This window comes from Musa acuminata, chromosome BXJ2-8 (assembly GCF_036884655.1).
Source record: "Musa acuminata AAA Group cultivar baxijiao chromosome BXJ2-8, Cavendish_Baxijiao_AAA, whole genome shotgun sequence".
NCBI classification, from domain to species: Eukaryota; Viridiplantae; Streptophyta; class Magnoliopsida; order Zingiberales; family Musaceae; genus Musa; species Musa acuminata.
In genome coordinates this window covers 28,530,429-28,602,517 of record NC_088345.1, presented here as the reverse complement: position 1 = coordinate 28,602,517, position 72,089 = coordinate 28,530,429, and positions in this window count along the sequence as shown.

Genomic DNA, 72,089 nt, shown 5'->3' with positions numbered 1-72,089 from the left:
TTACATTTATGCTTTGCTATTTACATTTATTGCAAACTGCCTTACTTGCTTAACTTACACATTACACTCTTCCATTCGCTTTCAAGTCAAACTCACTTTGTCGAAATCGGGTTTTATCCTAAGAAGATTTTTGAACCGACATGTTTTTTTCCGCTGCACTGATTCACTCCCCCGTCTTAGTGCCGACTCGTTCCTAACAATTGGTATCAGAGCCATGTTATTTCTCATTTGGTTTAACACTTAAGAGAAATGACTTTTTTCGGCTTTCAAGAGGGCATTTCTATCGTTCTTCCTCCTATGTTCAATGGGACGAACTACACATATTGAAAAACTTGGTTTTCAAATGTCTTCTCTTCTAGTGAACGATTGAAATGAGTTAGAGAAGAAGACTTTCTCTTTAAATGCCAAGGCTATGAATGGCTTATGTTACACTTTAAGCAAAAATGAGTTTAATCACGTTTCTACTTGCAAAACGATATTTGACATTTGACATACACTCAAAATCACTCACGAAGGCGTGAATAGAGTTAAAGAGTCTAAAGTCAATCTTTTGATACATGATTTCAAGTTGTTTCGTATGAAGCCAAGTGAAACTATTGGTTACATGTTAGGACTCTAGCTAAGAGAGTCCTAATTGAGAGGGACATTCATGTAAAACCTACCTAAGCCGACCCTTATTAAAGAGGTGAAGTGGCCGGCTAGGGTTAGGAGGTTATTTCTTACAGAAGTTGTAAAGGAATAGGAGTCTTGAGTAGGAGTCCTATTAAGAGTTGGTTAGAAGTAGGAGTCTTGAGTAGGAGTCCTATTAGGAGTTGGTTAGAAGTATGAGTCTTAAGTAAGAGTCCTATTAGGAGTTAGGGTTTAGAAGCCCTATAAATAGTCATGTATTCCACCTCTTTTCATAATCAATAGATGAATCTTTTCTGCAACCTTTGAGCAGCAACTAGGAGGGAGGAACCCCTATAAAGTTCCAAGGAGGCCGATCCTCTAAAGAGATCAACCCCAAGTTTAGAATCTGCAAGGGTTCTAACACCTGGTATCAGAGCAGCATTCTTGACATCTCGCTGCCCTTCCACTGCCATCCATCAGCCCTCTACAACTGCCCAAAGCAATTCCCACAATTGCTTAAAAGATCGTCGCCGAATTCCGCCATCATCTCCACCATCGTGGATCATCCTTTGATCTCCCCGTGAATTGCAACAGGTTCTGGTTTCCTACCTTACTGCTACTGCAATTAATTATCCTTATTCAAAAATCCAAAAATGAAAACTGTTCCTATATTGCTGCATTAACCTTCCGTCACAAAGTTTTTATCTCTACGACGAAAGATACATTGCAAAATTCCAACCGCATAGCACCATCTGTTTTTTATATCCAAATCTCTACAAAATTTTTATGACATCTTTGACATTTCCTAACAGCAGATTTCCTTTGGTTTGTCAAAAAATTTACAATATAAACCATTGATATTTTACGTCTAATCTGCTATACTTGAAAATCTGCACTGTAAAATTTCAGCTGCATAGCACTGTTTGTTTGATCTTGATACTACATTGTTTCTATCCAAATCTCTACGAAATTTTTATAAAAGCTTTGACACTTCCTAACAGTAGAATTCCCTTTGGTTTCATTAAAAAATTCTCAACATAAACCACTGATCTTTTATGTCCAATCTGCTATACTTAAAAATCTGTGCTGCAGAAAATTTCAGCCGCATATTATTGCCTTAACCCATCTATTTGCAATCTTTTTTGAATGAAATTTCTTATACACTTTATAGATCATCTTGGCTTCCATCTAAAATTGATCTATTAAGAAATTCATCTCTAAAAATGATTTTGTGTTGCTGTGAATTTTCGTCGTAACCCGCTAAAATTTCTCGACGAGAATTCTGCAATCGCAACTTGCACCAATTTCCTTGCTGTTATACTATCGAAATTTTCTTGATTAAATTAGATATCCTTGCTGTCATTTAAACTGTGATTTTGCTATCTATTCTCTCCTCAATTCTCTTAAGTTTTTGGTGGAAATTACGTCGAGAAACCGTTGTTTCTTCGATGACAATTCTACTCTTACAAGACAGCACCTACTTGCTGTAACTTCCACTTATTTCTATCAAACCTTTGCTGCCATCTACCATAGATCCAAAACTTTCATCCACTGCCCTAAAACTCTACTAAACCACACCCTCAAACTGCACCCAAAACTACTACAAAACAAGCCTAAATCGTAGCCTACATCCACCGATCCACCAACCCTTTCGACCATCACTTCTCTCAACCTATACATACCTTTAACCTAACAACAAAAGAGAGATCTTAACATCATAGATTTGGAGGCATATACTATGGTATCTAAGGAGGCAATCGATGCTAAATTCGAAGCCTTGGAGGCGCGAATGGAGGATAAGATTCAGACGCTCTTTACCGAACTCAGATTTGGCCGACCACTAAGCCCGAAAAAATCATATCAAGGAGAGAGCTTTGCCCAATCACACCAAGCCCGAAGAGATGAGTTCCAAGGGAGGGGAGGCTCTATGACTAACCCCAACTATCTATGCATGAGGGTAAATTTTCCTAGATGGGAAGAAGGAAACCCGATTGGTTGGATCTCGCGCGCGGAGCGATATTTTCGATACCACAAAACCGCGTACGCATCTATGGTGAAAATTATAGCTATACTTCTTGAAGGGGATGCCATACAGTGGTTTGACTAGTTTGAACACACTTATGGAGTTCTTTAATGGAGACAATTCAAAGAAGGACTGTTGATCCGCTTCAGACCAATGGATTACGAGAATATTGACGAACAACTAGCAAAGATCCGACAAACCTCCACCATTCAGGAGTACCAAACCAGGTTTGAAAGGTTATCTAATCAAACTCGTGATTGGTCTTAAAAACAGCTATTGAGGACCTTCATTGAGGGCTTGAAGCCGGAGATCCGAGGAGAAGTTAAAGCACGACAACCGTACACACTTATGGGAGCCATCTCATTCGCACGACATCAAGAGGAGCAACTGAACCATGAAGCTCGGAGGACTAGGGTCGCTCCTTAACTAGCAATATTGAAGCCCTCAACCCCCCTACTATTGACCAAGTTCCTACACCAAAGAGATTAACAAGAGAAGAGCTTCGGGAGCGATATACGAAGGGGTTATGTTGGCATTGTGACGAGCTGTGGAGCCGTGAGCATCGCTGTAGTAAAGGGAGACTTCTTATAATTGAACCAATAAAAGAAGAGATTATTGAATATCTAGAAGAGAGCCTTGAACATGAAGAAGAAGATGTAGAAAAAGAGCCACAACCGATCGAAGTTACGGTATATGCATTAGCCGGCTACTCAAACCCGCAAACGACGAAAGTTGGAGGCCTTCTCAAACAACAACCAATCACTATTCTCATCGACATGGGCAGTACTAATAACTTTCTAAACAGTATAGTTGCTATCTAGATGGCTTTATCTATCGAGAATTGCAGCAGGTTTGACGTTAAGGCCGCCGATGGTTGGATTTTGAAGTATGATCGTAGGCACCCGCAAGTGAAACTGTTGCTGATCATGAGGCCTCACCAAGAAATAATTACATATTTCTTCCTTGTCCCTCTTGATGATCATGAGGCCATGCTCAGAATTAAATGGTTGATGACATTAGGTAATATTTCTTGGAATTTTATGCAACTAATTATGAAATTTTACAGTAAGGAGAAACAAGTGAGACATAACGATTTGCACACAACAAATGGAGAAGGTTTTGCATAAAGCATGCAGCTACTTTTTAGTACAACTTGAGCAGTAAACTAAGGGAGAGCCAACAAAATTTGAAGATCCAAATCTACTTCCTTTGCTTGTTGAATTTTCAGATATATTTGACGAACCGCGCAACCTACCTCTTACCCGTCGGCATGATCATTGTATAACGATTCTTCCAAGCAAATCTCCAGCAATTGCTCAACCATATCAGTATCCACATCTCTAGAAGGATGAAATAGAAAGGATTGTTAAAGAGATGCTCAAAATAGGAGTTATTCGGCCATATTGTAGCCCCTACTCTTCACCGGTGCTCCTCATACGAAAGAAGGATGGAATATGGCGATTATGTGCTGATTATCGAGCTCTCAATGGCATAACCATCAAGGATAAATATCCTATTCCAGTAGTAGATGAGTTGCTAGATGAAAGGGAGCACAAATCTTCACAAAGCTGGACCTTCGATCCGGGTATCATCAAATACGAGTATGCGAAGAAGACATACCAAAAACCACCTTTTGAACACAAAACAACCACTATAAATTTTTGATTTCTTCAAAAGAAGGTGGGATATCTTGGGCATATCATATCAGAGGAAGGTGTGGCAGTAGACCTCTTCAAAATTGGAGCAATGCAAAATTGGCTGACCCCGAGGAACATAAAATTGCTATATGGCTTTCTGGGTTTAACAGGCTACTACTGCAAGTTCGTGAAAAACTATAGAGAGATCAGTGCACCACTTACTTCCTTACTGAAAAAAGATGTCTTCCAATGGTCAGACAGAGCCTACGCTGCCTTTGAGAAACTTAAGGCAACCATGACGACGACGCCGGTGCTAACACTATCAGATTTCAACCGACCCTTCATTATTGAGGCTGACGCATCTAGAGTCGGAATTGGAGTCATTCTGATGCAAGATGGTCAACCACTCACATACACTAGCAAGGCATTATCTCCCTCCCATCAAAATAAGTCAACATATGATAAGGAGATGCTCGCCATTGTGCACGCAGCAATGAGGTGGAGACCCTACTTGATTGGCCGATAATTTCAAATTAAAACCGACCATAAAAGCCTCAAGTACTTTTTGGAGAGAAATATATCATCCCCTGAGCAGCAAAAATGGGTAACAAAACTTCTTAGATTTGATTATGAAATAACTTACAAAAAGGGGAAAGAGAATGTTCATGTAGATGCGCTTTCACAGCTACCTGAGCAAGTTGAAGTTTCGGCCGTTTCACTTCTGACCAGCGACTTTCTTAAGGATATTAAGATGAAATGGCTGGAAGATTCAGAGACTAGTAAGATTATAAAAAAGTTGGAGGAAGCACCAAGCCCCATGACTCATTACAATTGGGACTCAAAAGAATTACACTATAAGGGTACTAAATTGAAAAGGAGTATGGCATATCACCCACAAACTGACGGCCAGACGGAAGTTGTAAATAGGTGCTTGGAGACAGCCCAAAGCCACCCACTAAATATAACTACCCAAAGAGAACTTCAGACTCAGCCAAGTGTCATTATTGATTGACAGATCGTGACTCGACGACGACGATCCACTACTGAATTACTAATACAGTGGGCAAACCTACTAACAGAAGATGCCACTTGGGAGAACTATGATGACTTGAAGATCAAATTCCCAAAATTCATTAATCGTCAGCCTCGAGGACAAGGCTGATTTGAAGAGGGCGGGTTTGTTAGGACTCTAGTTAGGAGAGTCCTAATTGAGAGGGACATTCATGTAAAACCTACCTAAGCCGACCCCTATTAAAGAGGTGAAGTGGCCGGCTAGGGTTAGGAGGTTATTTCTTAGAGAAGAATAAGGAGTTGTAAAGGAATAGGAGTTTTGAGTAGGAGTCATATTAAGAGTTGGTTAGAAGTAGGAGTCCTATTAGGAGTTGGTTAGAAGTAGGAGTCTTAAGTAAGAGTCCTATTAGGAGTTAGGGTTTAGAAGCCCTATAAATAGTCATGTATTCCACCTCTTTTCATAAGCATAAGATGAATCTTTTCGGCAGCCTTTGAGCAGCAACTTGAAGGGAGGAACCCCTATAGAGTTCTAAGGAGGCCGATCCCCTAAAGAGATCAACCCCAAGTTTAGAATCTGCAAGGGTTCTAACATTACATATACACCCATTTTATGGATGTCATCAATGTCTTAAAAACTCTTGGCAAATGTTTTTCAAATCTTGACTTATTAATAATGTTTTACGATCTCTTTCTAAAATTTAGAATCCTAAAGTAATGGTTCAAGAGGCCAAGGATTTGAATACTTTTCTGATTGAAGAACTTATTGGGTCTTTAATAACCTATGAAATGAGTTATATGACATAAAACAAATATGAGAACAAATTTCTAAAGAACAGAAAGGATTTGACACTTCGAACACTGAAATACTACTTGAGTGATAACTCAAGTGATGATGATGATGACCTTGAACTCCTCACAATAAAACTTAAAAAATTCTTAAAACAAGAATCAAAGAACAAAAATGAACCTAAAAAGAAGAAACTACAAAAGAAGAAGAAAATGCTCATGGTGGCTTGGGACGAATCAAGTTCATCTGAAGATGAAGAACAGACCAACAAAGGTGAGGTAACAAACTACGCCTTAACAACTTTCAATGATGAGATAACCAAAACCCCTTTGCTTTATTTCAAAATTACATAATGCATGTCATGAGTTATTTTTAAATTAGTTTAAAAAAATATATATATAAATTTTTTAAAAAAACTTGCATGATGTAATACAAAAAAAAAAAAATTGGGATCATACTAGTAATTTTGAAAATGATAATGACAATTGAATGTTTTATGAAAATATAACAAAATGTTAGATATAAATCTAATGCTTGTACGCCAAATAAGATTAATCTTATGAGTATTCTTAAGAAGTAATAATGTGTATTTTGATGATTTCCGTATAGATTTCCGACTTTGATTGAAAATGCTCAATGAAATCATGCTTGTTGTTTTAATGACATAATGATGTAAGATGTAATGAAAATATTAAAGTTTTGATACCATGGTTGATGATTTTATACTATGCATGAGATTTTGAAGTTATACATGATGATTTTTATGATTTATGGCTGATCGATCTTTGTTGTAATGAAAGTTGCTTTTTTGATTTTAAACAAGATGAATAGTTTTCATACGAAAAACATAAGCATATTTATATGAAATCAACCACATAAAATGAAACACATAAAATGGAAAATGTATTATCATTAGAATTAAAATGATAAATCAAATCTTTTGATTAAAGAAGCCGTATGTGTTATATTTTTTGTCATGTTGATGAAATTTATTTTTTGATCTTAAACGATGATGCATGCTTTGACTTGACATAAAAAACTTGGGCAAGCTTGTATGAAATAAATCAAATAAAAAAGGGGAAGGAAAACATTTTTCTTAAAGAATTTCTCAATCTCTATTTTATCGATTTTTCATAAAGGGATATCAATAAATATTTTTTTGTTATTTTATGAATCTCTTGAAAATAATTTTGATGATTTGAATTTAAATGAGTTTTATTCAAATCATGATCTTGATTTCTTGGAATTACTTGAGATTTTTTTAATCAAGATCTCTTCTTTGTATTCCTACAATTTTTTCTTGATATTTTATTTAAAGAGAAGATTTACTATATGAATCATGTCTTTTAGTATTCACATGATCTTATCTTTCATGATATGATTTTTATAATTCCTTATATTCATGAAATATATCTCATCACCATAATTTTCTTATTATCCTTTGTGTGATGATATGAAATTATGTATGATATTATGTTGATGAATGCAAATGAGAAGTTATGATCATGCATGGTACTATGTAATGTAATTTGACAAATTGATACCATCATGATATAAAATATTTATGATTTGGAATGATGCATGTAATACTTATGATGATGTACATGATGTATTGCATATAATGTGAATCATGATTAAAATTGGTTTGACTTGAATACATTTTGAATTCAAGATTTATCTCAATTATGGCATATTGCAATAAGAATGACATTTTATCTTTGTCATAGTTTAAAAATTGATATAAAGAGAAATGAATTACACCATTATTTTATTATTCCCCTCTTTTTGCCAATGACAAAGGGGGAGAATGAATTGCTAGTGTGCACATCTCAAAAGAGAAAGATTTGCTAGCTTGCACAATTCAAGAAGATACAAAGACATGCTAGCTTGCTCATCTCAAAAGAAAAACAAAGATTACTAACTTGCATAATTCAAGAAGTAAAAGTTGCTTTTTTGAACATCTCAAATATTGCTAGCTTATATTTTCTAAAATTATGTAAAAATTTGCTAGCTTACATGATGTAAAACTTGTTAGAACTTGCTATCTTGAACATCACAAAAAATTGCTAGCTTACCTATCTTGAGAAGCAAAAGTGCAAACTTGCAAAATTTACAATCTTACACATCTTTAAAATTAATGATGATTTGGTGATTAGGTATGTTGTAAAGTGATAAAAAATTTGTTAGCTTGTTTGTTACAAAACTTACATATCTCTAAAACTTGCTAGTTGCACTTCTCCTTTTTGTTGATGACAAAGGGGGAGAAGTTATGTTGATGATCATGCATGGAATGATGTATTGAAAATTTGATTATGTATGATTTTATGTTGCACATACTCATGATGAAATATTGTTTCAACTTGAATTCAAGGTTCTATCAATATGGCATATTGCTAGGGGGAGTTAAGGTTAACTCCATCATTAATTGGTTGTCATCATAAAAAAAGAGAAGATTGTTGAGTCTTAGATTTTGATGATAAAACTAATTGATAGTGGTTATGATTTGATCTGCATTTTAAGTAATGCAGGAAGCTTTGATCAAGGAGAGACAATTAAAGTAGGAAGAATCATGTTGGGCTAGAGTAGAACATGTTAGAAGATTGGATGTCGAGCCGGAGAATCGGTTGACGTATCGACAGAAGGCTTTGGGCCATAAGTTCGGGCATCGAGCCAAGAAGAGTAGAAATTATGCCAAGGATATCGGAGTTGCAGAGGTCAACTGGCCGATTGAGCAATAGGCTGAAAGAGAGAAGTATGTGTGTATCAGATTTAGACAAAGAGCCAATAAACCAATGACATACTGGACAACATTTGATTTGCTTTATAATAATTGTTTAGATCGAAATAGGTTTTAAGTGTGTAGGATTAACTATGATAGAGATCAAGGCATAAAGAAAAATGAAGTCTTGGAGTCAAGAATGAGATTTCGTTGGAGTTCGAGAGTTCATCGGAAGTCCGGACGTTCATCGAAAGTTCTATAAGAATTGACTGAGAAGTCCAGGAGCTTGCTAGAGAAGCTTGTTAGAACTTGCCAAGAAGATCGTCATGAAGTCTAGGAGCTTACCGGGAGTCCATTGGTATATTGTCAAAAGATCGTCGGAAGTTTGCCGGAAGATCACTAGAAGCTCACCAAAAAAAATCAAACATATTTAGCTTAATGTATGCTTTAAATTTTTTAGTTAGCAAGTAATTGGGTTGGAATTGGGCCAACTCAATTAGGGGCCAATTGGGCCCAAGGTTAGGTTGTGTTGGGCTAAGTGAAAGGCCTAAACAATTACCAAACAAGTGGAACCGTCATGGCATAATCTCCGAGACTATGTCAAGCGATGGTACCACCGGTCTGGGCAATGGTACCACTAGTCTGGGTGGTGGTATCACCCAGACATAGTCTCCCAAGTGATGGTACTATCAGACTGGGCGGTGGTACCGCATAGTGTTAGTGCTACAAGCAATGGTACTGCCCAACATAGGCGATGATACTACTAGGACCCGGGAAACCCAAGATGAGATCTTTTTAGGCTCCAAGTTTAAATCTACTTAAGGCCTATAAATACCCCTCTCATCCATAGTTAACTCACACAAGAATTCAGAGTGAAAAAGAAAGAAAATGCTGTTGTAATCCTATGTGAACTCCTCTCAAACTCTAAGTGTTAGAGAAGCTTCAGAGAGGAGGTTGTGGGGGTTGTAAAGTTTCTCTTCTGAACCTGTCAAAGGGGGAATCGAGTTGTAAGGGCAGTTGATCTTCGCCCATTGAAAGAAGATCATTAGTGGATGCCGGTGGCCTCGACGGAAGAGGAATCCACAGAGTGGATATAGGTCACGACGACCGAACCACTATAAAATCTAGTTTGCATTTATGCTTTACTATTTACATTTATTATAAATTGCCTAACTTGCTTAACTTACACATTACACTCTTCCGTTCGCTTTCAAGTCAAACTCACTTTGTTGAAATCGATTTTTATCCTATGAAGATTTTCGAACCGATGTGTTTTTATCCGCTACACTAATTCACCCCCCCCCCCCTCTTAGTGTCAATTCATTCCTAACAGCTTTCACACCACGTTTCTCTCATATTGGTTCAACTCTTCTTGCATTGCGATAACTCATGATTCATCTTTCAAGGCCTTGTCAATGCATTTAGGTTCAATTTGAGAAAGAAAAGTGGCGTTGGCACAAAAGTTTTTAAGAGAAGAACGAGTTTGAACCTTTTTGATGTGTCTCCTATGATTAGCTCCTTAGGATAAGCATCTACATACTTCTATTCCTTGGGTAAGGATGTTTCAGAAGAAGATGTATCCAAGTTGCTAGTTGGAAGAGATGGTTCATTTAAATTCAAAACATTAAAATTAAGATCATCATCAAACTCATTTATCTTAAATTCGGAAACTTCATTAAAGACAACATGAATAGACTCTTCTATAACAAAAATTCTTTTATTAAAGATATGAAAGACTTTAGAAATAGAAGAGTAACCAAGAAAAATCCCTTCATCGGATTTTGCATCAAACTTTCCTAAGGCATCTTTTTCATTCAAGATAAAACATTTACAACTGAAAACTTTAAAATGTGAAACGTTGAGTTTTTTATTATTCCATAATTCATTAGGAGTTTTGGAAAGTAATGGTCTTACTAGAACCCTATTTATGACATAGCATGTCGTATTAATAGCTTCGGCCCAAAAATATTTGGGTAGGCTATATTCATTCAACATGGTTCTTGCAATTTCTTATAAATATCTATTTTTTCTTTCTACTACTTCATTTTGTTGAGGATTTCTTCTAGTATAGAAATTATGGTTGTATCCATTAAATTCATAAAAAAATTTAAAATTATGGTTTTGAAATTCACCACCATGATCACTCTGAATTGATGAAATCATAAAGCCTTTTTCATTTTGAATAAATTTACAAAACTTAGAAAAATACCAAAAGCAATCACTTTTGTGTGCCAAGAAGTATGTCCAAGTGTATCTACCATAATCGTCCATAATTACAAAGGCATATGTGCTACCGCCTAAACTTGATATATCAATTGGTCCAAACAAATCTATATGGATCGGTTACAATGGTCTAGAGGTGCTTATTTGATTCTTTGGTTTGAAACTACCTTTTATTTATTTTTCTAATTGACATGTGTCACACACATTATCTTTAACAAACTTAATGTTAGGAATATCTCTTACAAGTTTTTTAGATGAGATTTGAGAGATTAGTTTCATGCTAGCATGACCTAATCTCCTATGCCAAAGTTAAGCATCGTCATTTAAAACTAAAAAATATATTACATTACAAAGATCATCAATGTCACTAGTGTATACATTATTTTGTTTTAGGGCAATCATAGATGTGTTTTTGTGTGGTTTTTCAATAATGCAACTTTTGGATTCAAATCTAATGACGTATCTTTTATCATATAATTGACTAATGCTAAAAAGATTATGCTTTAAGCTATCAACCAATAACCCATCTTCAATTAAAAAGTTAGATTTGTTACCTATGGTTCCTTTGCCAATGATTTTACCCTTGTTGTTGTCTTCGAAGGTGACATACCCTTCGTCTAGGCTAGTGAGCTTAGAGAATTAAGATGGATCTTTGATCATATGTCTTGAGCATCCACTATTAAGGTAACATCTCATGCTCATAGCTTGTGATGGTAAATATTTCTACAAAAAAAGTTAATTTTTAGGTACCCATTTGACCTTGGGTGCCTCAAAAATCGATCTACTCAACTTATCATTTTGTATAGAGCTTTTTATGATTCCTTTAGGAACCCAAATCAATTTGTGTGGACTACATCTCTTAATCAGACATTTATAAGCAACATGTCTAAGTTTACAACAAAAGTTACATTTGGTGCAAGGTGATACATGCAAGGTTGGGCCTTTAACAAAGGTGGTTGGATTTTGGTGAGAGCTACTCACAAATTCGATTTCGTTTCTTCTATGAATGTAACCCTTATTGGCATGGATCATGTTCAAGGACTTACTATGAACTTTAAAATTTTCTAAGGTTTCATGTAGTTGTAAATTTTTTTTTAAGCATTTCTAATTCATTACATTTTGTGTAAGGAGCTAAACTATCATCATGCTAAATTTTTAATCTATCCAAATCACTAACAAGAGAAGCATGTTCCTTTTTTAACAGTTTATACTTTTATTAACTAATTTACATTCATCAAATAAATCATGAAAAGCACTTAAAAGCTCATCGAAAGATAAATTTGCATTGTTTACATCATCTCCGATAGCCATCAGTGTATAGTGAGCAACTTGCTCTTTGTTGGTTGGCTTCTCTTCTTCGGATGCACTTGAGTTGTCCCAAGTTGCTTTAAGCACTTTCTTCTTCTTTGGTTGCTTCTTCTTTACTTGAGGACATTCGCTTTTGAAATGTCCCAACTTCTTGCATTCGTAGTATATAACTTGTTCTTTCTTGGGTTCAATTTTATTTTTTGTGTTATTTTTAAATTTATTCCCTTTTATGAATTTTTTGAACCTTCTTGTCAAGAGTGCCAAGTCATCATCATAGTCCTCATCACTTGAACTTTCTTTCAAGTGGTCTTTATGAGTTCTTAGTGCCATATCCTTCCTATTCTTTGGAAGGTTATTCTCAAGCTCTTCATGAGCGTTGCAAGTCATCCCATAGGTCATTAGTGACCCGATAAGTTCTTCGATAGGGAAGTTATTTAAATCCTTATCCTCTTGAATGACCGTTACTTTAGGGTCCCAACTCTTTGGAAGGGATCTCAAGATTTTATTAACAAGTTCAAAGTCCGAAAAATATTTGCCAAGAGCTTTTAAACTATTCACGACATCCGTAAAACGAATGTACATATCAATAATAGTTTTGCTTGGCTTTATCCGAAATAACTCATAAGTATGAACTAAAAGATTTATCTTCGACTCCTTTACTCTACTAGTGCATTCATCAGTGATTTCGAGTGTATACTAAATATAAAAAACCGTTTCACAACTAGACACTCGATTGAACTCGTTTTTATCTAAAGTGAAAATAAGACAATCATAGCCTTGGCATTTAAAGCAAAAGTCTTCTTCTCCAACTTATTCCAATCATTCATTGGAAGAAAAGACTTTTGAAAGTCATTTTTCACAATGTTCCATAACTCAAAATCCATAGAAATTATAAAAATCCTCATTCTAGTCTTCCAATATGTGTAATCTGTCCCATTGAATATGGGTGAATGTGTAATTGAATGACCCTTTTGGTTGCCAGCAAATGCCATCTCTCTTGGGTTTCAAACTAAACGAGAGTGAACTTGCTCTAATACCAACTGTTAGGATCAAAAGAGGCACTAGGGGGGGGTTGAATTAGTGCAACAAAAAAATCATCGATTTTATAAGATATTCGTTCGTTGAAAACCAATTTCAGAAAGTGCTTGACTTTAGAGTAAATGAACTAGTAGTTAACTTAAAAAGTAATAGTAGTAGTAAAAAGCAGAATGGAAATGAGCATAGGAGAATTTATAGTGGTTTGGTCGTTGTGACCTACATCCACTTCTGATTCCTTCTCCGTTGAGGTCACTTGCATCCACTAATTGTCTTCCTTTAATGGGTGAAGACCAACCACCCTCTTTACAATGCTTTCTCCTTTTTATGGGTTTTGGAGATAACTGTTATAAGGCTCACACCTCTCTTAAATGATCACAACATTAGAAAGGGAGGAGAATGACTTTTAGCACTTTTACAACACTTTTAACACCCCAAGACTTCAAGATATTTTTCATACTTTCGTGCCCTTTCATGCAGAAAAGGGTGGGGTGTTTATAGACCCCAATGGCTTTAAAATTATAGCAAAAAAAGTATCATATCCCCCGATTTCGAGGTACTGGCGGTACCACCGCCATTATTGGGCGGTACTATCGCTTGAAAATTTGACACTAGGTAGTACCACCACTTAGTCTGAGCGGTATGACAGCTTGACAGAGCTCAGAGACTAAGCTTTGGCGGTACCACCCGTGGCAGCATTAACTGTCGTGGTACCATCACCTAGTTTGGGCAGTACCACTTCCCATACCACTTGGGAGACTGAGTTACTAGGTGGTGCCACCACCGACTGTGACTTTATGTGCTGAATGAGTTGTTCAACTAGCCTAATTCAGCCCTGTTAAGGGCCCAGTTGGCCCCTAACTAAGTTAGTGGGATTACCTTCCAATCCTAACTCAACTTATAGTCTAACTATGATAATTCATGACATTAACTAAGCAATCTCTGTCTGGTATGTCAATTGTTCTCTAGGTGAACTTCTGACATATTTCTCTGTGAACTTCCGATGAACTTCTCGGCGAACATCCAGTGAACTTCCGGCGAACTTCCGACGAACACTCAATAAACTCCCGATGAACTCTCGACGAACTTTCAACAAACTCTCGGCGAGCTTCCGGTACATCGTCTGAATCTTCGGTGTATCGTCTGATCTTTGACTCCAGCCCAACACCTATTTGATGTTTTACTTCTACCGTAGTTAATCCTGCACACTTATCTCAACATTTAGATTAGATCAAACACTTTACCAATTGATTTCATCATCAAAATCCGAGATTCAACACTTGGTCCTTACACTTGAGACATTAAGGATGTCTTGTATGAGTACTCTATTTTTTGATACCTGACTTATAAGCTTGAAAGTTTCAGATCTAGCGCAACTGGTCATCGGGAGTGGTAGCCAACCTTATGAGGACTATTGAATATCGATAGAGGATCATCTACTTTCGGTGTCATGGGAGGAATATCTTATATGTTTTTGCTTAAAAAATCCCTAGCTAGGGTCATTCGGATTGAGAGAAAAAGAGTTCTTCAGGAGAATCTGATTAGAGCGAGACTCGAGTAGAAATTGTATGGGCTTGATAGTACCATGCCCGGTATGCTATCTTTAGGGTATTAGATGGATAAGGGACTATAGATACATAGTAATTGTGACAGATAGGTCCAATAAAGTGGATTCACCTATATCATCTTGGGACTGCGGCATAGAGGCCTTGTACGTCCGTAGTAAATAAGATGAGTGAATTATTATAGAGATAATAATTCACTTAGCTAGAAGAAATTATGACAGGTATAACTTATAGCTAGCTCAATATTAGGTCTAGAGGGTCACACACATATGGTAGATATTGTGACAAGTAGAGGTTCGGATATGAGATATCCGTTGGAGCCCTTATCTTATTAGATTTTCAATAAGCTCCTGAATTATTGGATCCTATGGATTAGATCCAATAAGAGCCAATAAGAGATTATTGGATAAAGATCTACTAATCTAAGAGACTTGGGTTATTGGATGGAGATCCAATACCCAATAGGATAGGATCCATCACGGTTAAATAGACCTCTGCCTCTATAAATAAGAGGGAACCAAAGGTTCATAGGTTAGAGCTTCTCTTAGTTGTCATCTCCTATTCTCCTCCTATTCTCCGCCTCAGATAGCAAGCCTAGAGATTTGAGGAGCATCGTCGTAGCCCTACTGTGTGGATCACCGCTAGAGAGGAGGACGCTTGACCTCTTTCATCTTCTTTTACAGATCTGTAGGGATTCAGGGATATACAATGTCCCAAGGTAAAACATAACCTTTCATATACATAGTTTTCGATTTTGTGGATTTTGCACACCAATTTTCGCATGATGATGAACATAATTTATAGAAAATTTACGGATTTTTATTTTCTATTCTTCCACTACGCATGTTATATCGCCCCTGGATTTCCCCATAGGCTACCGCTCTCATTGAACGGTTGTGTTTATCTAGAACTTCTAAGCTTATAAGTCCGATATAAAAAAGTGGAGTACTCATATAGGATATCCTTGGTGTCTCAAGTCAAAGGACTAGATACACCACTAGGACGATGGAATCACTATTTGACAATAAGGCATTCCGTGAGCGGATCAATTAGTGAAATCATTCTTTAATGAGCATATGCACTATATCTTTAGTATCCTTATATGAGTAGCTATGAGACCAGTCGCCTCGATCATATGAATGGGTATATAGTATGCCAGTCTATCCAGTTATCTCGATGTCCCTCTCAAGTAACCTTTGATCGTGATTATTTATGGTCTATGTTTAAAAGTAAATCGGTCTCATTATCGTGAACTTATCATGATTCGATTTCTATTGCACAGATGTAAATATGAGGATTATTTAATAATTATTTTATATTAAATAACATTATATTAGAAGAAGAAGAAGAAGAGGAAGATGAAGCTTTGCTTGAGGTTTTGCATCAACTCCCTACATTTGGGAATCAAACTCTTCTAAGGCAAGTGTTCTAACCCCATCCCATAATAATCCTAATCTTTGTTTTCATTTTAATTCTATATAATTCGAAAGATTTCAGCTTAGCACCAAACCTTTCTTTTGTTTTGATACAAAGTCATGAATCTATAATTTTTCGGTAATCTGACCTCTATACACTGTTTTGGACCTAACTTTTAGCACTAAACTCTGATTTAGGCAAAGTCTAATTTATTTGAAAGTAGACTTAAAGATCTTTATTTTGATACTGAGATTGAATGATTTAGAGTTTAAATGCCTATTCAGAGTTCTATTTCAATTAAACCTATAGATTCTATAAAATAGGGACTATAATTTCTGACCTCTTGTTATTTAATTGCTTATAACTTCTTGCTGCGAACTCAGATTCATGCAAAATATAATTTATTAAAAACTAGACTCAACCATATTTCTATGCTTATCTGATCTAAAATTTTTAGAATACAAATACAAACTGAAAACATATATTTTTGTCGACCCTATGGATTCAGTAAAACAGAGCTGATGTTTTTAGACCTTTCACTACGAATTATTTATAACTCCCTATTGTAAACTCCAATTCTAGAAAAACTTGATTTATTGGAAAATATATTAACACATCTTTAGAATGACATATATTTTATATAAATTGGAGCATAATTAGTTATCTAAATAATTTATAAAATCTACCTCTTAAATTCTGCCAGAATTAAGTTTTGATCAATTTTTCCTCCTCTTGTTTCTTCTTTTTGGAAACCGATTTCAACAAAAACCCTAACTTAAGTTGAGCTTTACATTATTGCCTTAAATTCCTATATACTTTTGTCCTTCAATTATTTGTATACCTGCATTTATTATGTAAAGTTCAAGTTTGTATCGCAATGTTTTGTATAGGCATATGCATTCCGTTGTTTCCGCATATGTTTCCGATATGTCCCAATTTTATTGTTCACTATCCTTTTGTATTCCGATGTTTGTGGGATAAATGTGAACCTTTACCAGAAATGGTAAAGGGAGTTATGCTTAGAGCTCGCGATGCTCTGCCGGCCCCCTATAACTTTACTTAGACGTGGGTGGATGAAGCTCCCAAACGTGAGATACTTATATTTGGTGGTCATTCAGAAATGGATGGACCATATTATGTTATGATCCCACTTCACCTTCTATATGTTTGACATGATATCTAAGGCTTTAGTTGTGTTTCTATGCATGCTTTGGATAAGAATGAAATAAATGCAACGTCATGTGACATTTGAGCTTCTATTCATGTTTTGTTATTTGATATGTTTCCAAAATGTTTATATATCTTTGTTATGCCTTCAAATATACCATATGCCATGGATATACTCCTTATGCCAATGATATACTCTGGTTACCTTTCCTCGATTATATGAACAAAACTTGCTTCAAACGAAACGACATCGTAATTCTACATTCAAACAAAACATGCCTCTGTTTTTATCTTCTATCTCTGCTTTGTATTTTTGATACCTTATTTGTTTAAAAACTGTTCTCTTTGCTACGGATATGTTAGTCACTTGCTGAGCTTTATATGCTCACTCCGTTGCTATATAAAATTTTCAGGATAGCTTATCGCTTGCTAAAATGTGTAAATTGGGTTGAGGTAGTGGAAAGCTAGAAGATTTTGGGGCAAACATTTCGTACTTGATATGTTAATGTTGTATATATTCCTTTTGTGTGTAATGAAATATCAATGACAAATCTAGCTCGATGTATCTTGTAAATATTTGTAAAGTAACTCTCATGTCAGAATTTTGGAAATGTTAAGTTTAAGCTATGTAATGATATAAACTTGTAGTATATGTTGGTTCTGTGATTATATAGATTGCCATGCTTATGGATTTATGATGTAGTTATGGTTTAGTTAAGTTGGCTTTGGATTTTGTGAATCATTAAGTGATATGATGGTATGATTATAAACTGCACAGGTTTTATGAAATGTTGATTATATAAGTGAATTTTGACTTGAGTGTTTTCTTAGTGGCCTCAAATGTGTGATTGGATCCTGGATTATTTGTTGACTTATAATATTATCAATTTTGAGTTAGGTTCACACCTCTTGAATGAGAATTAAATTTAGGGGGTGTGACAACAGATCCATAGACATCATAATATATTCATGCAATAAACAATATAAAGTGATAAAATACCAAATAATATAATAAGTAAAAAAGAGTGTGTGTCATGTCTTACGTGCCATCACTAACAAAATTAGCTTTTTAGGCACCTATGACTAGAAAGGTTAAATGATGAGATCACACACATATGGTAGGCGTTGGAGGAGTAGAGATTCGGATATGAGATATCCACTAGAGCCCCTATCTTATTGGATATCCAATAAGCCCATGAATTATTGAATCCTATGGATGAGATCCAATAAGTACCAATGAGAGATTATTGGATAGAGATTCATTAATCTAAGAGGCTTAGGTTGTTGGATGAAGATCCAATACATAATAAGGCAGGATCCAATAAGGTTAAGTTGATAGGGGGCCTTTATAAATAGGAGGGAACCAAGCACCCTAGGCTAGAGGTTTGGTTGCCACCTCCTATTCTCTTCTCCCCTTCTCCTCCTTAGATAGCAGGCTTAGAGATTTGAGGAGCATCATTGCAACCCTTGCTGAATCTCGGATTTTGATGATGAAACCAATTGATAAGTGTTTATGATTTGATTTGATTTGATTTGATTTTTCAGTGAAGCAGGATGCTTCGATTAGGGAGAGATAATTAAAGTAGGAAGAATCATGTTGGGCTGGAGAAAAACATGTCAGAAGATTAGACGTCAGGCCGGAAGATCGATCGACGTATCGACAAAAGGCTTCAGGCCAAGAAGATCGGATATTGCACTAAGGATATCGAAGTTGTAGAGGTTAACTAGCCAATTGGGCAATAAGCCACAAGAGAGGATGATGCGCCGAAGAATCAGACGAAGTATCGATGGATCAATGACATGCCAGACGACATGATTCATGCTTAGTAATGTTGAATCTCCGATTTTGATGATGAAACCAATTGATAAGTATATGATTTGATCTGTGTTTTGAGTGACATAGGATGCTTCGATCAGGGAGAGATTTTTAAAGCAGGAAGAATCATGTTGGGCCAAAGGAAAACATGTCAGAAGATTAGACGTTAGGCCGACGGAACGGTCGACGTATCGATAGAAGGCTTCGGGCTATGGATTTGGGCATCAGGCTAAGAAGAGTAGATATTACGCTAAGGATATCAGAGTTGCGGAGATCAACTGGCCGATTGGGAAATAGGCCGCAAGATCGGAGGAAGTGTCAATGGACCAATGACATGCCAGACAACATGATTCTTGCTCAGTAATAATTACATAGATCGAAGTGTATTTTTATGTATGTAAGATTAACTATGATAACAAGGCATAAAGCAAAATAAAGTCCCAAAGTCAAGAACGTAATTTCGTTGGGAGTTTGAGAGTTCGTTGGAAGTCTGGATGTTCATCGGAAGTTTTGCTGGAATCAACCGAGAAGTCCAGGAGCTTGCCGGGAGATCGCTAGAACATTACCGAGAGATCGTCAGAAGTTCGCTAGAAAATTACCGGAAGAAATTGGATTTATCTTGCTTAGATTATGTCTTAGGAATCATAGTTAGCACATAATTGGAGTTGGGATCGAGAGGTAATCCCATCAACTCTGTTAGGGTTCAATTGGGCCCAAAGTTGCACTGGTTTGGGCTGGATTCAAGGCCCAACCAGGGTACTAAAACCTTAGCCAGTGGTGGCACCGCCTGGGGAATAGCACCCCAGGAATTTTGGGCGATGGTACCACTGGTAGTAATGCTGCCAGTGGTGGTACCACCCTTGTTAGGTGATGGTACCGCCCAGTGGTAGAACCTATGGCGGTAGTATCGCCAAGAACGGTGATGGTACCGCCAGTACTCAAGAAACTTGGGATGAGACCTTTTTATGCTGCGAGTTTGAATCAACTTGAAGCTTATAAATATCCATCTTATCCTTGGTTAACACACACAAGCACATAGAGTTTAAAAGTGAGAAAACGCTATAGAAATCTCTTGAGAAATCACTTCCTTTGGCTTAAACTTAGAATTATATTTAGAGAGGAGTGTGTGCTTGTAAAGGTTGTCTCCTAAACTTGTGAAAAAGGAGAAGAGGGGTGTGAGAAAGAGGTTGATCTTCGCCTATTAAAGAAAGATCGATAGTGGATGTCAGTGGCCTCAACGGAAGAGGAATCGGTGGAGTGGATGTAGATCACGATGATCGAACCACTATAAAAATTTGGTTTGCTTTTCTTTTGTGCAACTTACCTTATTGCAAACCTCCTTACTTGCTTACTGCTTTCAACATGTTTACGAATACACTTTAAAATTAAGCAAGTTTCTGAAATCAGTTTTATCATATGAAACGAAAGAAATTTTCAGAACCGTGATTTTTACCGTTGCACTAATTCACCCCCCCCTCTTAGTGCCAACTTATTCGTAACAGTTGGTATCAAAGCCTCGTATTTCTCATTTGGTTTAACACCCAAGAGAAATGGCTCATTTCTACTTTCAAGAGGGTTACTCTCTCATTCGTCTTCCCTGTTTCAATGGGTTGGACTACACATATTGGAAAACTCGAATGAGAGTTTTCTTACTTTTTTTGGATTTGAACTTATGGAACATTGTTGAATATGGTTTTCGAAGGTCTTCTATTCCAATGAACAATTGTAATGATTTAGAGAAGAAGACATTTTCTTTAAATGCTAGAGCTATGAATGCTCTATTTTGTGCCTTAGATAAAAAGGAGTTTAATCAGGTTTCTACTTGTGAAACAGCTTTCGATATATGGCACTATTAGGACTCTAGCTAGGAGAGTCCTAATTGAGAGGGACATTCATTTAAAACCTACCTAAGCCGATCCCTATTAAAGAGGTGAAAAGGCTGGCTAGGGTTAGGAGGTTGTTTCTTAGAGAAGAATTAGGAGTTGTAAAGGAATAGGAGTCTTGAGTAGAAGTCCTATTAGGAGTTGGTTAGAACTAGGAGTCTTGAGTAGGAGTCCTTTTAGGAGTTAGGGTTTAGAAACCCTATAAATAGCCATGTATTCCTCTTCTTTTGATAAGCAATAGATGAATCTTTTCTACAGCCTTTGAGCAGCAACTTGGAGGGAGGAACCCCTATAGAGTTCCAAGGAGGCCGATCCCCTAAAGAGATCGACCCCAAGTTTAGAATCTGCAAGGGTTTTAACACCTAGTATCAGAGCAGCATTCTTGGCATCTTGCTGCCCTTCCACAGCCATCTATCAACCCTCCACAACCATCCAAAGCAATTCCCACAATTGCTTAAAAGATTGTCACCGAATTCCGCCATCATCTCCACCACCGCGGATCATCTTTTGATCTCCCCATGAATTGCAATAGATTCTGGTTTCCTACCTTACTGCTGCTGCAATTTAGTTATCCTTATTCAAAAATCCAAAAAAAAAAAAAATTGTTCCTATATTACTGCATAAACTTTTCGTCACAAAGTTTTCATCTCTATGACGAAAGATACATTGCAGAATTCTAGCCGCATAGCACCATCTGTTTGATCTTGCTACTATGCTTTTCCTATCCAAATTTCTACGAAATTTTTATGACACATTTGACACTTCCTAATAGTAGATTTCCCTTTAGTTTCATCGAAAAATTTTTAATATAAACTACTGATCTTTTATGTCCAATCTGCTACACTTGAAAATCTATGCTGCAGAAAATTTTAGCCGCATATTGTTGCCTTAATCCATCTATTTGCAATCTTTTTTGAATGAAATTTCTTATACACTTCATAGATCATCTTGGCTTCCATCTAAGATTGATCTATTGAGAAATTCATCTCTAAAAATGATTTTGTGTTGCTGCAAATTTTCGTCGTAAACCGCTGAAATTTTTCGATGAGAATTCTACAATCGCAAATTGCACTAATTTCCTTGCAGTTATACTGCCGAAATTTTCTTGATTAAATTAGACATCCTTGCTGTCATATAAACTGTAATTTTGCTATCAATTCTCTCCTCAATTCTCTCAAGTTTTTGGTGGAAATTACGTCGAGAAACCGTTGTTTCTTCGACGATAATTCTACTCTTACAAGACAACACATACTTGCTGCAACTTCCACTTATTTCTATCAAACCTTTGCTATCATCTACCATAGGTTCAAAACTTTCATCTACAGCCCTAAAGCTCCACCAAACCATACCCTTAAACTACATCCAAAATAGCCACAAAACAAGCCTAAATCGTAGCCTACATCCACCAATCCACCAACCCTTTTGACCATCACCTCTCTCAACCAATACATGCCTTTAACCCGACAACAAAAGAGAGATCATAACATCACAGATTTGGTGGCATATACTATGGCATCTTAGGAGGTAATCAATGCTAAATTCGAAGCCTTCAACGTGTGAATGGAGAATAGGATTCGGACGCTCTTTATCGAACTCAGATTGGGCCGACCACTAAGCCCGAAGAAATCACATCAAGGAGAGAGCTTTGCCCAATCACACCAAGCTTGAAGATATGACTTCCAAGAGAGGGGAAGCTCTATGACGAACCCCAACTATCCATGCATGAGAGTGGACTTCCCTAGATGGGAAGAAGGAGACCCGATTGATTGGATCTCGTGCGCGGAGCGATATTTTAGGTACCATAAAACCGTTGATGCATCTATGGTGAAAATTGCAGCTATATATCTTGAAGGGGATGCTATACAGTGGTTTGACTGGTTTGAACATACTTATGGAATCCTATCATGGTGACAATTCAAAGAAGGACTGCTGATCCGCTTCAGACCAACCGATTACGAGAATATTGATGGACAACGAGCAAAGATCCGACAAACTTCTACCATTCAGGAGTACCTGTTGGGAAATCATAGGGGGGGCGACATTATATGCGCAGCGGAAGAACAAGAAAACAAAAATCCCCAATTCCCAAAAAGATGTTCATCGTCGTGCGAAGATTGGTGCGCAAAATCCGCAAAAACACAAAACTGCGTATAGAGATTGTGTTACCTAGGGAGATCGTATATCCCTGTTTCCTTGCAGATCCTTAGGAGAGGGTGAAGGAGGTCAAGCGTCCTCCTCTCTAGCGGTGATCCACACAGCAGGGTTGCGACGACGCTCCTCAAAACTCCAGGCCTACTCTGAGGGGGAGAGGGAGAGGGAGAGGAGAATAGGAAGGGCAAGCAAAGACTCTAGCCTATGAGGCTGTGAATCCCTCCTATTTATAGAGATCCCGTGTCAAAACCCTAATGGGTCCTTTCCCTAGTGGGTATTGGATCTGCATCCAATAAGACAAGGGCTCCGTCGGATATCTCATATCCGAACCTCTACTCATCACAATGCCTACCATATGTGTGTGACCCTCTAGGCCCAATATCGAGCTGGCCGTGAGTCATACCTGTCAGAACTCCTTCTAACTCAGTGAATTATTATCTCTGTAATAATTCACTCGACTCATCGACTACGAAAGTACTAGGCCACTACGCCGTAGTCCCCAGACGATACAGGGGAATCCAATCCATTGGACCTGTCTGTCCTCAGTTACCATGTACCTATAGTCCCTCATCCATCTAATATCCCAGAGACCGTATATCGAGCATGGTGCTGTCAGACCCATACAGTTTCTACTCGAGTCTCGCTCTAATCGGATTCTCCCGGAGAACTCTTTCTCTCTCAACCCGAATGACCCTGGCCAGGGATTTGTCTGAGCAAGAACACATGGGATATTCATCTCATTATGCCGAGAGTGGATGATCCTCTATTGACACTCAATAGCCCTCGTAAGGTCGACTACCACTCCCAATGACCAGCTGTACTAGATCTGGGGACAGCCAAACCTATAAGTCTGGTATCAAAGAGTGGAGCACTCATACAGGACATCCTTGGTATCTCAAGTCTAAGGAGCAGATACACCACTAGGACTACGGAATCGCTGTCTGACAATAAGGCATCATCAACCATCCAGCATTCCGTAAGCGGATCAATTAGTGAACTCATTCTCCAATGAGCACCTGTACTGTATCCCTAGTGTCCCTACACGAGCAGCTATGAGACCAACTGCATCCATCATATGGACGGGTATACAGTACACCAGTCTATCCGGTTATCACGATGTCCCTCTCGAGTAACCTATGACCGGGATTATTTAGGATATGTGTTAAAGGTGAATCGATCTCATTATCGTGATCTCATCACGATCCGATTCCCATTGCACAAATCCAAGGACATCACAATATATGTATGCATTTATGCAATAGTTATAAAGTGATATACGCCAAAATATAATAAGCAAAAAGATTTTGTATCAAGTCACACGTGCCATCACTCACGTGATTGGCTTGCTGGGCACCTATGACTAGCAATCTCCCACTTGACCTAAAGCCAATCACCTATGTGTCTGATCCCCATCAGACTCCTGTGACACTCAAAGACAATCTGAGACAACGGCTTTGTCAATGGATCTACAATGTTATCTTCGGATGGAACTCTTTCCACTGCTACATCTCCTCGGGTTACGATCTCTCTAATAAGCTGGAACCTCCTCAGAACACTTCTGATGAGACCCGGGTTCCCTTATTTGAGTAATCGCCCCATAGTTGTCGCAATATAAGGAAGTCGACTTCTCGCTATTCGGAACGACTCCCAAATCTGTGATTAACATCTTCACCCAGACTCCCTCCTTTGCTGCATCTGATGCAGCAATGTACTTCGCCTCTATGGTCGAGTCAGCAGTGGTATCTTGCTTGGAACTCTTCTAGCACACTACTCCACCATTCAAGGTGTACACATACCCTGAATTCGACTTGCTATCATCGACATCAGACTGAAAACTTGAGTCAGTGTAGCCGTCAACCTTAAGGCTATTACCTCCATATACTAGTAAAAGATCCTTAGTCCTTCTCAAGTACTTAAGGATACACTTTACTGCTTTCCAGTGCTCCAAGCCTGGATCCGCTTGATACCAGCTCATGACACTCAAAGCATGCGCTATATCAGGCCTAGTACATAGCATGGCATACATGATAGACCCTATTGCTGAGGCATAATGTATCATATCCATGTTCGCCCTTTCTTCTGGAGTCTTTGGGGACATACTCGTAGAAAGCGATATCCCATGTCTCATCGGTATGAGACCTCTCTTGGAATTTTCCATGCCAAACCTTTTGACAATAGTTTCTATGTACCTGGACTGGGACAAGCCAAGCATCCTCTTGGATCTATCTCTATAGATTCTAATCCCCAAGATATAAGATGCTTCCCCTAAGTCCTTTATGGAGAAGTGTCTAGATAACCAAGTCTTTACTGTGGATAGCATTCCTACGTCATTCCCAATGATGAGGATGTCATCTACATATAATACCAAAAAGGTGATAGCGCTCCCACTTACCTTTCTGTATATACAAGGCTCATCTTCGTTCTTAACGAAGTCATAAGATCTGATTGCCTCATCAAATCTTATGTTCCAACTTCGGGAAGCTTGCTTTAGTCCATAAATGTATCTAAGCAACCTACATACCTTATCTGGGCTGTTCTTGGACACGAATCCCTCAGGTTGCATCATATACACCTCCTCCTCGAGGTTCCTATTGAGGAATGCGGTTTTCACATCCATCTACCAGATCTCATAATCATAGTGTGCTGCAATAGCCAATAGAATTCTGATGGATTTTAGCATTGCTACGGGTGAGAAAGTTTCATCGTAGTCAACACCTTGCCTTTGACGATACCCCTTAGCCACTAGCCTTGCTTTATAGGTCTCCACCTTTCCATCTACTCCGATCTTTTTCTTAAAGATCCACTTGTAACCGATGAGTACAATACCTTCGGGCGCATCAACTAGGTTCCAAACCTTATTGGAGTACATAGTATCCATCTCAGAATTCATGGCTTCTTTCCAATTCCCGGAGTCTATACTCATAATAGCCTCCTCGTAGGTCTGAGGATCAATATCCTCTACATCCTCTGCTCTAATATGTCCTACATATCTCTTAGGAGGATGGGATACTCTATCAGACCTGCGTAAAGTTGATACTTGTGTATTAGGTATATGAACAGACTCGGGCTGTAGAGTGGTGCTCGAGCTTGGTTCTCCAACCTCACTCAATTCTATCATTCTCCTACTGTCTCCGTCAAGAATGTGTTCCTTCTCAAGGAACACTGCTCTCTTAGCTACAAAGACCTTTTGGTCCTCGAGATGATAGAAATAATACCCACAAGTTTCCTTGGGGTATCCCACAAATTTGCATCGCTCTGTCCTTGATTCTAACTTATCGGGGTTATGTCTTTTAACGTGGGCAGGGCAGCCCCAAATCTTAACAACCTTAAGATCAGGCTTCTTCCCTTTCCATATCTCCTATGGTGTAGACACTACCGACTTAGTTGGAACTCTGTTCAGAAGGTAAGCTGCGGTTTCTAGGGCATATCCCCAGAATGAGATAGGTAGGTTAGCGAAACTCATCATGGACCGTACCATATTTAATAATGTACGATTTCTCCTTTCAGAGACACCATTGAGCTGAGGTGTATAAGGAGGTGTCCATTGGGATAATATCCCATGGTCCTTGAGGAACTGAGTAAACTCTGTACTTAAGTATTCACCTCCACGATCTGATCGAAGAGTTTTGATACTCTTTCCAGTCTGGTTCTCCACCTCATTCTTATACTCTCTGAATTTCTCGAAGGCCTCGGACTTGTACTTCATTAAGTACACATATCCATACCTTGAGAAATCATCAGTAAATATAATGAAGTAGAAGTAACCTCCAATAGCATGAGTTGACATGGGTCCACATACATCACTATGTATGAGTTCCAACAACTCATTGGCTCTCTCTCCATTTCTACTAAATGGAGATTTGGTCAGTTTTCCACGAATGTAAGGCTTACAAGTTGCATATGACATATAATCGAATGGATCTAGATATCCATCATTTAGCAACTTTTGAATCCTTCTTTCATGGATGTGACCTAGCCTACAATGCCACAGGTATACACTGTTCAACTCATCTCGTTTCCTTTTGGACACATTTACATTCATGATATGTGGAGTGGTGTCTAACATAAATAAACCATTATGCAATGTTCCTTTCGTGATAATCTTATCATCTAATAATATCGAACAACCATTGTTCTCAAAAACAAATTTATATCCACTAACTGTTAAACATTAAATGGAGATAATGTTTTTGATAATAGAAGGAACAAAATAACATGCATCTAATGCAATAAAAGCTCCACTAGGCAGATGTAGGGCGACCTCGCCAACAGCTAATACAGTAACTTTTGCTCCATTATCCATCTTGAGGTCCATCTCGCCTCTCTCTAGTCTCCTAGGCCTTGCCAGAACCTGCAACGAATTGCATATATGATAAGCACTACAGGTATCCAATACCCATGTGTTATCATAAGAGTCTGACAAATGGAGACTGATCATGAATGTACCTAAAGCTTCATCAAGCTTTTGTTTCGCCCTTTCTGCAAGCTACTCTTTGCAGTTTCTCTTCCAATGCCCATCTTTACCACAGTAGAAGCACTGGCCTTTATCCTTTGCTGGGTCTTTCTTAGCAACCTTTGCTTTACCTTGTTTGCCCTTGCCCTTTCCCTTCTTAAGGGACCTTTCTGCTTTCCTTTTCTTTCTGGTCTCACTAGTGTAGAGAACTGGCTTCTCTTTCTTAATAGTACACTTTGCCTCCCTCAACATATTGAGGAGCTCTGGGAGAGTCACCTCAAGCTTGTTCATATTAAAATTCATTATGAACTGTGAAAAGGAATCTGGTAGGGACTGAAGCACAATGTCCACACACAAGTTATCCTCTAGGACCATTCCTAGACCTGTGAGTTTCTCTATCCATTCAATCATCTTTAGGACATGGTTCTGAACCGGTGTCCCCTCAGTCATCCTAGCGCGGAAAAGGCTCTTGGATATCTCATATCGTTGAGTCCTTCCCTGTTCCTCAAACAATTTGCGGACATGTAGGAGAATGGATCTGGCATCCATCTTTTCATGTTGTCTCTGTAACTCTGGAGTCATAGAGCCCAACATATAGCACTGAGCAAGAGTGAAGTCATTAATGTACTTCACGTAGCGAGTGATCTCATCCTCGCTTGCCCCTTCTTCGGGCGTAGGCATCACTGTATCAAGGACATACACGATTTTCTCTACTGTAAGAACAATTCTCAAGTTACGGAGCCAATCCGTATAATTTGGACCAGTGAGGCGGTTGACATCAAGTATGCCACGTAAGGGATTTAAAAGCGACATTTTCTGAAAATAAAGATGAGCAGAAATGAATAACATGCAGATTTTGCAAGAAATAAACTATCAAGATATGGACTTCTATCTTAATATGCTCCCACTATTTTACTAATGAGTCACGCGACACCCTCAGCACGTGAAACGGAAGTCTCCGGCAGACTTCTAGTGGGGATCAGGATCCAATCAGCGTCTTAGTGTAACCTCGAGGGACTCGACCAATCACACTAAGCCTAAAAGGTAGGCAACTCTTGCCGATCACAACTCCTTGTGATTCCCGTCCTGTTTGGCCTCCGAATCACCATGGCCTCGAGGGACTCGACCAACCATGATGCTCGGTTAAGTCAACACCTTCGTTATAAGATGAGTCTGATTTGATGATATACCCTCGAGGGACTCGACCAAGTAAACCATGCCCTCAGGTCACCGGTGACATCTCTATGTCATAAGCAAGATAGCGAATCGCGATATAGGTGAGTCTCGAGGGACTCGACCAACTCAACCTACACCGGGAATCGGTTCCTACTTATAACGATGGAAAGCCACGTGGGTCAATCTAATTGCCTCACGTTTACCGACTTAATATTATCGAGAGATGTTTCTAAGATTTGGTCTCCTAATATGACATGTCACACATATACATATTTAATATATATTTACATCGCATGCAAATATATATACTTATCTAGTATGTGTATAAGCAATCACACCAGATGATCATGGACCACAACCTAATATGATTAAGCCAGAGCCAATAGGCCTAATCACTCACATCAAGATCTATGTGTGCAACGGTGCATCTCCATGCCCTGTGATCGTCCATCTCGTCCTCGTCGATTCCGTCGACATCTTGATGCATCTCCATGCATCACGATCGTCCGTCTCGTGGGTCCCGCTATCGCATCCACGCTCCCGCTGCGCCTCCTCTTGTGATTACAACTTAATCATAGGCACGCAGGCCCGACAATAAACGAGAAATATAATGGAGGTTCGCAGACCTCAATAATAATAATCATAAGTACACACATCACACGGTCCATGATCATCCGTCCACACATCATACATCACATATATAAATGATCATCATCATGTAGGACTACTAGATAATAATAAAAATAATAATCAACTAAACTTTTTAATTAATTAATATTTTTCTGAAATCACGGACATGTAGGAAATTTCTCAATTACTAAGGGTATTTTCGTAATTTGGACAAAAGACAAAAATTAGAATTTCTCAAATTCCGAGGGGTAAAACTGTCTTTTTCCCAGAAAACCCTAATGCCCTACTATCCTTTGCTGCTGCCGCCACACTACTGGCGGCGGCCTGTGCGGCGGGGCGAGGGCACTGCCCTCGCTTGCAGGCGGCACGCCCGCTGGCGGCGCTGCCGCTGCAGGTGGGCTCCCCCGCGGGCGCCGCTGCCTCCGCAAGCGGTGCTGTCCCGCCGGGCGGCCGCCGCTGTGTGGGGGGGGGGTTTCGCCCGCGGGAGCAGCGGCGGCAGGCGTCGCTACCCTGCGGCGGTAGACGCCGTTGCCCTGAAGCGGCAAGCGCCGCTTCCTTGCGGCGGCAGGCGCCACTGCCCTGCGGCGCCTCTGCCCGTGGGCTGCTAGCCCCGCCGGCAGCAAGGCTGCTGCAAGCAGGCCGCCGGCCGGCTACTGCAGACGCAGCCCCTGTGCTGCCCGCCTTCGGCTGCGCTTCACACACGCAGATCGAGGGCAGCAACTATTGTTGCCCTTTCTCGCTTTTGCGTCAACGATTTTGACGTCAAAATTCTTCCTAAACACAACACACGCAGTTCAAAACCAATCATTCGCACGAACAACCTGGCTTTGATACCACTGTTGGGAAATCATGGGGGCGACATCATATGCGCAGCGGAAGAACAAGAAAACAAAAATCCCCGATTCCCAAAAAGATGTTCGTCGTCGTGCGAAGATTGGTGCGCAAAAATCCGCAAAACACAAAACTGCGTATAGAGATTGTATATCCCTGTTTCCTTGCAGATCCTTAGGAGAGGGTGAAGGAGGTCAAGCGTCCTCCTCTCTAGCGGTGATCCACACAGCAGAGTTGCGACGACGCTCCTCAAAACTCCAAGCCTACTCTGAGGTGGAGAGGGAGAGGAGAATAGGAAGGGCAAGCAAAGACTCTAGCCTATGAGGCTGTGAATCCCTCCTATTTATAGAGATCCCGTGTCAAACCCTAATGGGTCCTTCCCTAGTGGGTATTGGATCTGCATCCAATAAGAAAAGGGCTCCATCGGATATCTCATATCTGAACCTCTACTCATCGCGATGCCTACCATATGTGTGTGACCCTCTAGGCCCAATATCGAGCTGGCCGTGAGTCATACCTGTCAGAACTCCTTCTAACTCAGTGAATTATTATATCTGTAGTAATTCACTCGACTCATCGACTACGGACGTACTAGGCCACTACGCCATAGTCCCTAGACGATATAGGGGAATCCAATCCATTGGACCTGTTTGTCCTTAGTTACCATGTACCTATAGTCCCTCATCCATCTAATATCCCAAAGACCGTATATCGAGCATGATGCTGTCAGACCCATACGGTTTCTACTCAAGTCTCGCTCTAATCAGATTCACCCGGAGAACTCTTTCTCTCTCAACCCGAATAACCCTGGCCAAGGATTTGTCTGAGCAAGAACACATGGGATATTCCTCTCATGACGCCGAGAGTGGATGATCCTCTATCAACACTCAATAGCCCTCGTAAGGTCGACTACCACTCCCAATGACCAGCTGTACTAGATCTGGGACAGCCAAACCTATAAGTCTGGTATCAAAGAGTGGAGCACTCATACAGGACATCCTTGGTGTCTCAAGTCTAAGGACCAGATACACCACTAGGACTACGGAATCGCTGTTTGACAATAAGGCATCATCAACCATCCAGCATTCCGTAAGCGGATCAATCAGTGAACTCATTCTCCAATGAGCACCTGTACTATATCCCTAGTGTCCCTACACGAGCAGCTATGAGAACAGCTGCATCCATCATATGGACGGGTATACAGCACACCAGTCTATCCGGTTATCATGATGTCCCTCTCGAGTAACCTATGACCGGGATTACTTGGGATATGTGTTAAAGGTGAATCGATCTCATTATCGTGATCTCATCACGATCCGATTCCCATTGCACAAATCCAAGGACATCACAATATATGTATGCATTTATGCAATAGTTATAAAGTGATATACGCCAAAATATAATAAGCAAAAAGATTCTGTATCAAGTCACACATGCCATCACTCACGTGATTGGCTTGCTGGGCATCTATGACTAGCAACTATCACAAACATGTGTACGACATTGAGAATGTGCACATTAAAAAATCTACCTTGATCGTGCCAAAGTCCCTGTCTTAAAATGAAATTCTTACCTAATTACGTAAGTAAAGTTGATTACTGGGAATGAAAACTCTCCTCAAGACAGAAAAATTCTCAGATCAGAACAAGTGTTCACGAGGCGGTGGCATCGCTCCAGCTGGAGGTAGCACCTCCAGCTGTCACATGTTGCAAGCGGTTGCACCGCTCCAGCCAGAGGTGCAACCGCCCGCAACTCTGCCCCTTTATAACTCAAGCTAGGGCCGGCGGTGAAACCGACCCCAACTCATTTCCTTCCCTCCTCTACTCTCCTAAGCATCCCAAATACTCTTCATTTCGAAGCAAAGCATCAACATTCCTTCCCTCTCTTGAAGATCCCTCTCTTGAAGATCTCATTAAGGTACTCTCTAAGAAGCCCTTAAACTCTGTTTCTTGATTCATTTACTTTTGCTCATCAATATTATTCCAAACAGTAGTAGTTATGGGATCTAGAAGATCCTCAAGGGGCAAAGGAAAGAGGAGATTAGTAGAAGACTTTGATTCCACCCTTTTCGATACAAAATACCATGCTGAAAAATTTTCCTCTTTTGAACTTAGGAATGTCAACAAGGGAAAATACGTAGATTTAAGTGAGCTAAGAGACTTAGAGACAATCCAGTGGTTTGCAAACTTAGATCTACTCCCTATCTTACAAATTAATGAACCCATCTATCGAAAACTAGTAAGATTGTTTTACAACAACATACTAGTAGATGAAGAAGAAAGGATGTCCACCTATCTCTTAGGACAACATATTTTAATTACGGATAGATTCATTTGCGACATGATAGGCATTCCCATGAAAAGTAGAGGACTTTACTTCAAAGGATCATGGGATGATGAAAATGTTGGAACAACATAAGTTGAAGCCCTACAAACAATTTTTGCCAATCCGAACTTAGAATTTGTTCCTAAAATTTGTGAACATTTACTGCCTCTAAACACTAAGGTACTTCATCACATCCTAACTAGCATCATTCTTCCTAAACAATATCATCATGATGAAGTAAGCCAATTAGAATTAGGAACTATGTATATGATCATGAAAGGAAATGACATCTGTCTTGGTTATCTTATCCAACAAAACATGTTGGAACTATCTAAGAAAGACATGATGCTCCCATATGGTGGTATAATAACTAGAATAATGAAAGCCTATGATATTCTAATACCACCGGAAGAAGAAGTAATAAAAGTAGATAGATTCAGCATAATTAATAAAAATCTACTTTACCGATTAAGATGTTTTTATAGAAACGGTAACTGGGTTAGAATGCCAAGAAGAACTGATCCCCCTCAACCAGAACCAGAACCGGAAACACCAGTCTTTAGGGGTACCCAATCTCCTCCGATCTATCCCTTTGAGGAAACACATCCGTTTGAGCAAACTCACACATCATCTATCAAAGATATTGGGATTCGGATGGACCGATTCGAACAAAGACATGAATGGCTTGAACTTCGACAAGATCAAATCCTAACTGAGCTGCAGCAAATTCATCGACAATTTGACTCTTTATTTAGGCACTTTAACCTTCCACCTCATGAATGAGCTTGTATGAACACAATCATCCGTTGTTGTTATAAACTCCTCATGGACTTTGTCTTTGATATGGCATGTTGAAAACTCCTTATGTTACTCATCATGAAGAACTTTGTCTTTGATATGGTTACCTGATATGTTATAAACTCCATATGTTACTCTTTACCTTGATCTGTAAGCATATGTAAAGTTACAAACATCTCTTGTTGTTTATCTCGGATTTTACATTGAAACTAAATGTTTTGAAAACCTTATGCCTTGATAAATATAAAGTGACATACCAATGTAATTGATAAGTCAGCAACATGACATTGATATGAAACATCAACTAGCTGATATCTTTACAAAACCTCTAAGTGAAGAACAATTTGATTTCATAAGAAGAGAATTAGGAATGTTGATGTGTCCGAATACTTAAACTAGTTAAAATTATTTTTCGGACGTTATTGATTACTATTACATGCCTTGGTATCACTTGATCAAATAACATGTTGGAAATTATGTGACAAATGTTTTTGAAAATCAGTAGCTTACTCATATCCGAATGCATGTAAGAAGTTCATCTTATTTTCGGTTTGAATGCTAAAAATAGGATTTTCCTATACACTCTTATGAAAACTTTTTGAAAAATGAGTTTCCTCCTTCAAGCAACGAACTATAACATAACAAGGAGAAGAGATATTCAAAGTATTATATGTGTCATGCCTTCCCTTATGTGCTTGATAACCTGTTGGAATCACATCTACCATGCTTTTTGATAAAGCTACCATGCTTTTTGTTGATGACAAAGGGGGAGAAAAATATGAATTGATATGGTTGCTATTACTAATGTTATGATTAGGCCATATCTGCTATCACTGATAATGATATGGTTTCTATTATTGATGTTGATATGGTTGCTATCACTGATGCTATGATTAGGCCATACTTGCATCACCAAGAAATATATGATTGCCATATACCCTGTATCAAGATATCAAACAAAAATTTGCATCGTACGAACTGATATCTTACCATGTGATGCAATGCTATACTTGCTAAAATATTCGAAATGTGTACATCATGTAATGATATCAAAATCTTGCTTCACAGCTTTACATGTCGATATCTTACAATATGATGGATTGCTACAATAACCATCATTCAAATTTGTTAAATTTGAAAATGTATGTCAAGCCTTGACATCATCTTCAAAGAGATACATTATGATAGGAATCATGATGGGAATTTGTCTCGTGAATTTATAAAGTTTTAAATTCAAGAAGTATGGCATATAGACAGGGGGAGTTAAGGTTAACTCCATTATCAATTGATTGTCATTATCAAAAAGGGGGAGATTGTTGAATCTCGGATTTTGATGATGAAGTCAATTGTCATTTGTTGTCTAATGTATGTGTCGAGATAAGTGTGCAGGATTAACTACGATGAAAGTAAGACATGCAGTAGGAGTTACGCCGAAGTCATGACAATGATCACATTGGGAGTTCGAGAGCTCGACGGAAGTTCGGACAATCGTCGGAGGTTCTGCGGGAACAAATTCGAGAAGTCCAGAAGCTTGCCAAAGGAGCTCGTCGGAACTTGCCAAGTGGATCGTCACAGTCCAGGAGTTTGCTGGAAGTCCGCAGGAGTATCACCGAGGGTTCATCGGATGATCGACGGAAGTTCGCTGGAAACTCGCCGGAAGAAGCGAGTGACGCACCGAAGCAAGCTGCAGAATATGTCTTAGGAAATAATCTTAGTTAGCACTTTGATTAAGTTAGAAATGGGAGGTGATCCCATTAGCTTAATCCTGGGGAAATTGGGCCCCTGAAGAACTCAAATTGGGTCGAATGGTTCAACCCATTCGGACCCAAGTTGCTGTGGGAGGTGCAACCGCCCAGGTAGGGAGGTAGCACCGCCCAGGCTATGTCTCCCAGCGAGACTGGGAGGTGCAACCGCCCCAGCCAAGAGGTGCAATCGCCCAGGGCTCAGTCTCCGAGCGAGACTGGGCGGTGCAACCTCCTCTATCAGGAGGTAGCACCGCCAGAGCTCAAGTTTCGAGCTATGCCAGGCAGTGCAACCTCTCCAGTCAGGTGGTGCAACCGCCTGAGCTCGGTCTTCGAAGCTCTGGCAGAGAGGTGCAACCGCCCCTGACAGAGGTGGCACCGCCTAGAGGCTCAATCTTCGAGCTCTGCTTGGCGGTGCAACCGCCCTAGTCAGGAGGTGCAACCGCCTGATCCCGGAATTCCGGGATTTGATCGTTTTAAGCTCCAAATTTGAACTGGGTTGGGGCCTATAAATACCCCACCCATTCAGCACTGAAAAGATATAGACCTACACCGAATTCTTGATCTTTTCTATGATTCTAAGAGCTCAAATTTGTGTAAAGTCTAAAAGTTCTCCTCTTTTTGTTCTTCAAAGTTTGAGTTGTAAAGAGAGGAGAGAAAACTTCTGTAAGGGTTGTCTCCTAAGCCCACTAAAAGGAGTGAATTTGTAAGAGGGTGGTTGGCCTTCGCCTATTGAAGGAAGGCCTCTAGTTGACGTCGGTGACCTCGTCGGTGGAGGAAGCCAAAAGTGGAGTAGGTCAAGACTGACCGAACCACTCTAAATCTCTGGTTTGCTTTTATTTTGAGCACTTTATCATTACTGCAAACCTCCTACATAGCTACTGCTCTCTGCGCTTTTACGAACAAGTTTCTAAGTTCTGATCTTTACGAATCTACATTCAGACGTAAATCGGTGTTTTCGTACGATCTTTACATTGCAGTTTACATTTACGTTTTGATTCTATTTATAACTGCAAACTGTCTTCTGCGCTTTTACGAATGAGTTTCTTTGTAGTTTACGTTTACGTTTTGATTCCATTTATAACTGCAAACTGCCTTCTGCGCTTTTACGAACGAGTGTCTAAGTTCAGATCGTTTCGAATTTGAGTTTAGACGTAAACTGCGCTTAGACGCAAACTGTGTTTAGACATAAACTGCGCTTAGACGCAATCTACGCTTAGACGCAAATTGCGCTTAGATGCAAACTACGCTTAGATGCAATCTGCATTTAGATACAAACTGCATTTAGACGCAAACTACATTTAGACGCAAACTGCGTAAACTGCGCTTAGACGCAAATTGTGTTTGGATGTAAACTGCACTTAATCATAAGTAATCTTAGAATCGGCTTTTGCATCAAAATAGTTTTTATCGAACGAACGCAGCTTTCGTTTTTAATCGCTGAAAGATTTCCGCTGCACTAATTCACCCCCCCCTCTTAGTGCTCTCGATCCTAACAAAGACCATGGTGATTTGGAGGCCGAATAGGATGAGAATCACAAGGAGTTATGATCGGCAAGAGTTACCTACCTTTTGGGCTTAGTGTGATTGATCGACTCCCTCGATGTTACACTAAGACGCTTATTGGATCTTGATCCCCACTAGAAGTCTACCAGAGACTTTCATTTCACATGCTGAGGGTGTCACGTGACTCGCTAGTAAAATAGCAGGAGCATATTAAGATAGAAGTCCATATCTTGATAGTTTATTTCTTGTAAAATCTGCATGTTATTCATTTTTGCTGCATCTTTATTTTCAGAAAATATCGCTTTTAAATCCCTTACATGGCATACTTGATGTCAACCGCCTCATTGGTCCAAATTATACGGATTGGCTCTGCAACTTGAAAATTATTCTCACGACGGAGAAAATCGCGTACTTCCTTGATACAGTGATGCCTACGCCCGAGGAAGGGGCAAGCGAGGATGAGATCGCTAGTTAGTAAAGTACATTGATGACTCCTCTCTTGCTCAATGCTACATGTTGGGCTCTATGACTCCTGAGTTATAGAGACAACATGAAAAGATGGATGCCAGATCCATTCTCCTACATGTCCGTAAATTGTTTGAGAAATATGGAAGGACTCGGCGATATAAGATATCCAAGAGCCTCTTCCACGTTAGGATGACTCAAGGGACACCGGTTTAGAACCTTGTCCTAAAGATGATTGAGTGGATGGAGAAACTCATAAGTCTAGGAATGGTCATAGAGGATAACTTGTGTGTGGACATTGTACTTCAGTCCCTACCAGATTCCTTTTCACAGTTCATAATGAATTTTAATATGAACAAGCTTGAAGTGACTCTCCCAGAGCTCCCCAATATATTGAGGGAGGCAGAGAGTACTATTAAGAAAGAGAAACTAGTTCTCTATACTGGTGAGACCAGAAAGAAAAAGAAAGCAGAAAAGTCTCTTAAGAAGGGAATGGGCAAGGGTAGACCAGGTAAAGCAAAAGTTGCTAAGAAAGACCCAGCAAAAGACAAAGGCCAGTGCTTCCACTATGGCAAAAATGGGCACTGGAAGAGGAACTGCAAAGAGTACCTTGCAAAGAGGGAGAAACAAAAGCTTGGAGAAGATTCAGGTATATTCATGATCAATCTCCATTTGTCGGACTCTTATGATAACACATGAGTATTGGATACTGGTAGTGCTTATCATATATGCAATTCATTGCAGGTTCTAATAAGGCCTAGGAGATTAGAGAGAGGCGAGATGGACCTCAAGATAGACAATGGACAATGGACCTCATAGATCCTGAATAATCTTGGTCATAGGTTACTCGAGAGAGACATCATGATAACTGGACAAACTTGTGTGCTGTATACCCGTCCATATGATGGATGCAGCTGGTCTCTTAGTTGCTCATGTGAGGACACTAGGGATATAGTATAGGCGTTCATTGGAGAATGAGTTCACTGATTGATCAACTTTTGGAATGCTGGATGGTTGATGATATCTTATTGTCAGACAGCAATTCTATAGTCCTAGTGGTGTATTTGGTCCTTAGACTTGAGACACCAAGGATGTCCTGTATGAGTGCTCCACTCTTTGATACCAGACTTATAGGTTTGGATGTCCCAGATCTAGTATAGTTGGTTATTGGGAGTGACAGTTGACCTTACGAGGGTTATTGAGTGTCGATAGAGGATCATCCACTCTCGGTGTTATGATAGGAATATTCCATATGTTCTTGCTCAGAAAAATCCCTGGCTAGGGTCATTCGGGTTGAGAGAGAAAGAGTTCTCCGGGAGAATCCGATTAGAGCGAGACTCAAGTAGAAACCGTATGGGTCTGACAGCACAATGCTCGTTATATGGTCTTTGGGATATTATATGGATAAGGGACTATAGGTATACGGTAACTGAGGACAGATAGGTCCAATAGATTGGATTCCCCTGTATCGTCTGGGGACTACGGCATAGTGGCCTAGTACGTCCGTAGTCGATGAGTCGAGTGAATTATTACAAAGATAATAATTCACTAAGTTAGAAGGAGTTCTGACAGGTATGACTCACGGCCAGCTCGATATTGGGCCTAGAGGGTCACACACATATGATAGGTATTGCGATAAATAGAGGTTCAGATATGAGATATCCAATAAACCCTTCAATTATTGGATCCCATGGGCGAGATCCAATCAGAGCCTATGAGAGATTATTGGATAGAGATCCACTAATCTAAAAGGCTTGGGTAATTGGATGTAGATCGAATACCCACTAGGGGAGGATCCATTAGGTTTTGACAGGGGTCCTCTATAAATAGGAGGGATCCAGAGCCTCATAGGCTAGAGCCTTTGCTTGCCTCTCCTATTCTCCTCCCCCTCTCTACCTTAGAGCAGGCCTAGAGTTTTGAGGAGCGTCGTCGCAGCTCTATTGTGTGGATCACTGCTAGAGAGGACCTCCTTCACCCTCTCCTAAAGATCTGTAAGGAAATAGGGATATACGATCTCCCTAGGTAACACAATCTACTCTATATGCAGTTTTAAGTTTCATGGATTTTGCGTACCAATCTTTGCACGACGATGAACATCTCTTTGGGAATAGGAGATTTTGTTTTTCTTGTTCTTCCGCTATGCATGTATGTGATGTTGCCCCCAAGATTTTCCACAGCTTGCACAAGTCAAGAATATGCAAAAACTTGCATGCTTGCTTATCTAAAGAGAAGATGCAAACATACTTCATGTAGCTTGCTTCATGTGAAACATCATATCTTTCTAGCTTGTTATCTTGCATTATTTTTCAAAAACTTGCTAGCCTTCATACTTCAAAGAGAAGTAACACTTGCCAAATTGCTAGCTTGATTGTTGTAAAATAATGTAAAATTTTGCTAGCTTGCACTTTGCCAAGGAAGCAAAAATTACACTTCTCAAAAGAGAAGAAAGAGCTTGCTATCTTGAACATCACTATCTTGCCAATCTCAAGAAGCAAAACTTGCAACTTGCACATTGCAATAGGAAGCAAGAATTGCTAGCTTACACACTTCAACAAGAAAGCTATCTTGCATTTGCTTTCGAAATTTTTACTAGCTTGTATGTTGTAAACCTGCTATCTTACTACCTTGCATATCTAAAACTTGATAGCTTGCATGATGTAACACTTGCTAAATTTTCTAGCTTATAAATTACATGATGATAAAACTTGATATTATGTTTTTCATGCAATGATTTGAACTTATATCTCAAACACTTGATATTTAGAGCTTCTCCTTTTTGTTGATGACCAAGGGGGAGAAGTATGATCATGTTATGCATGATGACGTGTTGCAAATATTCATGATGAAATTTGCAATGACTTGAATTCAGCTTGAATTCAAGGTTCTATCAATATGGCATATTGATAGGGGGAGTTAAGGTTAACTCCGTCAAACCAGACTTATCTTGCTTAGATTATGTCTTAGGAATTATAGTTAGCACATAATTGGAGTTAGGATTGGGAGGTAATCACATCAACTATGTTAGGAGCCAACTGGGCCCGAAGTTACGTTGGTTTGGGCTGGATTCAAGGCCCAACTAGGGTGCTAAAACCCTCGCCAACGGTGGCATAGCTCGGGGAATAGCACCGCAGGAATTCTGGGTAGTGGTACCACTAGAAGTAATGATACCAACGGGGGTACCACCCCTATCAGATAGTGGTACCAACTAGTGGCAGATCCTACGATAGTAGTACTGCCCAGGAACGACGGTGGTACCGCTAGTACCTAGAAAACCTAGGATGAGACCTTTTTAGGCTCCGAGTTTGAATCAACTTGAAGCCTATAAATACTTATCTTATCCTTGGTTAACAAACATAAGCATAAAGAGTCTAAAAGTGAGAAAACGCTGTAGAAATCTCTTGAGAAATCCTCTCCTCTAGCTTAAACTTAGAATTCTATTTAGAGAGGAGTGCGTGCTTGTAAAGGTTGTCTCCTAAACCTGTAAAAAGGAGAAGAGGGGTGTAAGAAGAAGGTTGATCTTTGCCTATTAAAGGAAGATCGATAATGGATGTCGATGGCCTCAAGAGGAATCGGTGGAGTGGATGTAGGTCACGATGACCGAACCACTATAAAAATTTGGTTTGCTTTTCTTTTTTGCAACTTACCTTACTGTAAACCTCTTTACTTGCTTATTGCTTTCAACATGTTTACAAATATTCTTTCAAGTTGAACAAGTTTCTGAAATTGGTTTTATCGTACGAAATGAAAGAAATTTTTAGAACCGTGATTTTTATCACTGCACTAATTCACCCCCCCCCTCTTAGTGCTGACTCATTCCTAACAAGTAATAATTGTCTAGATCATAGTATGTTTTTATGTGTGCAGGATTAACTACCATAGCAAGGCATAAAGCACAATGAAGTCCCGGAGTCAAGAACATGATTTCGTTAGGAGTTCGAGAGTTCATTGGAAGTCCAAATATTCATTGAATGTTCTACCGGAACCAACCGAGAAGTCCAGGAGCTTGCCAAAGAAGCTCATTAGAAATCACCAAGAAGATCGTTGTGAAGTCTAGGAGCTTGCCGGGAGTCCATCGAAACATTGTCGAGAGATCGTCAGAAGTTCGCCAGAAGATCGTCGGAAGCTCGTCGGAAGAAACCGAACTTATATTGCTTAGAATGTCTTAGGAATTGTAGTTAGCACATAATTGGAGTTGGGATTGGGAGATAATCCCATCAACTCTGTTAGAGGCCAATTGTGCCCAAAGTTGGGCTGGTTTGGGTCGGATTTAAGGCCCAACTAGGATGCTAAAAGCCTGGTCGGCGGTGGCATCGCTTGGGATGCTCAATCTCCCAGGTGGTCTGAGCAGTTGTACCACCCAGACTGGTGGTGGTATCACCTATAGTAAATGCTACCACTGGTGGTACCGCCCCTATCAAGCAATGGTACCGCTTAGTGGTAGGGTGCCAGGCGGTGGCACCACTCCTGTCAGGCGATGGTACCTCCTAGTGTAGTGTTAGTGTCAGACTGACACTAGCGATGATATCGCCCAGCAAAGCCGGTGGTATCGCCTATACCTAGAAAACCCAGGATGAGATATTTTTAGTCTCCAAGTTTGAATCAATTTGAAGCCTATAAATACCCCTCTCATCCCTGGATAAGATACACAAGCATAGAGAATTTAAAAAGGGAAAAACACTATTATAATCTCTTGTGAGAATCCTCCTCTTCTAATCTAAGTGTTAGAATAGTTTGAGAGAGGAGTGAGTGCTTGTAAAGGTCTTCTCCTAAACTTGTGAAAAGGAGAAGAGGGGTGTAAGAATAAGGTTGATCTTCGCCTATTAAAGGAAGATCGACAGTGGATGCCAGTGGCATCGACGGAAGAGGAATCAGCGGAGTGGATGTAAGTCACGACGACCGAACCACTATAAAAATCCAGTTTGCCTTTTCGTTTGTGCAATTTATATTACTGCAAACCACTTTATTTGCTTACTTCTTCCAATACATTTACGAACGTGTTTCAAATTAAGATATTTATGAAACAATTTTTGCCAAAATTGGTTTTTATCATACGAAACGAAGATATTTTTACCATTGCACTAATTCACCCGCCCCCCCCTCTTAGTGCCAACTTGTTCCTAACAATCCTGCTGTTTGGATCATCGATAGAGAAGAGGATGCTTAACTTCCTTTATCCTATTCTACAGATTCAAAGGGATTCAGGGATATACGATCTCCCTAGGTAAAACACAATTTTTCACAAAAGCAGTTTTTCGATTTTACGGATTTTGCATACCAATCTTTGCATGACGACAAACATAATTTATGGGAAATTTAGGGATTTTTGTTTTATGTTTTTTTGCTGCACATGTGATTTTGCCCCTAGATTTTCCTACAAACCTAAAGCCAATCACCTATGTGTGTGATCCCCATGAGACCTTTGTGACGCTAAAAGATAATTTGGGACAACGACTTTGTTAGTGGATCAGTGATGTTATCTTTGGATGAAATTCTTTCTACTACTACATCTCCTTGGGCAACTATCTCAATGATCAGGTGGAACCTCTTCAAAATGTGCTTAGACTTCTGATGAATCTTGGTTTCCTTCGCTTAAGCAATCACCCCATTATTGTTGCAATATAAGGGAATCGACTCCTCGTTGCCCGGCATGACTCCTGGATCTGCAATAAACTTTTTCATCCAAAATCTCTCTATTGCTGCCTCTGTTGTAACAATGTAATCTGCATCTGTGGTCAAGTCAGTAGTAGTATCTTGCTTGGAACTCTTCCAGCATAGTGCTCCTCCATTCAGGGTGAACACATACCTTGAATTAGACTTGTTGTCATCGACGTTGGATTGAAAACTTGAGTTTGTGTAGCCTTCAACCCTTTGGCTACTACCTTCATATACTCGTAAATGATTCTTAACCTTTCTCAAGTACATAAGGATACACTTTGCTACTTTCCAGTGCTCTAAGCTTGGATCTACCTAATGCCTACTTGTAACACTCAGAGCATGCACTATATCAGGCCTGATACATAGCATGGTATATATTATAGATCCTATAGTTGAGGTATAGGGTATCCTATCCATGTTTGCCCTTTCTTTAGGAGTCCTTGGGGACATACTCCTAGAAAGCGATATCCCATGTCTCATCAGTATGAAACCACTCTTGGAATTTTCCATGTCAAACCTTTGGACAATAGTGTCTATGTACCTAGATTGGAATAAGCTAAGCATCCTCTTGAATCTCTCTATAGATCTGAATCCACAAGATATATAATGCTTCCTTTAAGTCCTTAATGAAGAAATGTCTATATAACCGAGCTTTTACTATGGAGAGCTGTTAGGACCCTTTAATTTTATAAGTTTTTGAATAATGTTTATTGAGTATGTTTAGTTCAGTTAGAGTCGGATAGAGGTTTATTTAATATTTATTTATTATTAAAAATCCAAGTCATGGTGGACTCCAGGTGGAACTCTATAAATAGTGATGTAACCCTTTCTTCAAGGAATCAATGAATCAATCAATGAAATATTATTCCAGTTTGTTATGACAAACCAGGTCGATTCCCTCGAAGCGATCAAGGAGGCCGATCCCTTCGAAGTGATCAAGGAGGCCGATCCCCTTGAAGTGATCATCCCCTTTTCTTCTATTTATTCCATTTATTTTATGATAAAACCTTAGGGTTCTATCATTTGGTATCAGAGCAGCGATCCTCACTGTAGTTATCTTCATCATCAAAAAAAAAAAAAAAAAGAATGATAAGAAGAAGCTGCAACCACCCCTGCTTCCTCTACTTCCGGCCAGCCCACCCACCGCCATTGCTCTCCGGTCAGCGATCACTACCGCCGTTGCTTCTTGGCCAACAAACCACCTCTGCCACCGTTGCCCCCCCCCCCGGCCAGCCACCAACGCCGCCACTGCCCCCCCTCGACCAGCCACCTCTCCTTCGGGCTTCCCCATCTCACTCGAGCGAGAAGGACAGCCGATGTCGTTTCCTAACCAGTGGACCACCCCTTTGTTATTGATACCATCAGCGATGCTGCCCTAACCACCCTGTCATCGTACCCCCCTAGGTCGTAGCTGCAACCGTCGGTTGCCTCCCTCCTTGCGGTGACCGAAATAGGGCAACTCACTGATTGCCCTTGTTCCCAATCGTGTCACCACCACTTTTCTCAACCGCCTCACCACCGCTCGCCTCCCCTTGGGTCGCAGCCTCAGCCGCTCGACCTCCCTACTTCATGACGACCAAAATAAGGCAACCGAGAAAGGGCCGCCGGTGCTATTTCCGACCAACGGACCACCCCCTAGCAGCACCTAGCCACGGCGCCCCTTTTCTGCTCCTCACCCTTGATGATCTTGCTCCCAACTACACTGCCACAATTGCCTCACAACCCCGGCAACAACCTTTCCTTCTGCGGTGCGACAAAAATAGAGCTCCCTTTGTTGCCACAGCCCCCGTCAATCCTTGTTGCGACCCTCGCTACCTCCTTCTCCACCGCCGCCGCTATTTCCCCGCCGCTAGACCACCGCTGCCTCTACTTGCCGGCCACTAACTTTCCCCAGCAGCCCGCACCCCCGTTTCCCTTCTTCCCCACTACCGCTGCAAGGCAATTCCACCACCGCTTCCCGACCACTCGATCACCGCCGCCCACCTCCCAGCTTCAACCCTAGCTGTGCCCGCCCCCCCCCCCCCCAGGTCATAGTTGCAGCCACCAGTTGCCGCAGCCCCTCGTTGCAACGGTTGCAAAAATAGAGCTTCCTCTATTGCTGCAGCCCCCCGTCGATCCCTACCGCGACCCTCGTTGCCTTCTTCTCCACCGTCGCAGTTGCGCTCCGGCCAGCGACCATTGATACTGCTAGCCACCGCAGCCTTCTCCTCAACCGCTCGTAATCCTTCTAGCCAACTCCTTATGTGGTGCGACAAAAACAAAGCACCACCGCCGCATGCAGCAACAGAAAACAATGGCACCCTCTGTTGCCACAACCGCCGATTGTAACCACCGCCACCATTGCTCCCAACCAATGACCAACCCCACGTTCTGCAGTAGCTGCCCTCTAGCAGCACACGCAGCAACCACAGCAAGTATGCTGCACTGCCTTAACCCCAACAGCACACGCACCACTGATTCCTCTTCTGAACCCCGACCTCTTCAATGCCACCTTCAACGCCACCTCCTCCTTGCTTAGAGCATCTTTTGCCACAACCGCAGGATGCCATCACCTCAGGTTGCCATCACCGCAGCCTCAACCCCACTGCTCAGATATCGCCCCTTGGTTCACAGCAGTTGCAGCCACATCGATGCAGTCGCCTTCCAGCCCCGGTGCTCTCACCTCACGCAGCGACAGAAACAGGGCAGCAACTCTTCCTCCAATGCAGCAACCGCAGCATTGCCCTCGGCATCCACCTCCTCAGCAACTTCACATTGACAATGCTGATGCCCTTAACCGACATCAAAAACAGGAGTTGAGATTACAGATTTACAATCATACGTAATGGCTATTGATAACCCAGTGAAAGCACAAATGGAAGAATTGGAAACCAAAATTGAGAATCGGCTAATGGAAGCATTGGAAACCAAAATTGAGAATCAGCTACAAGAAACCCTTCATGATTTCAAAAAGAGCTTGTTGGAGCAATTTAGCGAGTTTCAACAAGATGGGAGCTCAAGTTCTACATTGCATAGATATGGAAATACAGGAAAAGAGCCCCAAGACTATGACACAAACGACTCACACATGAAGGTGGAATTTTCGAGATGGGAAGATGGGGATCCGACCAATTCGATCTCTAGGGCGGAAAATTTTTTTCGTTTTCATAGAACCCTAGAATAATTTAAGGTAGAAGTGGCCTCAATCTAGCTCGATGGAGATGCAATCCAGTGGTATGATTGGTATGAAACTTTCCACAGAGTTCCTTCGTGGGAGCAGTTCAAAAGAGGGTTTTTTGTTCACTTCGGCCCATCAGAATATGAGAATGTTGATGGATAGCTTATCAAAATTCGTCAAACTTCTACAATATTGGAATATCAAAGCAGGTTTGAATGATTATCGAATCAAGCTAAAAATTGGTCGAAACGATAACTTTTGGGTACGTTTATTGAAGTGTTTAATCTAGAGATTCGATGTGAAGTTAACGCTCATCATCCCCGCACCATGATAGTTGTGATTTCATTTGTACGTATGCCTGAGAAAAAAATCAGCATAGAATACTATCGAAACAGAGGTGTCAATAAACTGGTGAGCAGCAAGCAGCCCACCCTATCTACTCCCAGTTAAAATCCTAGCACTCACAGACTAACCCGAGAAGAACTCAAAGAAAGATCAACGAAGGGTTTATACTATTAGGATCAAGAGCACTAAGAGTGGGGGGTGAATTAGTGCAGCGGAAATCTTTCAACGATAAAACACGTTCGAACGATAGAAACGATTTTGGTGTGAAAGCCGATCCTAAGATTACTTTAACTTAAGATCAAGCGAGATGACGTTAAAATCAATTTATGAAGGCAGTTTGCAGTTATGATGAAAACCAGAATATAAGCATAAACTGAAATACGACGTTCGTACGAAGAAGTTGATTTACATCTAAATGCTGATTCGTAAATCACTTGATTAGGCGAGATGCAGTTTAAGCAAGGATCTAAAGGCAGTTTGCAGTTATGATTGAAATCAAAACGTAAACGCAAACTGAAATACGATGATCGTACGAAAAAATAGATTTACGTCTAAACGCTGATTCGGAAAGTACAAAGCTTAAAACCCGATTATATATGAGCAGAAAGCAATAAGCTTTAGAGGAGGTTTGCAGTAAAGATAATATGCTTAAAGTAAATGCAAACTGAGATTTAGAGTGGTTCGGTCAATCTTGACCTACTCGACTTTTGGCTTCCTCCACCGACGAGGTCACCGACGTCAACTAGAGGCCTCCCTTCAATAGGCGAAGGCTAACCAACCTTTTACAGTATCACTCCTTTTGACGGGCTTAGGAGACAACCTATACAGAATTTTCTCTCCACTCTTTATAGCTCAGAACTTGGAAGAAAAGAGGGAGAAGAACTTTTGGCCTTTACAACAATTTTGAGCTCTAAAAATCATAGAATAAGATCAAGATTTCGGTGTGTATTCTGTACTTTTTTAGTGCTGGATGGGTGGGGTATTTATAGGCCCCAACCCAATTCAAATTTGGAGCTCAAAACTGTCAATTCCCGAAATTCCGGGATCAGGCAGTTGCACCTCCTGACTGGAGCGATTGCACCGCCTAGCAGAGCTCGAAGACTAAGCCTCTGGGCGGTGTCACCTCCTGTCAGGGGCGGTTGCACCTCCTGCCAGAGCTCGAAGACCGAGCTCAGGTGATGCAACCTCCTGACTGAGGCGGTTGCACCACTCAGCCAGTGCTCGGAGACCGAGCCCAAGCGATGCCACCTCCTGTCAGGGGAGGTTGCACCGCCCAGTCTCGCTCGGAGACTGAGCCCAGGCGGTGCCACCGCTTGGCTGGAGCGGTTACACCTCCCAGTCTCGCTCGAAGACTGAGCCTAGGCGGTGCAACCTCCTGCCTTGGGCGGTTCAACCGCTTGGTAGAAATCAAGGTCCGAATGGGTTGATCCATTCGGCCCAATTTGGGTTTTTCAGGGGCCCAATTGCCCCAAGATTAAGTTAATGGGATAACCTCACATTTCCAACTTAATCATTGTGCTAACTACGATATTCCCTAAGACATTTATTGTAACTTGCTCCGGTGCGTCAATCGCTTCTTCCGGCGAACTTCCGTCGATCATCCGATGAACCCTCGGTGATGCTCCTGTGGACTTCCGGCAAACTCCTGGACTTGCGACGATCCACTTGGCGAGTTCCGACGAGCTTCTTTGGCAAGCTTATGGACTTCTCGGATTTGTTCCTACAGAACCTCCGATGACTGTCCAAACTTCCGTCGAACTCTCGAACTCCCAACGTGATCATTGTCTTGACTCCGACGCAACTCCTGCTGCATGTCTTACTTTTATCATAGTTAATCCTGCACACTTATCTCAACATATGGATTAGATAACAAATGATAATTGACTTCATCATCAAAATCCGAGATTCAACAATCTCCCCCTTTTTTATGATGACAATCAATTGATAATGGAGTTAACCTTAACTCCCCCTATCTATATGCCATACTTGAGATACGTCTTTCTGGAATTCAAAACTTATCAATACTCCTATCATGATTCCCATCATGATGTATGATGTCAAGGCTTGACATTCATTCTCAAATTTTACATTACAAGTTTGAATGATGATAATTGTCGTAATTTATCATATTGTAAGATATCAACATGTAAATCTGTGAAGTAAGATCATTACATGATGCACACATTTCAAATGTTTTAGTAATTATTGCATTTCATCACATGGTAAGATATCAATATGTAAAATTACGATGCATGTTTTTGTTTGATATCTTGACCTGATACAAACAAGGCATAATGCAAATTATAGCAATCATAGCATCTCTTGGTGATGCGAGCATGGCATTAATACTCATATATTTCTCCTCCTTTGTCATCAACAAAAAGTATGGTAATTGTGATATCAGGAGAATAATATAAGCAAATTTTAAGCATCAGTGTGATAATTGTTCATGCCTTTACTCAGTTCATGTTATTTTCCAATAGTAAGTGATAGGAAATCAAGCATGATATGTAGATCACTTTGAATACTTCTTCCTTTTTATTTGTTATAATCTTTTTGCATGAAGGAGGAAGGCCATTTGTGATATCAGCTATTTGTGAGTTTACACTAAGTGAAATTAATACTGATGAGAGATTAAATCATGCTTCAGGTATCAAGGTATGTATGTGAAGCAAATTTTTGCAAGTAAAAACACTATCATTCATATTTCAAGATGGAATTTATAAGCAGGAATTATTTCATCAAATCCATTTCAGAAAAATATTTTTCACATATAAGTGTATGAGAAAATTCGATTTTTAGGATACCAATTGTTAAGCGAATCCAAATATGGAATGAACACTTTCATGCATTCGAACAAGACTATGCTATAGATTTTCAAATACAATCATAAAGACAAAACATGATTATTGTTATGGAAATTTTTGTATTCAGCACATAATTTCCAACATGTTATTTTGGCAATCAAGTGAATTGATCATTCAATTAAGTTCGAAGGATAATTGTAACTAGTTTATGTACTCGGACACATCAACATTCCTAATTCTCTTCTTATGAAATCAAATTATTCTTCACTTAGAGGTTCTATAAAAATATCAGCTAGTTGATGTTTAATATATCATGATACATCAACTGCATTGGTATATCATTTTCACAAATCATATTTATCATGGAAATCAAGACACAAGGTTTAAAAAAAAAACATTTAGTTTTGATGTAAAATCCAACTATGAGTAACGAGATTAAACAATGAGTGATGTTTGTAACTTTGCTCATAAATAAATACATCAAGGCACAAGGCATTGTGATCATAAAGAGTTTACAATATACATACAAGCTCATTCAGGAGGTGGAAAATTAAAATGCCTAAATAAAGAGTCAAATTATCGATGAATTTGCTGCAGCTCAGATAGGATTTGATCTTGTCGATGTTCAAGCCATTCTTGTCTTTGTTCAAATCGGTCCATCCGAATCCCAATATCTTCGACAGATGATGTATGAGCTGGCTCAAATGAATGTGTTTCCTCAAAGGGACAGATCGGAGGAGATTGAGTACCCCTAAAGACTAGTGTTTTCGGTTCTAGTTCAGGTTGAGGGGGATCGATTCTTCTAGGCATTCTAACCCAATTACCGTTTCTATAAACACATCTTAATCGGTGAAGTAGATTTTTATTTATTATGCTAAACCTGTCTACTTTTATTACTTCTTTTTCTGGTGGTATTAGAATATCGTAGGCTCTCAGTATTCTAGTGATTATACCACCAAATGGAAGTATCATGTCTTTCTTAGATAGTTCTAACATGTTTTGCTGGATGAGATAACCAAGACAGATGTCATGTCCTTTCATGATCAAATACATAGTTCCTAATTCTAATTGGCTTATTTCATCATGATGGTATTGTTTAGAGAGAATGATGCTAGTTAGGATATGATGAAGTACCTTAGTGTTTAGTGGCAGGAGATGTTCACAACTTTTAGGAACAAATGTTAAGTTGGGATTGGCGAAAATAGTTCCTAAGGCTTCAACATATGTTATCCCAACAGTTTCATCATCCCATGATCCTCTAAAGTAAAGTCCTTTACTTTTTATGGGAATGGCTATCATGTCGCAAATGAATTTATCCGTAATGGAGATATGTTGTCCTAAGAGATAGGTAGACATTCTTTCTTCTTCAACTACTTGTATATTGTTGTAAAATAATCTAACAAGTCTTGGATAGATGGATTCATTAATTTGTAAAATAGGGAGTATATCTAAGTTTGCAAACCATTGGATTGTCTCTAAGTCTCTTAGTTCATTTAAATCAACATGTTTTCCCTTATTGACACTCCTAAGTTCGAAAGAGGAAAACTTTTCAGCATGATATTTTGAATCGAAAAAGGTAAGATCAAAATCTTCCACTAATCTCCTCTTCCCTTTATCCCTTGAGGATCTTCTAGACCCCATAACTACTGCTGTTTAGGAGGATAGTAATGAGCAAGAGTAAATGAATCAAAAACAGAATTTAAGTGCTTCTTAGAGAATACCTTAGTGAGATCTTCAAGAGGAGGAAAGATTGTTGATCTTTTGCTTCGAAATAAGGAGTATTTGGTATGCTATGAGGGGAGAAATGGAGGTGGAGAAGCTTTGGAAGAGTAAAGAGGGGAAAGGAGTGAGTTGGGGTCGGTTCCATCGTCGGCCCTAGCTCGAGTTAAAAAGGGCAGAGTTGCGGGCGGTTGCACCTCTGGCTGGGGCGGTGCAACCGCTTGCAACACATGACAACCGGAGGTGCTACCTCCAGCTAGGGCGGTGCCACTGCTTGCAGGCGATGAGCACTTGTTCTGACTGTAGTGTGATCTGATTTGAGAGTTTTTTATTGAATCTCGGATTTTGATGATGAAGTCAATTGTCATTTGTTGTCTAATCTATGTGTTGAGATAAGTGTGCAGGATTAACTACGATGAAAGTAAGACATGCAATAGGAGTTGCGCCGGAGTCATGACAAAGATCACGTTGGGAGTTCGAGAGCTCGACGGAAGTTCGGACAGTCGTCGGAGGTTCTGCGGGAACAAATCCGAGAAGTCCAGAAGCTTGCCAAAGAAGCTCGTCAGAACTTGCCAAGTGGATTGTCGCAAGTCCAGGAGATTGCCGGAAGTCCGCAGGAGCATCACTGAGGGTTCATCGGATGATCGACGGAAGTTTGCCGGAAACTCGCCGGAAGAAGCGATTGACGTACCGGAGCAAGCTGCAGAAATCGTCTTAGGATTTATCGTAGTTAGCACTAATAATTAAGTTGAAAATGGGAGGTGATCCCATTAGCTTAATCTTGGGGAAAGTGGGCCCCTGAAAAACCCAAATTGGGCCGAATGGATCAACCCATTCGGACCCTGGTTGTTGTGGGAGGTGCAACCGCCCAAGCCAAGCGGTAGCACCGCCTGGGCTAAGTCTCCCAGGGAGACTGGGCGGTGCAACTGCCCCAGCCAGGAGGTGCAACCGCCTGGGCTTAGTCTCCAAGCGAGACTGGGCGGTGCAACCTCTCCTGACAAGAGGTGGCACCACTTGAGCTCAAGTTTCGAGCTTTGCTAGGCGGTGCAACCGCCCCAGTCAGGAGGAGCAACCGCCTGAGCTCGGTCTTCGAGCTCTGGCGGAGAGGTGCAATTGCCCTTGACAGAGGTGGCACCGCCCAGAGGCTCAGTCTTCGAGCTCTGCCAGGCGGTGCAACCGCCCCAATTAGGAGGTGCAACCGCCTGATCCCGAAATTCCGGGAATTGACAAATTTGAGCTCCAAATTTGAACTGGGTTGGGGCCTATAAATATCCCACCCATTCAGCACTGAAAGGCAACAACTTACACTCGAAATCTTGATATCTTTCTATGATTCTTAGAGCTCAAAACTGTTGTAAAGACCAAAAGTTCTCCTCCTTCTGTTCTTCAAAGTTTGAGTTGTAAAGAGAGGAGAGAAAACTTCTATAAGGGTTGTCTCCTAAGCCCGTCAAAAGGAGTGAATCTGTAAAAGGGTGGTTGGCCTTCGCCTATTGAAGGAAGGCCTCTAGTTGACGTCGGTGACCTCATTGGTGGAGGAAGCCAAAAGTGGAGTAGGTCAAGATTGACCGAACCACTCTAAATATCAGTTTGCATTTCCTTTGATCATTTTACCTTCACTACAAACTTCTCAATAGCTTATTGCCTTCTGAGATTTTACGAACGAGTTTCTAAGTTCAGAGCTTTCCGAATCTACGTTTAGACGTAAATCGACTTTTTTCATATGATCATCATATTGCAGATTGCGTTTATGTTTTGAGCTTTACCATAACTGCACACTGCCTTTATACTCTTGCTTAAACTGTATCTTGTCTAATCAAGTGATTTACGAATCAGCATTTAGACGTAAATCAGTTTCTTCGTACGAACGTCAGATTTCAGTTTGCTCCTATATTTTGGTTTTCATCATAGCTGCAATCTGCCTGCTATGGCACTTAGAACTTTGGAAGACCACTTGAAAGAAAAGTCAAGTGATGTGGACTGTGACGATGACTTGGCACTTATAACAAGAAAATTTAAAAAATTCATTAAAAGAAACAAGTTTAAGAATGACACTAAAAATAAACTTGAACCCAAGAAGGACCAAGTTATTTGCTATGAGTGCAAAAAGGCAGGACACTACAAGAGTGATTGTCCCCAAGCCAAAAAGCGAACAACAAAGAAGAAGACGCTTAAAGCAATATGGGATGATTTGAGCGCGTCCGAAGAAGAGGAGTTCAACACCGAGCAAGTTGCTCATTACGCCTTAATGGCCATCGGAGTGGAGGTAACAAATTTATTAGATGCAGATTTATCTTTCGATGAATTATTAAATGCCTTCCATAACTTATTTGATGAATGCAAAATTATCAATAGAAAATATAAATTGCTAAAAAAGGAGCATGATAGTCTTACTTATGATTTTGATAAGTTAAAAACTGAATATCACGATAGTTTAGATCCATGCATCAAATGCCATGATCTAGAAAATCTCCAAAAAGAAAAATTGCTACTTAAAGACACCTTGAAGAAATTCGAGGTTGGTTGCAAGTCATTAAACATGATCCTTGCAAACAAGGGTCACGTTCCAAAAAGGAGTGAAATTGGATTTGTGAGAAATTCTCACCAAAATCCAACCACCTTCATAAAAGGCCCCATATTACATGTTCAACACCAAACCAAATGCAACTTTTGTTACAAATTTGGACACAAGACGCATTATTGTCCATTCAAGAAAATAAGTCCAAACAAACTGATTTGAGTTCCTAAAGGAACCATGATAAACTCTATGCAACATGATAAACAATGTAGATCTATCTTTGAGGCACCCAAAAGCAAATGGGTACCTAAAAATCATCCTTTCTTGTAGAAACCCACACCATCGTAAGCTAGGATCAAGAGATGGTATCTTGATAGTAGATGCTCAAGGCATATGACCGGAGATCCATCTCAATTCTCTAAGCTCACTAGCATAGACGAAGGCTATGTCACCTTCGGAGACACCAACAAGGGTAAAATCATTGGCAAAAGAACCATAGGTAACAAATCCAACTTCTTTATTGAAGATGTTTTGTTAGTTGATGGTTTAAAACATAACCTCTTGAGCATTAGTCAATTATGTGATAAAGGATATACTATCAAATTCGAATCTAATGCTTGCATCATTGAAAAACCACATAAAAACATATCTATGATTGCATTAAAACAAAATAACGTATACACTGTTGACATCAATGATTTGTGTAATGAAATATGTTTTTCAATTTTGAATGAGGATGCTTGGCTATGGCATAGAAGATTAGGTCATGGTAGCATGAAACTAATCACTCAAATATCATCTAAAGAACTTGTAAGAGGAATTCCTCATATCAAGTTCATCAAAGATAATGTATGTGATGCTTGCCAATTAGGTAAACAAATTAAGGGTAGTTTCTAAACTAAGAATTAAATAAGCACCTCTAGGCCCTTACAATTGATCCATATGGACTTGTTCGGACCAATCTCTACATCGAGTCTAGGAGGTAGCAAATACGCCTTTGTCATTGTTGATGACTATAGCAGATATACATGGACCTACTTCTTAAAACGGAAAAATGAATGCTTTAGATATTTTCCAAGAATGAGAAGTGATCTTGGTGGAGAATTTCAAAACCATGATTTCCAAGAATTCCATGAACTCAATGGATATAATCATAATTTCTCTACTCCAAGAAATCCTCAACAAAATGGGGTAGTAGAAAGAAAAAATCGAAATTTACAAGAAATGGCAAGAACCATGTTGAATGAACATAGCCTACCCAAATATTTTTGGGCCGAAGCCATAAACACTGCATGCTATATTTTGAATAGAGTTCTAGTAAGACCCTTACTCACCAAAACTCCTTATGAGTTATGGAATAACAAAAAACCCAATGTTTCATATTTTAAAGTCTTTGGGTGTAAGTGTTTTATCTTGAATGAAAAGGATAACTTAGGAAAATTTGATGCTAAATCCGATGAAAGAATCTTTCTTGGTTATTCTTCGGTTTCTAAAGCTTTTCGTATCTTCAATAAAAGAACTTTAATTATTGAAGAATCCATTCATGTTGTTTTCAATGATATTTCCGAAATTAGGAAAAATGATATTGATGATGATGTTAATTTTGATTCTTTGAATTTAAATGAAACCCGTCTCCAACTAGTAACTTGGATGCATCCACTTCCCAGATTTCCTTACCCAAGGATTTGAAGTATGTAGATGCTTATCCTAAGAAGCTAATCTTAGGAGACACATCAAAGGGGGTTCAAACACGATCTTCTCTTAAAAAATTTTGTGCCAACGCCGCTTTTCTCTCCCAAATTGAACCCAAATGTGTTGACGAAGCCACGAAAGATGATTCATGGATTATCGTAATGCAAGATGAATTAAATCAATTTGAGAGAAATGATACGTGGATGCTTGTTCCTAGGCCAAATGACCATTTAGTTATTGGTACTAAATGAGTCTTTAGAAACAAGCAAGATGAAAATGGTATCGTGGTTAGAAACAAGGCTAGATTAGTGGCCAAAGGTTTCAACCAAGAAGAAGGTATCGATTACGAAGAAACCTTCGCTCTTGTGGCTCGATTAGAAGCCATAAGGATGCTCCTTGCCTACGCTAGTAGTAATAATTTTAAGTTGTTTCAAATGGATGTTAAAAGCACTTTTCTTAATGTCTTTATTTCCGAAGAAGTCTATGTTGACCAATCTCCTGGATTTGAAAATAATAGTCTCCCTAATCATGTGTTTAGATTAACTAAAGCTCTCTATGGTTTAAAACAAGCTCCAAGGGCTTAGTATGAGAGACTTAGTTCTTTTTTTATTGAAAATAATTTCATAAAAGGCAAGGTTGATACTATATTATTCATCAAGAACTTTGAAAATAATTTTCTCATTGTTCAAATTTATGTTGATGATATTATCTTTGGTTCTATGAATAAATCTCTCTGTGAATCTTTTGCTAAAACTATGAGTCTTGAATTTGAAATGAGTTTAATGGGAGAGTTAACATTCTTCTTAGGTTTAAAAATCAAACAACTAAGCAATGGCATCTTTATTAGTCAAACTAAATATGCTATGAATTTACTAAAGAAGTTTAATATGAATAACTCCAAAGCTATTAACACTCCTATGAGCACCTCCACCAAAGTTAGAAATTGATGAAAGTGGAGAAAGCTTCGATCAAAAAACTTATAGGGGTATGATAGGAAGTTTACTTTACCTCACTACAACTAGACCAGACATCATGTTCAGTGTAGGACTTTGTGCTAGATTTCAATCAAACCCTAAGATATCTCATCTCAAAGCAGTTAAAAGAATACTCAGATATCTTAATGGTACTACAAATATAGGATTATGGTACCCAAAATCAAAAAATCTTGAGTTAATTGCTTATGCTGATGCAGACTTTGCTGGCTGTAGATTAGATAGAAAAAGCACATCAGGAACATGTTAATTCTTAGGACATGCCCTTGTTTCCTGGCCATCTAAGAAACAAAACTCGGTTGCACTATCGACAACCGAAGCTGAATATATTGCAGCAAGTGCATGCTTAGCACAAGTAGTATGGATGAAAAATACCTTAGAAGATTATAAAGTTCATCTTAAAAATATTCTAATTAAATGTGATAACACAAGTGCAATATGCTTAACAAAAAACCCTATACAACACTCAAGAACAAAACATATTGATATAAGATATCATTTTATACGAGATCACATTACTAATTATGATGTAATTATAGAGTTCATTGATACTAAACATCAACTAGCCGATATTTTTACAAAACCTCTAAGTGAAGAATAATTTGATTTTATAAGAAGAGAATTAGGAATGTTGATGTGTCCGAATACTTAAACTAGTTAAAATTACTTTTTGGATATTATTGAATAATCAAATCACTTGATTACCATTACATGCCTTGGTATCACTAGATCAAATAATATGTTGGAAATTATGTGTTGAATACAAAAATGTTTTGTCTTCATTTGAAAATCTGTAGCATAGTCTTGTCCGAATGCTTGAAAGAGTTCATTTCATTTTCGGATTTGCTTAACAATTGGAATAATAACAATCGAATTTTCTTGTACACTTTTATGAAAAATATTTTTTCGAAATGGATTTGATAAAATGACTTTCCTCCTTCATGCACAAAGAATTATAACATACAAGGAGAAGAAAGTATTCAAAGCATTATACTTATCATGCCATCATTTATATGCTTGATAACTTGCTTACATTGTTCTCCTGGTATCACATCTACCATGCTTTTTGTTGATGACAAAGGGAGAGAAATATATGAATTGATTTGATGCTATAAACACTGATGCACTGATTAGGCCATGCTTGCATCACCAAGAAATATATGATTGCTATCATTGCTATAATTTGCATTATGCCTTGTGTCAAGATATCAAACAAAAACTTGCATTGTACGAACTAATATCTTACCATGCGATGAAATGCAAATACTTGCTAAAATATTTGAAATGCATGCATCATGTAATAATATCAAAATCTTACTTCACAGCTTTCCATGTTGATATCTTATAAAGACATGAATTGCTACTATTATCATCATTCAAACTTGGAATGTAAAATTTGAAAATGAATGTCAAGCCTTAACATCATCATCAAAGAGATACATCATGATAGGAATCATGATGGGAATATGTCTCTTGAATTCTTAAGGTTTTGAATTCAAGAATGACTTATCTCAAGTATGGCATATAGACAGGGGGAGTTAAGGTTAACTCCATTATCAATTGATTATCATCATTAAAAAGGGGGAGATTGTTGAATCTCGAATTTTGATGATAAAGTCAATTGTCATTTGTTGTCTAATCTATGTGTTGAGATAAGTTTGCAGGATTAACTACAATAAAAGTATGACATGCAGCAGGAGTTGCGCCGGAGTCAGGACAATGATCACGTTGGGAGTTCGAGAGCTTGACGGAAGTTCGGACAATCGTCGGAGGTTCTGCGGGAACAAATCCGAGAAGTCCAGAAGCTTGCCAAAGAAGCTCATCGGAACTTGCCAAGTGGATCGTCGCAAGTCCAGGAGTTTGTTGGAAGTTCGCAGGAGCATCACCGAGGGTTCATCGGATGATCGATGGAAGTTCGCCGGAAACTCGCCGGAAGAAGCGATGGACGTACCGGAGCAAGCTCCAGAAATCATCTTAGGATTTATCGTAGTTAGCACTAATGATTAAGTTGAAAATGGGAGGTGATCCCATTAGCTTAATTTTGGGGCAATTGGGCCCTTGAAAAACCCAAATTGGGCCGAATGGATCAACCCATTCGGACACTGGTTGCTGTGGGAGGTGCAACTGCCCAAGCCAAGAGGTAGCACCGCCTGGGCTAAGTCTCCCAGGGAGACTGGGCGGTGCAACCGCCCCAGCCAGGAGTTGCAACTGCTTGGGCTCAGTCTCCAAGCGAGACTTGGCGGTGCAACCTCTCCTAACAAGAGGTGGCACCGCTTGAGCTCAAGTTTCGAGCTGTGCCAGGCGGTGCAACCGCCCTAGTCAGGAGGTGCAATCGCTTGAGCTCGATCTTCGAGCTCTAGCAGAGAGGTGCAACATCCCCTGATAGAGGTGGCACCGCCTAGAGGCTCAGTTTTCGAGCTCTACCAGGCGATGCAACCACCCTAGTCAGGAGGTGCAACCGCCTGATCTTGGAATTCCGAGAATTGACAGATTTGAGCTCTAAATTTGAACTGGGTTGGGGCTTATAAATACCCCACCCATTTAGCACTAAAAGGCACCAACATACACTCGAAATCTTGATATCTTTTTGTGATTCTTAGAGCTCAAAAATATTGTAAAGACCAAAAGTTCTCATCCTTCTGTTCTTTAAAGTTTGAGTTGTAAAGAGAGGAGAGAAAACTTCTGTAAGGGTTGTCTCCTAAGCCCATCAAAATGAGTGAATCTGTAAAAGGGTGGTTGGCCTTTGCTTATTGAAGGAAGGCCTCTAGTTGACGTCGGTGACCTCACCGGTGGAGGAAACCAATAGTGGAGTAGGTCAAGATTGACCGAACCACTCTAAATCTCGGTTTGCATTTCCTTTGAATATTTTACCTTCACTGTAAACTTCTCATTAGCTTACTGCCTTCTGCGATTTTACGAACGAGTTTCTAAGTTCAGAGCTTTCCAAATCTTCGTTTAGATGTAAATCGGCTTTTTTCGTATGATCATCATATTGCAGATTGCGTTTACGTTTTGAGCTTTACCATAACTGCACACTGCCTGTATACTCTTACATAAACTGCGTCTTGTCTAATCAAGTGATTTACGAATCAGAATTTAGACATAAATCAGTTTCTTCGTACGAACGTTGGATTTCAGTTTGCTCCTATATTCTGGTTTTCATCATAGCTGCAAACTGCCTGCATAGATTGACTTTAATCTTGCTCAGTATCAACTTTCACATAGAAATTATTTTTATCGTGCGAACACAGCTTTCGGTTTTAATCATAGAAAGTTTTCCGCTGCATTAATTCACCCCCCCCCCCCCCTCTTAGTGCTCTCGATCCTAACAATTGGTATCAGAGCTTGGTTAACTCTCAAACGGATTAAAACCCAAGAGAGATGGCTTACGCCGGAAAGCAAGAGGGCCATTCTATTACACGTCCACCCATGTTTAATGGGACGGACTACACCTATTGGAAGACCTGAATGAGGATCTTACTTATCTCTATGGACATTAAACTTTGGAATCTTGTCGAGAATGGTTTTTCAAAGTCTTCTCTTCCAATGATCGATTGGAATGATTTAGAGAAGAAGGCTTCCGCTCTTAATGCAAAGGCAATGAATGCCTTATTTTGTGCACTTGATAAAAACGAGTTTAATCGTGTTTCGATTTGTGAAACCGCATTTGATATTTGGCACACACTCGAAGTGACTCATGAAGGCACAAGTAGAGTGAAAGAGTCAAAAATCAATCTTTTGTTACACTCTTTCGAACTTTTCCGGATAAAACCGAGTGAGACTTTTGGCGACATGTTTGCCCGTTTCACAGATATCGTCAACGGTCTAAAAGGACTCGGAAAAAGTTTTTCGGATTTTGAGCTCGTAAATAAGATTCTAAGATCCCTTCCTAAGAGTTGGGATCCTAAAGTCACTGCTATTCAAGAGGCAAAAGGTCTAAACTACTTCCCTCTTGAAGAACTAATTGGGTCATTAATGACCTACGAGATGACTTGCAAAGCTCATGAAGAGCAAGAAGACATTCTCCCAAAGAACAGGAAGGATATGACACTTAGAACTTTGGAAGACCACTTGAAAGAAATGTCAAGTGATGAGGACTGTGACGATGACTTGGCACTTCTAACAAGAAAATTTAAAAAAATTATTAAAAGAAACAAGTTTAAGAATGACACTAAAAATAAACTTGAACCCAAGAAGGACCAAGTTATTTGCTATGAGTACAAAAAGGCAAGAAGCTACAAGAGTGATTGTCCCCAAGCCAAAAAGAGATCAACAAAGAAGAAGGCACTTAAAGCAACATGGGATGATTCGAGCGCATCCGAAGAAGAGGAGTCCAACACCGAGCAAGTTGCTCATTACGCCTTAATGGCCATCGGAGAGGAGGTAACAAATTTATTAGATGCAGATTTATCTTTCGATGAATTATTAAATGCCTTCCATGACTTATTTGATGAATGCAAGATTATCAATAGAAAATATAAATTGCTAAAAAAGGAGCATGAGAGTCTTACTTGTGATTTTGATAAGTTAAAAACTGAATATCATGATAGTTTAGATCCATGCATCAAATGCCATGATCTAGAAAATATCCAAAAAGAAAACTTGCTACTTAAAGACACCTTGAAGAAATTCGAGGTTGGTAGCAAGTCATTAAACATGATCCTTGCAAATAAGGGTCACGTTCCAAAAAGGAGTGGAATTGGATTTGTGAGAAGTTCTCACCAAAATCCAACCACCTTCATAAAAGGCCCCATCTTACATGTTCAACACCAAACCAAATGCAACTTTTGTTATAAATTTGGACACAAGACGCATTATTGTCCATTCAAGAAAATAAGTCGAAACAAACTGATTTGGGTTCCTAAAGGAACCATGATAAACTCTATGCAACATGATAGACAATGTAGATCTATCTTTGAGGCACCAAAAAGCAAATGGGTACCTAAAAATCATCCTTTCTTGTAGAAACCCACACCATCGCAAGCTAGGATCAAGAGATGGTACCTTGATAGTGGATGCTCAAGGCATATGACCGGAGATCCATCTCAATTCTCTAAGCTCACTAGCATAGACGAAAGCTATGTCACCTTCGGAGACAACAACAAGGGTAAAATCATTGGCAAAGGAACCATAGGTAACAAATCCAACTTCTTTATTGAAGATGTTTTGTTAGTTGATGGTTTAAAACATAACCTCTTGAGCACTAGTCAATTATGTGATAAAGGATACACTGTTAAATTCGAATCTAATGCTTGTATCATTGAAAAACCACATAAAAACATGTCTATGATTGCTTTAAAACAAAATAACGTATACACTATTGACATCAATGATTTGTGTAATGAAATGTGTTTTTCGGTTTTGAATGAGGATGCTTGGCTATGGCATAGAAGATTAGGTCATGCTAGCATGAAACTAATCACTCAAATATCATCTAAAGAACTTGTAAGAGGAATTCCTCATATCAAGTTCATCAAAGATAATGTATGTGATGCTTGCCAATTAGGTAAACAAATTAAGGGCAGTTTCAAAACTAAGAATCAAATAAGCACCTCTAGGCCCTTATAATTGATCCATATGGACTTGTTCGGACCAATCTCTACATCGAGTCTAGGAGACAGCAAATACGCCTTTGTCATTGTTGATGACTATAGCAGATATACATGGACCTACTTCTTAAAACAAAAAAATGAATGCTTTAGATATTTTACCAAGTTTTGTAAACTTGTTCAAAATAAGAAGGGTTCTATGATTTCGTCAATTAGAAGTGATCATAGTGTAGAATTTCAAAACCATGATTTCCAAGAATTCTGTGAACTCAATGGATACAACCATAATTTCTCTACTCCAAGAAATCCTCAACAAAATGGGTTAGTAGAAAGAAAAAATCGAAATTTACAGGAAATGGCAAGAACCATGTTGAATGAACATAGCCTACCCAAATATTTTTGGGCCGAAGCCGTAAACACTGCATGCTATATTTTGAATAGAGTTCTAGTAAGACCCTTACTCACCAAAACTCCTTCTGAGTTATGGAATAACAAAAAACCCAATGTTTCATATTTTAAAGTCTTTGGGTGTAAGTGTTTTATCTTGAATGAAAAGGATAACTTTGGAAAATTTGATGCTAAATCCGATGAAGGAATCTTTCTTGGTTATTCTTCTGTTTCTAAAGTTTTTCATATCTTCAATAAAAGAACTTTAATTATTGAAGAATACATTCATGTTGTTTTCAATGAGATTTCCAAAATTAGGAAAAATGATCTTGATGATGATGTTAATTTTGATTCTTCGAATTTAAATGAAACCCCGTCTCCAACTAGCAACTTGATGCATCCACTTCCTAGATTTCCATACCCAAAGATTGGAAGTATGTAGATGTTAGAACCCTTGCAGATTCTAAACTAGGGGTTGATCTCTTTAGGGGATCGGCCTCCTTGGAACTCTATAGGGGTTCCTCCCTCCAAGTTGCTGCTCAAAGGCTGCAAAAAAGATTCATTTATTGCTTAAGAAAAGAGAAGGAATACATGGCTATTTATAGGGCTTCTAAACTCTAACTCCTAATAGGACTCCTACTTAAGACTCTTACTTCTAACCAACTCCTAATAGAACTCTTACTCAAGACTCCTATTCCCTTACAATTCCTAATTCTTCTCTAAGAAAAAACTTCCTACATGAATGCCCCTCACAATTAGGACTCTCCTAGCTAGAGTCCTAACATTTTTACATGAATATCCCTCTCAATTAGGACTCTCCAAGCTAGAGTCCTAACAGTAGATGCTCATCCTAAGGAGCTAATCTTAGGAGACACATCAAAGGGGGTTCAAACACGATCTTCTCTTAAAAATTTTTGTGCCAACGCCGCTTTTCTCTCCCAAATTGAACCTAAATGTGTTGATGAAGCCATGAAAGATGATTCATGGATTATCGCAATGCAAAATGAATTAAATCAATTTGAGAGAAATGAGGTGTGGACGCTTGTTCCTAGGCCAAATGACCATTTAGTTATTGGTACTAAATGAGTCTTTAGAAACAAGCAAGATGAAAATGGTATCGTGGTTAGAAACAAGGCTAGATTAGTGGCCAAAGGTTTCAACCAAGAAGAAGATATCGATTACGAAGAAACCTTCGCTCTTGTGGCTCGATTAGAAGCCATAAGGATGCTCCTTGCCTACGCTAGTAGTAATAATTTTAAGTTGTTTCAAATGGATGTTAAAAGCGCTTTTCTTAATGGCTTTATTTCCGAAGAAGTCTATGTTGAACAACCTCCTGGATTTGAAAATAATAGTCTCCCTAATCATGTGTTTAGATTAACTAAAGTTCTCTATGGTTTAAAACAAGCTCCAAGGGCAAGGTATTTGAGACTTAGTTCTTTTCTTATTGAAAATAATTTCATAAAAGGCAAGGTTGATACAACATTATTCATCAAGAACTTTGAAAATAATTTTCTCATTGTTCAAATTTATGTTGATGATATTATCTTTGGTTCTATGAATGAATCTCTCTGTGAATCTTTTGCTAAAACTATGAGTCTTGAATTTGAAATGAGTTTAATGGGAGAGTTAACATTCTTCTTAGGTTTAAAAATCAAACAACTAAGCAATGGCATCTTTATTAGTCAAACTAAATATACTATGAATTTACTAAAGAAGTTTAATATGAATAACTCAAAAGCTATTAACACTCCTATGAGCACCTCGACTAAGTTAGAAATTGATGAAAGTGGCGAAAACTTCGATCAAAAAACTTATAGGGGTATGATAGGAAGTTTACTTTACCTAACTGCAACTAGACTAGACATCATGTTCAGTGTAGGACTTTGTGCTAGATTTCAATCAAACCCTAAGATATCTCATCTCAATGCAGTTAAAAGAATACTCAGATATCTTAATGGTACCACAAATCTAGGATTATGGTACCCAAAATCAAAAAATCTTGAGTTAATAGCTTATGCTGATGTGGACTTTGCTGGCTATAGATTAGATAGAAAAAGCACATCAGGAACATGTCAATTCATAGGACATGCCCTTGTTTCCTGGTCATCTAAGAAACAAAACTCGGTTGCACTATCGACAACCGAAGCTGAATATATTGCAGCAAGTGCATGCTGTGCACATGTAGTATGGATGAAAAATACCTTAGAAGATTATAAAGTTCATCTTAAAAATATTCCAGTTAAATGTGATAACACAAGTGCAATATGCTTAACAAAGAACCCTATACAACACTCAAGAACAAAACATATTAATATTAGACATCATTTTATACGAGATCACGTTACTAATCATGATGTAATTATAGAGTTCATTAATACTAAACATCAACTAGCCGATATTTTTACAAAACCTCTAAGTGAAGAACAATTTAATTTTATAAGAAGAGAATTAGGAATGTTGATGTGTCCGAATACTTAAACTAGTTAAAATTACTTTTTGGACTTTATTGAATAATCAAATCACTTGATTACCATTACATGCCTTGGTATCACTTGATCAAATAATATGTTGGAAATTATGCGTTGAATACAAAAATGTTTTGTCTTCATTTGAAAATCTGTAGCAAAGTCTTGTCCTAATGCTTGAAAGAGTTCATTTCATTTTTGGATTTGCTTAACATTTGGAATGATAACAATCAGATTTTCTTGTACACTCTTATGAAAAATATTTTTTCGAAATGGATTTGATAAAATGACTTTCCTCCTTCATGCATAAAGAATTATAACATACAAGGAGAAGAAAGTATTCAAAGCATTATACTTATCATGCCTTCCTTTATATGCTTGATAACTTGCTTACATTGTTCTCCTAGTATTACATCTATCATGCTTTTTGTTGATGATAAAGGGGGAGAAATATATGAATTGATTTGATGCTATAAACACTGATGCACTGATTAGGCCATGCTTACATCACCAAGAAATATATTATTGCTCTTATTGCTATAATTTGCATTATGCCTTGTGTCAAGATATCAAACAAAAACTTGCATTGTACGAACTGATATCTTACCATGCGACGAAATGCAAATACTTGCTAAAATATTTGAAATGCGTGCATCATGTAATGATTTCAAAATCTTACTTCACAGCTTTACATGTTGATATCTTACAAAGACATGAATTGCTACTATTATCATCATTCAAACTTGAATGTAAAATTTGAAAATGAATGTCAAGCCTTGACATCATCTTCAAAGAGATACATCATGATTGGAATCATGATGGGAATATGTCTCTTGAATTCTTAAGGTTTTGAATTCAAGAATGACTTATCTCAAGTATGGCATATAGACAGGGGGAGTTAAGGTTAACTCCATTATCAATTGATTGTCATCATCAAAAAGGGGGAGATTGTTGAATCTCGGATTTTGATGATGAAGTCAATTGTCATTTGTTGTCTAATCTATGTGTTGAGATAAGTGTGCAGGATTAACTACGATAAAAGTAAGACATGCAGCAGGAGTTGCGCCGGAGTCATGACAATGATCACGTTGGGAGTTCGAGAGCTCGACGGAAGTTCGGACAATCGTCGGAGGTTCTACGGGAACAAATCCGAGAAGACCAGAAGCTTGCCAAAGAAGCTCGTCGGAACTTGCCAAGTGGATAGTCGCAAGTCCAGGAGTTTGCCGGAAGTCCGCAGGAGCATCACCGAGGGTTCATCGGATGATCGACGGAAGTTCGCCGGAAACTCGCCGGAAGAAGCGATTGACGTACCGGAGTAAGCTTCAGAAATCGTCTTAGTATTTATCATAGTTAGCACTAATGATTAAGTTGAAAATGGGAGGTGATCCCATTAGCTTAATCTTGGGGCAATTGGGCCCTTGAAAAACCCAAATTGGGCCGAATGGATCAACCCATTCGGACCCTGGTTGCTGTGGCAGGTGCAACCGCCCAAGCCAAGAGGTAGCACCGCCTGGGCTAAGTCTCCCAGGGAGACTGGGTGGTGCAACCGCCCCAGCCAGGAGGTGCAACCGCCTAGGCTCAGTCTCCAAGTGAGATTGGGCGGTGCAACCTCTCCTAACAAGAGGTGGCACCGCTTGAGCTCAAGTTTCGAGCTCTGCCAAGCGGTGCAACCGCCCTAGTCAGGAGGTGCAACTGCCTGAGCTCGGTATTCGAGCTCTGGCAGAGAGGTGCAACCGCCCCTAACAGAGGTGGCACTGCCCAGAGGCTCAGTCTTCGAGCTCTGCCAGGCGATGCAACTGCCCCAATCAGGAGGTGCAAACGCCTGATCCCGGAATTCCGGGAATTGACAGATTTGAGCTCCAAATTTGAACTGGGTTAGGGCCTATGAATACCCCACCCATTCAGCACTGAAAGGCAGCAACATACACTCGAAATCTTGATATATTTCTATGATTCTTAGAGCTCAAAACTGTTGTGAAGACCAAAAGTTCTCCTCCTTTTGTTCTTCAAAGTTTGAGTTGTAAAGAGAGGAGAGAAAACTTCTGTAAGGGTTGTCTCCTAAGCCCGTCAAAAGGAGTGAATCTGTAAAAGGGTGGTTGGCCTTCGCCTATTGAAGGAAGACCTCTAGTTGACGTCGGTGACCTCGTCGATGGAGGAAGCCAAAAGTGGAGTAGGTCAAGATTGACCGAACCACTCTAAATCTCGGTTTGCATTTCCTTTGAGCATTTTACCTTCACTGCAAACTTCTCAATAGCTTACTACCTTCTACGATTTTACGAATGAGTTTCTAAGTTCAAAGCTTTCCGAATCTGCGTTTAGACGTAAATCGGCTTTTTTCATACGATCATCATATTGTAGATTGCATTTACATTTTGAGCTTCACCATAACTGCACACTGCCTTTATTCTCTTGCTTAAACTGTGTCTTATCTAATCAAGTGATTTACGAATCAGCATTTAGACGTAAATCAGTTTCTTCGTACGAATGTCGGATTTCAGTTTGCTCCTATATTATGGTTTTTATCATTGCTGCAAACTGCCTGCATAGATTGACTTTAATCTTGCTCAGTATCAACTTTCACATAGAAATTGTTTTTATCGTGCGAACGCAGCTTTCGGTTTTAATCGCAGAAAGTTTTCCGCTGCACTAATTCACCCCCCCCCCCCCCCCCCCTCTTATAGTGCTCTCGATCCTAACAATTGGTATCAGAGTGGGGTTTTTCTCAATTCGGATTTACACCCGAGATAAATGGCTCTTCATGGCTTTCAAGAGGGCTTATCAGTTGTTCGTCCACCGTTGTTTAACGGATTGGACTACACTTATTGGAAAACTCGAATGAGAGTTTTCTTGATTTCTATGAATTTGGATTTATGGAATATCATTGAAAACGGTTTTCAACTTCTCTCTAAATCGATGAACGAATGGTCAGATTTGGAAAAGAAGTAATTTTCTTTAAACGCAAAGGCTATGAATGCCTTATTTTATGCTTTGGACAAAAATGAGTTCAATCGGATTTATACGTGCGAAATGGCTTTTGACATTTGGCGAACACTTGAAATCACGCACGAGGGAACTAGTAGAGTCAAAGACATGAAAGTTAACATTTTTTTACATGATTTTGAGCTTTTTTGAATGCAACCAAGCGAGACTATAGGCAGCATGTACACCCATTTCACGGATGTCGTCAATAGTTTAAGAGCTCTTGGAAAATATTTTTCGGATTTTGAACTCGTAAACAAGATTTTGCGTTCTCTTTCTAAGAAGTGGGATTCAAAAGTAACTGCAATACAAGAAGTTAAAAACCTAAACAACTTACCACTTGAAGAACTAATTGGTTCGTTGATGACATATGAAATGTTGCACAATGCACATGATGAACATGATGAACAAAATCACCTTCCAAAGAACAGGAAGGATTTGGAACTCCGGACAAATGAATACCACTTGAGCGATGACTCAAGTGATGAGGACAATGATGAACTTGAACCTCGAACACTAAATCTTAATAAGTTTATTAAACAAAAATCTAAAATAAATAATAAACATGAACGAAGGAAGAGACCAAAGAAGAAGAACACAAAGTGGGATGAATCGAACTCCTCTGAAGACGAGGAGAAAATCAAGAAAGGCGAGGTGGCAAACTACGCCTTAATCGCTTTCAATGATGAGGTAATCGAAATCCCCCTAATTTATTTTGAAATTACTTGATGCTTTCATGATGTATTTTCTCTTTTAGTTTAGAATTAATTTTCTTAAAAATTACATGTTTAAAAAATTATGATCATGCTAAGTAATTTCGAAAATGATAATATTGCATATTTTATGATAAACAAATAAAATGATATTGATTGAAAATATGAAATCATGGTTAAGAAGTAATAATGTGTATTACGCTGATTTCCATTGTTATTTCTCGATTTTGATTAAAAAAAATCATGTTTAATTTGAAGAAATGCATAATGATGAAATTAAATATGTTGATTAACAATTTTATGCATGAGATTTTAAGCTATACATGATGATAAGCATGTGTTATTTTCATGAGTGTATTTGAAAAACTATGGCAAAAATGTGCTCGAATGCATGAACTTATTAAGATTATTTTTCGGACTTTCTTGATTCAATTTTCAAATCACTTAATTGCCATGATAATTTTACACTATTACATGCCTTAATAACATGTTGGAAATTATGTGTTTTTATGATCATGAGCATGTTTTATCTTCATGATTGAACTTGAAAATCTATAGCAAAATCTTATTTGAATGCATGAAAGTGTTAATTTCATTTTCGGATTCGCTTAACAATTGGTATCCTAACAATCGGATTTTCTCGTACACTTATAAAAAAATATTTTTCTGAAATGGATTCGAAGAAATGATTCCTGCTCATAAATTCCATCTTGAAATATGGATGATAGTGTTTTTACTTGCAAAGATTTGTTTCACATACATATCTCCCATGATTCATGTGTAGGGAAAGAATTTATAAATCATAATACAATGAGATTTCTTATGCAAAAATAAAGAGCTTTTGTGATTCTTTGCTAAGGAAAATAATTATTAAAATCATGATCTTGATCATTATAACATGAAGTTCTTTATAGATCAAGATCGTTCATTATGCTCCCTACATTTATCAAAAAAAGAATTCTTCAAATGAAGTGTAACTTGTCTTTTGATTTCTCATAATTCAATGAAGTGTCATATTGATATCTTGATACTTGGAATAATTTAAAATGTGATCTTGATAAGAATGTTTCAAGTTGCTCTTTGTGCTATATCTTTTCAAATGAATCATGAGCCTTGATATCATATATTTCATAATATAGAAATAACAAGATTTCTTTGCATTGTTCTTATATGCTTCATGTGATAATATGAATACATGAAACACTTATGATATGATTTTTATGCAATTCCTTGTATTCATGAAATGTTTATCTCATCACCTAATAATTCTTCTTGAAATTCCTTATGTGATGATAAGAATACATGAAATATTCATTAATTTGTTTTGATGTATACAAATAAGAAGTTTCGATCATGTATGGTAGGATGTAATTTGACAAATTTGGTACCATCATGTTACAAAATAAATGATGATTAGGAATCATGCATATTGTATATTTTATGATTTGGCATGATGCATGCAATGATGAAATATTCTTGAATTTGAAATGATGCATGCAATACTTATGACAATGATGTACATGATGTATTGCATATGATATGTATCATGAATGCTTTAAATGATGAATGTTTGGTATCATGATCAACATGTTAATAAATGCTTAAAAATTTTAATGTTTGAGTATCATGTATAATATACCCATTAATGATGATTGATTTTTCGGTATCGTGCATGAAAAATAAGGTTTTTGAAATTGTGTATGTTTTAATTTGAATATATAATGATGCACAAATAAAATTGATACTTACCTTTGTTATAATATGAAAATTAAAAGAAAAAAGGGTCTTCCCTTCTTTTTGACAATGACAAAGGGGGAGTAAGAATTTCTAGCCTAGATATCATGAAAAGAGGCAAACTAGCTAGCTTACACAATTCAAGATGAAAGCAAAAATTACACTCCTCTAAAGAGAAGATGCAAATGTAACACTTGCCAAATTGTTTGCTTGCCTCATGTAAAACATTATCTCTTGCTAGTTTGGCATTTTGCTAGCTTGCACTTTGCAAAGAAAGCAAAGATGACACTTCTCAAAAGAGAAGGAAGAGCTTGTTATCTTGAACATCACAAGCTTGCCAAACAAAAATTGCAAAAGTGCTATCTTACCTATCTCAAGACGCAAAACATGCTAAACTTACACCTTGTAATGGAAGCAAAATTGCGAGCTCAAACATTGCAAAGGAAGCAAAAATTTGCTAGCTTGCAACTTGTATATTTCAAGAAGCCTTCTTGAACATCTCTAAATTGCTAGCTTGCAAGTTCTAAAATGTTGTAACATTGCTAGCTTGCATGTTCTAAAAGTGCTATCTTATATGCTGTAAAACTTGCATATCTAAAACTTGATAGCTTGAATGTTCTAAGCATGATGTAACATTTGCTAAATTTTCTGGCTTTAAAATTGCATGATGATAAAACTTGATATTATGTTTTTCATGCAATAAGTTAAACTAATATTCCAAACACAAGAATAGTTGGACTTCTCCTTTTTGTTGATGACAAAGGGGGAGAAGTATGATGTTATGCATAAATTTATGCATAAGTTCATGATGACATGTTGCAAGTATTCATGATGAATATTACAATGACTTGAATTCAGTTTGAATTCAAGGTTCTATCAATATGGCATATTGATAGGGGGAGTTTGTTTAAACTCCGGGAGTTAAGTTTAACTCCGCCATCAAGTGGTTGTCATCATCAAAAAGGGGGAGATTGTTGAATCTCGTATTTTGATGATGAAACTACTTGATATATGTTTATGATTTAATATGTGTTTTGAGTGACACAGGATACTTCGATCAGGATGTGACAATTAAAGTAGGAAAATCATGTTGTGCCGGAAGAACATGTTAGAAGATTGGACGTCGGGCTAGTGGATCGGTCGATGTATCAACAGAAGGCTTCGGGCCATAAAAGGCATCGGGCCAAGAAGAGCAGGTATTGTGCCAAAGATATCGGAGTTGTGGAGTCAACTGGCCGATTGGGCAATAGGCTGCAGGAGAGGACGATGCGCCGAAGAATCGGACGAAGCGTCAAGGGACCAATGACATGCCGAACAACTTGGTTAATTGCTTCGGATTAATTGTCTCGATCGAAGTTTTGTTTTAAGTGTGCAGGATTAACAACGATGGAAGAAAGACATGCAGCAGAAGTTGCGCCGGAGTCAAGACAATGATCACGTTGGGAGTTCGAGAGTTCGACGGAAGTTCGGACAATCGTCAAAGGTTCTGCGGGAACAAATCCGAGAAGTCCATGAGCTTGCCAAAGAAGCTCGTCGGAACTCGTCAAGTGGATCGTCACAAGTCCAGGAGTTTGCCAGAAGTCCGCAGGAGCATCATCGAGGGTTCATCGGATGATCGACGGAAGTTCGCTGGAAGCTCGCCGGAAGAAGCGATTGACGCACTGAAGCAAGTTGCAGTAAATGTCTTAGGAAATATCGTAGTTAGCACAATGATTAAGTTGGAAATGGGAGGTGATCCCATTAACATAATCTTGGGGCAATTGGACTCCTAAAAAACCTAAATTGGGCCGAATGGATCAACCCATTCGGACCCTGATTTCTGGTAGGAGGTGCAACTGCCCAAGCCAGGAGGTAGCACCGCCTGGGCTAAGTCTCCGAGCGAGGCTGGACGGTGCAACTGCCCTAGCCGAGAGGTGGCACCGCCTAGGCTCAGTCTCCGAGTGAGACTAGGTGGTGCAACCTCCCCTGACAGGAGGTGGCACCGCCTGGGCTCGGTCTCCGAGCACTGGCTGAGCGGTGCAACCGCCTCAGTCAGGAGTTTGCACCGCCTGAGCTCGGTCTTCGAGCTCTAGCAGGAGGTGCAACCGCCCCTGATAGGAGGTGG